General features: G+C 35.9%; 1 long non-coding RNA gene across 1 annotated transcript; it reads left to right on the forward strand.

Annotated features, from left to right (window-relative positions):
* Positions 1-17,967: 17,967 nt before the first annotated feature.
* LOC125924763 (uncharacterized) lies at positions 17,968-42,811 on the forward strand. Its single transcript, XR_007458548.1, has 3 exons — positions 17,968-18,134; positions 22,339-22,471; positions 42,706-42,811. It is a non-coding gene; the product is annotated as an uncharacterized LOC125924763 (long non-coding RNA).
* The last annotated feature ends 29,278 nt before the right edge of the window (positions 42,812-72,089 follow it).

The raw sequence follows: 72,089 nt of genomic DNA on the forward strand, positions 1-72,089 counted from the left end.
AGTGTTTTGATAGGGGGTTATTTGTAATTTTCCTTTGTGAAGCTCTAATCTTTAAATTTGGAGATTTAGGAATATCTATCATGCAAGAATATGTGTATTATTTCTATCCCCTGAGGACCAAATAAGAAAAATATAAATATTACTGTGATACATCATTTTGTACCAAATTAAAGTATAGGATTTAGAAGCTAAATTCTAATCTTTACAATTATTTACAATCTATATTACATGCTATATAGCAGAGAGAAAGCCTGATCATTTTGACTTGAAATGCAGTTTTTTCCCTTCAATTTCTTGCATAATGATTGAGATGATAGAGTTTTATCTCTATCTTTTCCTGATATCTTATTTTTTTCCTGAATCTTACCCAATAAAGAGACATGATTTTCATGTTTATGATAACCACCACTAGGGATCAAAATAGTGCTACCTTTTTCCCAAAACACATGTCACCCTTTATCCTGCTTGGTTCTCCCCCCCTTCCTCCCCCCCCCCCGCTTTCTCTTCCTCTCTCTCTTTCTCTCCCTCTCCCTCTCTCATACACACACACACACACACACACACACACACACACACACAAGTACAAAAATATATAGGTAAGTTATTGCTGTGAGTATAAAATGGCTATTATTTTATTTATATCCAGTAGTTTTCCCCATTTTATTTCTGTGGCAAATAGTCTCAATCTTGGCATATGACTTTCATACACAGAAGCTCTGCATTATGTCTCCTAATGTCACATGCTTTTGCTAAGGAAGAAAAATCACAACTTGATGTATGGTGCTAGTTCACTCATCAATTAAATAACCTTCATCTAAAATGCTTCAGTAAGTTCTAATTGCTCATTTATAAACAATCTTTGGCAAAAGCAACATTTCAGATGACAGGCATTAATGACTTACTACGAGTAGAAAAAAGTATTCTGATCTTTTTCATGATTCAAAAGCAAATAAATCTCTGGTTTTCCCCAGAAAGAGAAATATGATCTGTTTTAATGTTTTCCTCTACTCACTAATTGTTTTAACTACAGGAAAACATTGATTTGGAGAATTCAGAGTCACTTATGTCATGGGTACTTCTCCAGGCCAATTAAGCCTAGAAACTTAGGATACAAAATAATCATAAGTCTATTATATGGAGCAGTACAGAAAAAACTCTTTCAGCCTCCTGCCAAATCTCAGGAGAAATGGGTGCCCTTATGTAGGGTCTTATTTGCTTCTAGCTATTAGATGATCCTAATTAATCTTGGTTTCCAGCTTATGCCCAGAGAGACCACATGCCACAATCCAACATCCTCTTAAATTCTGAGGCTGTTACAGAGATCCCCTCGCACAGCTGGAAGGCTTCTTCATTTCTACCACTGGCATTCTTGTTCTTGCCTGACTTTTCCCCTCCCTCATGGAAAGGTATATAATATACCTCTGAGTAAGGACGTAGTAGAACTCTTAAGAGTTTTATTTGGAGTTTGATATTGATTTTAAGATCTGACAACTATATTAAATGAAGAGAGATGAGTCACTTTTTAATAGGCACATCCCAGCCCCATGTAAAGGCATCATAATTGGTTTCTATGTGCTGTCCCAATAGAGACAGAGACTGGTTGGGAACAAGACATTTTTGTGAGGCTTTAAAATTGCTAGATCTCTGATAAACTGGAGACATTTTACTTGGTCATTAATCCTACGTCCAGACCACTATTTAGCTAAAATAGTTATATGGGCAAACAGGAAACAACTTTCTACTTTTAAGCTGGCACAACTAGTGCCTAAAGAAACTAACCTGAAAAATGGTAAATCTGGGTTTATATCGTGAGAGAAGCAGCTTTTATTGATGTTATGTGGTAAGTCAACTGTGAATGCCCTTCATGAGGGCATATGACAAAGGGTTGATCCTTATTTTCCATTAATGTAAACTTCTGTGATTAGCTCATCTGTCTCTCAACTATGAACCCTTTATAACATTGTTTCCACTATCTAAACCTTAGACTCAGTGAATGAGAGCTCCTTGTCATACCAAATTATTTTCCGTGGTGAACAATACTCTGTTACAGTTCACAAGTATTGGTTTCCTGGACTGTACTTCAGATAAAGCTTTGAAAAAAACTTTTTTTTTTTTTTTGCTGTTTCAGAGCTCATTTTTTGAGACTTAATTGACATATAACATTACATTAGTTTCACATATACAACATAATGGTTTGATATGTGTATGTACTGCAAAATGATTACCACTATAAAGAGGAGGACTCTTTACCACAGTACTGCTGCTGCCTCTGGGGCAAGCCCAAGGATGAAGCCAAGATACCCTCCTCATCTTTCGTTTCATCTGGGCAAGTGCAGATTCCTTCTCTTCCTATAGCATATAGAGGAAGTCTCTGGAGAAGTTAACTTGCTGTGCTCAGATAAAACTGTGCAGCACCCTCAAGCAGACAGTCTATATTCCTTCCCACCGGTGGTAGGATCCAGGAGCCCCCTGAAAACTGCCAATTTTCCTCCTCCCCACCCCCTCTATCTGAATACATTCCTGGGGTTAAGGCTGTTGTTTTGATACTAGCCTGCTATTTCTCTTTGAAGCAAGAAAAGTATTTACTCCAGCTAAGAGAAAATTTCTCTAGTAGAGATGTCACTGATTGTCTAAAGAGCCCTGTTTTCCTAATGTTCTTAAGTAACAGGAAACACTATATTTCCAATACTACGCTAGCAGTGGGGTTGTTTGTAGACTGGAAATGCTGCCCCATGCTTATAGCAGAAACTCCAGTAGCAGCTCACATATCACTACACTATTCACAGCTCACAGAACTCAGAACGAGAAACAAAGACATGGTCGGCAACTGTGCTTATATGTTAGCTATTCCTAGGCACATTCACTGAATTGCAGAGAAATATTCTTTGGATATGGATAATTCAAACCCCTGGAATTGAATATGCTCTGGGTTCAGTGTTAAAAACATTCAAATATCATCATATATTTGAGTTACAACATGAAATATACACATGGTTTCATTACTCATCGTTATTACAATTTCTAGTCTTATTAAAATTATGTTAACATCATTAGCTTTCCCCAGTTGTTCTCAATTTTCTTTCTCTTTGTAGTTTATTAACAGCATTTTTCATTAACCTTGTTAGTATTACTACAGACATTCACTGCATGCTCACTATGCGTTCAGCTAAACAGTTTATGTGCATCCTCACTTCATTCTCTCAATCACTTTCTCAGGTAGTTACTATTATAACACTTATTTTATAGACGTGGACTCTGCCATGCAGAGACGTTAAGCAGTTATGACCACACAGCTATGAAGAGGTAGAACAAAAATTCAGACCCAAGTATGTCTGACCATCTCCATGTTTTTGAGCTCTTACCCATATATATTATGTACATAGTATGTATGTAAAAATTAACAGATTCAATTAATCTAGACACATCTATTAGTATGTATATATATGAATAATATTTCTTATCACTCTGGTACTATGATCTGCTTAATTGGTTTATGAACATTTGCCATTAAGAAAAAATTAAAAAAAAATTTTTTTGAATGTTTATTTTTGAGACAGAGAGACAGTGTGTAAGCGGAGGAGGAACAGAGAGAGAGAGAGAGGGAGACAGAGTCTGAAGCAGACTCCAGGCTGTGAGCTGTCAGCACAGAGCCCGATGCAGGCTCGAACTCACAAACTGAGAGATCATGACCTGAGCCGAAGTCGGACACCCAACCAACTGAACTACCCAGGTGCCCCCCACTAAGAATATTTAAACAGTGATCATTCTATTTTTTTTACAGGTAAATTTAAATATTAACTTGTATGCAAAAATCAAGATTTTGTAGAATTAAAAAACACTAATTTTCACTCAAGTTTTAGTCATCGTTTTATGCTACTGATAGAAACACATTAAGCACACTGTTGAAGATCACTCTTAAACTGTTCTATGACAATTTGCGTTGTATTTTTTCTCCTCTTTCTTCAGATTTCTTCAGTGGCCTTATCTAAATATTCTTTATTTTATTATATTTTATTTTACTTTTTTACTGTTTATTTATTTTTGAGAGGAAACAGAGCACAAGTGGGGGAGGGGCAGAGAGAGAGGGAGACAGAATCCAAAGCAGGCTCCAGGCTCTGAGCTGTCAGCACAGAGCTCGATGTAGGGCTCAAACTCACGAATTGTGAGATCACGACCTGAGCCAAAGTCAGATGTTAACCAACTGAGCCACCCAGGTGCCCCAGTATTCGTAACTGCACATATTTAAAAACAACTAGCATATGTCAATGTGCCCTTAAGTAGGTCCCCAGCTATTAGCACTCTGCCTGGCACATAGTTAGTGACTCAAATATTTGCTGCATTTTACTGAAGCATAATTTAAAATATGGAATTAAACCCTTCTACGAATTTGTAAATAGACAAAAGTCAATCTCTTATAGAGAAACACCCAAATATTTACTTAAATATGCTTACCTATTTATAGCACATTTTTGGAAGTAGTTTAAGTAAGTATCCCTAAACAAAAATTCAGAGACATTAACCAATTTTAGTTATTCTGCCACTTTGCCTTCAATCAATGTATATGGAATACAATTTCAGGATAGTCAATGTTTAATAAATCTGGCTTACTTGTAGGCATATATCCGCCTATATGAAATTTATGAGAACGTGCCCAAAGTTATTTTATTTGAATTTATTTGAAACTCACGGTGAATTCTATTTAGTTTAAAGATCAAACATTTGGATGCTCTTATTTTTCTATCATGTACACATGCCATTTTTTTTTCTTAGCTAAAACTAGAAATGGAAAAGGCAAAAATACCGTGAGAACAGCAGTTTTCTTGTGGCATTTCCAGCTCGTTGGAAGTGGAGTATACTGGAAATCACGGGAGACAGGCCTTTCCCAGGGGGCTCTAAGTCCAGTGACACTAATCCAAGACGTTTGGTTTATTTAAAGCAGGCCTTTTAGGCTCATCTATCACCAGTCTCAAGACCCTGCACAAAACCCCTAGCAGTCCAGGCAATTATACAAGCATTCTGGCAGTCTTCTCCCTCTACGTGGAGTTAGCGTCCAAATGCACAAACGTTTTCCTTTCAACAAATATCTAATGGGTTTTCATAACTCTGAAAGATGGGTCTCCAAGTATAGGTTTGCTTTTCATGTCCTGTGTGGAGGTTTGGACCACTTTCTGATAGCAGAAGGGAAAATGAACTCCCTCTCAAACCATCAGTGTTTTTATTTCTTTCCTTTCTCAATTTAGCTGTTGTGACATGTTACCACCACGGCCAATTCTAGGGCAGGGTACACAAAATAATTTGAGACACCAGGGATGTGAGCAGCACATTTGGGGTTTCTCAGTCACCAAGATTTCTTTCAGTTTTTTAAAAAAGAATGCTTTTCTTTTGGCCAAAGAGAAGCAACTGAAGGCCAAAAGCATGTATTTAGTAAGAAGGAAATTTAATTTGCTCCAATAAACATTTTCCAAGCCCCTACTCTGTGGCAGGTCGTGAGGATGCTAAAATGATTAAGACAAAAGTAGGTGACATTTTGTGAATGCTGATTGTTTTCCAGGAGGTCTTCTAAGTCCTGTACATATATTATTCTATAAATGCCTAACAACAACCCCATAAGGTAAGCACTAGTATTGGCCCTATTTTACAGAGAACATCTGGGTGCAGCAAAGTCAGTTAACTTGCTTAAAGTCGCACAGGTAGAAAATGGTACTGGGATTCAAATCCATGTAGACTATCTTTAGAAACTATGCCTTTAATCATAGGGCCTCTCAAAATATTGACATATTAAGGTGAGAGACAGATTAGGTAACACTGTGAAGGAGCAGAGGGTAGAGGAGATTGTTGGGGAGGCTTCAAAGAAGTATTTGGGTAGATATACAAAGGTGGAAATGGAGTTCACCACATAGAACAGCTTGGATAGGGGGATGGGATGGGGAAACTTCTAGGAGAGAAGAATAGCATATGAAATGGTAGAGTGATGTTCTGAAAACCACAAATGATATGGCATTTCTGAAACATAAGGCATCAATATGGAGGAAGTTCGTGAAAGAAGTGAGTCTAGAGATATAGGCAAGTGACAATTCACAGGGAACATCAGATGACATGCTAAGGAGATTATATTTTATCCTGTGAATCAGTATTTCTCAAGGTTCCCCTTCAGTGTACCCTTATAGACAGAGAGAGAAATAAACTCTGATGTTGTGGCACTGTCGTTCACATAGTCCAAAGTCCTAATGTGGGAAAAACTTTTGAAGCCTATGGTTTTGCTTAAAATTTAGGAAAATTACATAATACAGTTGTGCTTATTGTAATATGTAAATTATTATTTAAGTTCTTTCTCATTTAAGAAAATCAACATTTTAGAATGATTTTTATGCTTCATACAAATGTGACAAAGTACCCTATGTTTGAGAAGTTTAGCTGAAGATATTGGTGGCGCAAGAGGCAAAGCAATGGTATAATTATATTTGCCTCTTTGAATAATAATATTGGAGGGACAGAGAGAGAAGAAGAAAATGCTCTAAATCAGACTAGAATTGATGAAGGCCATACCAAGGCAATGACAGTGGTGATGAAGAAGAGAAAAATGACTTTGGAAATATATGTAAGGATACTTAGTTATCAAATAGATATAAGGGATAATGGAAAGGATCAAGGTGAGGCTGTATATCAATTAATAGTGGGGCAATCTCCTCAAGTGAGATGCAGAATATAGGAAGAAGAAAGGCTTTCTGACAATTTTCATTATAAGGAAGTCTCAAGATAAAGACACTAATTCAGTAATTAGGGACATGAAATTCCACCTTTTCATATTCAACAAGATCTCACTGTGTCATTCTTGATTTTCTTTTATAGTGTTTGAAGGTATTTACTCCTGGAAGTTGAAAAAAATACATGTGTATTATAAAACAACCTATAAAATTCAAGGATGTTATTATAAAAATACAAAAATTAGTAATTATTGGTGAGGATGTGGAGAAATCAGAACTCTTGTGCATTGTTGGTTGGGAATGTAAAATGGTACAGCCTTTATGAAAAACAGTAGGGAGGTTCCTCAGAAAATTAAAAATAGAATTACCATATTATTCAGAAGTTCCAGTTCCGGGTATATACCTCAAAAGAATTTAAAGCAGGAACTCACAAAGATATTTGTACACCAGTGTTCATGCAGCATTTTTGACAATAGCCAAAAAGTGGAAACAATTCAACTATCCATTAACAGATGAATGGATATACAAAATGTGATATGTACATATGATGGAATATTATTCACCCTTAAAAAGGCTTAAGACTTAAAGACTTAAAACAAAAGCTTTAAAAGGCTTATTTAAAAGGCTTTAAAAAGTGATTGGCTTATTTCAGCTTTTAAATATTCTGGTGTTATGAGGCTATGATAAAACCAAAAGAAGTTGATTTTCCTGAAATTCTTTATTAAATGATCAACTACTTTCCCCATGAGTTGATGATGCTTCTTTATCATGAATCAATTACATTATTTTTACTAGGGAGTATACCAGGACCATGTCTTCCATCACATAGACCTATATGGATAGAGAAGTTATGTAGAGCTAAGAATATTGACTTTGAATAAATTGGCCTATGTTGAGTCAAAGGACCACAGTTTCTAGTTGTGTGGAGTTACGGAAGTTATTTAATCTTTTTTTGGCCTTGGTTTTTCTATAAGATAGAAATAACAATATTAGCCAACTCATGGGATTGTAGCCAGATTTGGAAGGAGAAGCCTTGCAAAGTACCTTGCATATAAATAGTGCTTAATCAATGTTAGCTATCACTGCACTGCAATTTAGCAGTTATACATATGTATATATACATATCACAAATCTGTCTTGACTCCACTGTAATATATTCAGTTCCTACGATTTTCAAGTACTTCCTCATAGGGAAGTATTGAGGCTGAGATTGTATGATTGTGTAGTTTGTAGACCTCTTTTGCATATGTTATTGGTTTCCTTTTGAGTCACATAATAACTGTCAGATACAAGATACTTTTTCTCCCCAGTGGAGATGAGGAAACTCTTAAAGGTCACAAAAACTTTAAGGCAAAGATTGCGAACTTCTGCTAAAAGCATGTGACTTCCAAATTCAGTGCTTTTTCTGATTTATCATGCTGCCTCTGGGAACAGAATCTCTTTTATCATACGGCTGTATAAACTGTGAACAGAGTCTTTCTATTTAGGAAAGCATTTATTCTAAGCATGAAACAAATCTTCTGATACTTCTAGGGCAGTCCACATGTCCCTAACTCAAATATCTCCTGAAGTATGAACAGGAGAGATTAAAGACACCACTGGAATACTGTAAATAATATAGGAGGTGCTTGATTTATCCCTCTATAAAATTTCAGGAGGATTAAGGAGTCTTACTGTGAAAGTGGTGTCAAAACTAATTATAACACCTGATTCAAGATAGACATTCCTCAGACTTGTTTCTATCAGGTGGGAGCTTTCTTGGCAGCTTGCTCTCATCACAAAAAGGTGTTGTGAGAAGCTGATTTTTCTCTGAGCAGCCAAGTTGTACTAAAATTTTCAGAGGGGGGAAAAGTGTGTTTAAAGCTTTTCTTAGTTGTTAAATAACTGGAAACCTTTTGCTGAATATAAATTAGCTCTTTCTACCCTTCTTGCCCTGGTCTGTCATGTTACCTAACTTTTTAGTACAATTGAATCTCCCAGTTGAATCACACATAATAAACTATGTATGTATGTTTAAATTATTACTAATCATTAAGAATTGCAATTACAGGGGCACCTGGGTGGCTAAGTTGGTTAAACATCTGGCTCTTGACTTCAGCCCAGGTTACCATCTCACAGTTTGTGAGTTCAAGCCCCACATCAGGCTCTGTGCTGGCCATTTAGAGCCTGCTTGGGATCTCTCTCTCTCTCTCTCTCTCTCTCTCTCTCTCTCTCTCTCTGCCCCTCCCCTGCTTGTGTGCTCTGTTTCTCTCAAAATAAGTAAACTTAAAAAAATTAAAAAAAAGAATTAGAATTACAGTAAAAGTGCTATTTCTTGCCTTTATTACCCAGAATTAGTCATTCCTCCACAAACTTTTTCCATGTTTCCAACTTATTGAGGAAATCCAATCATCAAATTTAAAATGTCATATTCAAACTAAAGGTTAAGTGAAAATCTACATAATCATAAATCTTTTTGGAATGTGTAGCATGCAACTCAGAAATAAGTTTCCATTATTATGCAGAAAACTAAAAACTTAAATGGATTTAATTTAGCTCCCAAAGAAATCTACCTTATAGGGAAAGGTTAGCTAAATCATCATATAAATGAGATTTCAAGCGTCTGTAGCTGGATTTTCCTCTTAAGCTATAATTTCTTAACCTGCCACTGAATATATTGATTTACACAGCCATGTAATTTATTTACTGTAGTGGAAAGTTTTGTTTTGTTTTTGTTTCCCAGTTTGCATTAATTTTTTCTTTTGTTACGAGTATCTCTATTATTTTCTCAAGAACCACCCTTATACTCCATGTGGTTCTCTTAGTGTGAATTCCATCTCTGGCTCCAAGTATGAGCATGTTATTCAAGCCCAGTTAGAGCACCTTAGCTTCCTTGGCCAGAGTGATTGCTTCAGCAGTGGGCATGTGTCCCAGTCAAAACTAATGGCATTCATTAAGAATTTTGCTGTGACTTCAGGGAGAGAAAGGTACTCTTTCCCACTGGGCTGGAGAGAACATAGACCTTCAGCTGTTGTCAGTCATGTGTGACACCAGAAGCAGTTGACAGTGAAGTCAAGATGCAAGGAAACAGAGTCAAGACTGAAATGTAGTTGGGTTCTCGTAACTCATTTAAAGCACTGGTTCAAGCTGGTATGCAAACCAACCCTACTCCTGAACAATAACCTGTTGATTTGATTACTAAATACTTATTAAGAATTCTTTCAAAGACTTTATAATATAAAAGACAGTACGAATTGCCAAATACAGTATACTATGACAAATGGTAGATTAGGTCAAAGCAGAGTGCTATAGGGGAAATTAGGGATACCTTGAAAGGGTCAGACAAGAAATTCAGAGGGAGGTGATCTATTCTAGTTGACTCCTAAATGAAGAGCAGAGAGTAGTGTTTGGAGGATGGTGACTAAAGGAAGGGATGGCTGTGAATGGTCTTAAGAAATTAGCCTATGCAAAACCCTAGAGACCAGAGTAAGGGTGTCAAGTAACATTGAGGAATTTACTATGGTGGGACCACACATTGAAGAAATGGGCAAAGAGTTTTGGAGTCATGAGAAATCAAGCTGGTGGAGTAAGCAGAAGCAAGAAGAAAGAGATCTTTATATACCACGGTTTTAAGCAGAGATACTGTGTTTTAGAAATATGACTCATAGCTGTGTGGAGAAGTGGTTTGAGAGGCAGCAAAATTGAAGGTGATTAAATTTGCTAGGGGAGAGGTAATGGCCACATGGTCTGATGTAATGGCTCTGTGAATGGAGAGAATCAGGTGGATTTCAAAGAGATTTTGAAAGGATGAAAAATCGGGTCTTCTGATTGATTGGATGTGGAGAAATTCAAGATGTGTTAGAAGAGACTGAAATAAGAGATAAAAGTTTGGTAGTTAAGTACTCCTCCAATACTGAAGTTCTGCTCTCTGTGAAAGAACTGCCCCTTCTTTTGTGGCTGTTCACATTAAATGATACCACCAGCTACCCAACTGTTCAGCCTCATCCCAGTAAGTTATTTGTCTTTTTTTGCCTTCTGCGTGCATTTATTACTGTTTCCTGGCAGCCACCAACAACAGAAGTCTCCTTTGCATCAATATAGAACACAGAGAAGGCACAACTTATTAATGGAAAACTACTAACAGATTTGCATTTAAGGTAGTATGAAAGTGACTACAAAGTCCAGACAGAATTTCACATCAATTAACACAGAAAAGTAGAAAAAAGAACAGTTAACTTCTCTTATCTCCTCAAGAGATGAATGATGTATATGTGATTGCTACCTCCTTAAAGACTCCTGTGTTCATTTTGGAGCTAGGTGTTTACAATTCCAAAGGTCAGAAGGCCTGTGACCTTACATTTTAAAATCGAAAGGTTAGGCCTCTTCCTGGGCCTATTATGTTTTAAGGAGATATCCTAAGAATGGGAGAGTAGGGAGGCAGCCACTTCCCTTTCCTTCATTAAACAAAAAAATTTCATAACTTTAGTTTCACCAGTCTTTCCCTGATTATTTCATCCCAGCTAGTTCAGCCTACCTCTGTTTATTCCCTGAATTCAACATCTGAGATTAATGTTGATATTACTTAACCCAAATTTCAGGGTAAAGGACATGAGACCCTAAGTTCCTGACAAGTTAAGAGAATTCCAAGGTCCCACTCAAGTTGTTGGTTGACTTAGTAAATGCCAGAAGTCCTATCATACTTATTAATTGGGTACCTCTATGTGTTTGACCCAATGTGTAACCAACCAAAGGACAACATTCAGTCATGTTGGAGGGGATAGGGCCAGGTTCCATGAACAAGAATGATACCAGGCAATGCATGCTTGTTTCTCCCCCTCTTCTCTTCTCCTGTCTCTCCTAGCATCTAAGTTTCTTAATAAACTGCTGTAATGGGCATGTCTCAGGGACAAGAAAGTAGGTGAGACTGAGGAAAGTTTATTTTGTTATCCTCTGGTTCATTTTACATATACCTTTCAAGGATGTGTATCAGAAAGGTGGAGAGGGGTGCATCCTATTCAGGTACGTAGAAATTCTTCCTCAAGTCAACAAACCTTCTCACATTACAGGTAAATAAGATAGTGTTAGTGATCTGCCACCTCTAGTGGATCCATCTCTGGGTTCCAACTGATGCCTCCCCTACTGAGAATCCTAAGGGGATTTTGGCTGTCTTACAGAAGCTTCTCTGCATGGTGGCTGTGGTGAGAGGCTAAGCAGCAACTACTGCTGTCACTTTGGGATGTTATGCTTGGCCAAATAACCAACCCCTGGTTGGCTCTTGAGAGGGAAAAAATCTTGGCATTTGGGTATTGGCGGAGGTGGTCTGCAGTACTGCTTTTACAAGTAAGGGCTTTTACTGATGATGTCATAGGGAGACCAAGGAAAGGATTTTATTTGACATCACAACAAAGTCTTCCTAAAATATCTCTGTAAGCATTCTTTCTCTTTCTCGAAAGTCTTTTGCCATATGGCATGTCACATCTCTCATTTCTCTCTGTGCCTTTCCTTTGATTACTTTCATCTTCTTTTCCATACCTCCCTTTTGACAACCCACTTCAGCCTTCTCTCATTTCCATTTCATCTGGGTCCATCTATTCTTTTCCTTTTCAATTCTTTTGTCTTCTCCAAAATGTATCCTTAAGAGTTATATAGCTCATTGCTAAGCTTGAAAAACACCAGAATGTTAAATAAATTATTGTCATGTTTTGTAATATACATATAAAAGTATATATTATAATCAAAATAATAGTATATACCTTATATGTAAGTATAAATGAATAAATACATAAATAAATTTATATATGTAATTGTTTGGACTCGAGCCTTGATGAGATGTAGTACTGGAAAATGAACTGTTTATTTTTTTTGAACACTAACACTTGTCAATCCAGTGGGGTCCTTCAAAAAATACAGCAAAACTTTATTTTATCAAGTTTTTTGCTGTTCATCATGTGTTAATCAGGCAGTGGAAGGTACCCATCAATTACAGAGTGCCCTAAGTTTGACTTTCAACTTAAATTTATCTCTGAGGCTCAGTTTTCTTATCATTAAAGTGGGAGAAATAATCTCCATAGGATTGTTTGCAAGACTGAATTTGTGACATATGAATACACGGTAGACACTCAGCAACCTTAATTTCATTTCTCTTTCTTACTTTGATTTTCTGTTGTTTGAAAAGGAAAACTAGGCATTTGGTTTTCTTTTCCAAAAAAAATTTAAAAAAACTTATGTAAATATGACATAAAGGTAAACTTACCAGGTGTCGAAACATTTATGCTATTTAACTTCAGATGTTCAGTTTTAATTGTTGCTGTTGGAGAGAGTGCTATTTTTCTTCATAGTCATACTTTTCTCCATGAAATCTGTTTGGGTCTTTTTAACTTTATTTCAACCATCCTTCCCAAAATAACACTATTTGTTAGTATTGTTAATCCAAATTTACTTTATAGCCTTTTATAGTACAAAAGTTAGAGAATCAAAAATCCACAGGGTGGATTTCGTTTATGAACTCTCAAAATGTCCAAGAAATAAGGTAATTTTGGCAATGTTCTGGATTCATGTTTCTCTTTGAAACTGAATAAATCTGCTTATTTCTTTTCTTATTGATTACACCTGTATGCTGAAAGCCTGTGATAATTAACTTTTTATCATTTAAATTTGGATTGCAAACTGTTTTGGTAATTAAAAGCAGATGGCAGAAGCTGGAGAAAAATGTGTAGCAGCTGATTAGTGGAAATAAATGAATTTGGAGTTATTTCACTTCCAGATAATAGATGGGTCAAACACAGTTTATACTTCACAGTGTGTACTTTTAGAGTAATTCCAAACATGATGTTTGATAATATATCGAGAAGTAGGTGTTTGTTCTTCATCATCTTTTGCTCTCTGTCCTGTGAGAGAATGCTCACTTATTTTCCTTGTACAGCATGTGTGCCAACACATTAATTTCAGCTCAACCTGGTTACTTGTGTCACCAGCAGCTTTTTGATAAGGATTTGCTTTGCCTCCGGGTATCTTGAAGCTAAGCATTATGTGTTGCTTGAATTTTTCTTCATGAAGCTTGTTGTTGGCTCTCAAAGCCAGCATTCAACAAAGTTCAGCCACCCTATAAAGTTCATCTGTCAGCCTAACAATTTTCATTCTAATGCTGAAAACAAAAGACTTCAGTGGGTAAAATGAAGTTGTTCAGCAGGTTAGACTGGTTTTAAGCACCCTCTCAGATTAATGTTAATTAAGATTCTAATTCCCACTACTCTGGAACTGTGAAAACAATTTGAAAGGTGTGGGTGATTCTCTAATTTCCATAAATTGGAGCAGCTATATGGCCATAAAGGCTAAAGGATCCAGCCCTAACTATCAACCCACCAAAGCACTGAAAATTTATGTTCCATGATTGAAAGCCACCAGAAACAACCAAATCTTTTCATAGGTTTTCAGTCATTTCTCTGAGAAACGACTGCTGGAGTACAAAAGTTAGAGAATCAAAAAACATATCATACACTTTCCTTTTCAGGGCAGTCATCCTTTATTCAAGAATTTTATCAACTTTTGGAAATAGCTCTATTTTTTTTTCCTTTGTAGAATTTTGTCTTGATAGAGAAACTGGTACACGATTCCAATTCTACTATTTATTATTAAAGATTTAATGAGAATCCATCTGCATGTGTTGAATTGTGTCCTCCCAAAAAATATGTTGAAGTCCTAAACTCCAATACCTAGGAATGTGATGTTATTTGGAAATAGGGTGTTTGTAGATTTAACCAAATTAAGATGAAGTGATTAGGATGGGCTCTAATTCAATACAACTTGTATCCTTATAAAAGCAAAATTTGGACAAAGGCACAGGGAAGATGATGTGATGATGGCCTTTTGATGGCAGAGGCAGAGATTGGACTGATGCAGCTGGAAGCCAAGGGATGCCAAGGATTGCTGCCCACCACCAGAAGCTAGGAAGAGGCAAGGAAGGAATCTACCCAGTGTCCCAGAGAAGCATAGTCCTGCTGACACCTGGATTTGGGAATTTTAAGCCACCCAATTTGTGGTGCTTTATTATGGTAGCTATGGCAAAATAATACACAATCTGTTGTCATGATGAAAATCTTTCTTTGAGAAACACATCTGGAAGAATAGATGAATAATAGAGAATATAATGCTCTGTTTCTCATTAAAAGATATGCTTTTTTTGAGTATTGATTTAAATTCTAGTTCATTAATATACAGTGTAATATTGGTCTCAGGAGTAGAATTTAGTGATTCATCACTTACATACAATGCCCAGTGCTCATCATAACAAGTGCCCTCCTTAATACCAATCACCCAGTTAGCTCTCAATCTGTTTAAAAAAAATTTTTTTTTAATGAGAGATTTCTATTATTAATACAAAAGCTACACATGTTCATTATGGACAATGTTAAAAACAGATAGGTGGTCTAAACTGGTCCTTGCCCTGTAAAGTCTATTCTCCACAGAGCAACTGGAATGAACTAGTTAAAATACTGATTTTGCCTCTTCTCTCATTAGAATCCTTCAGAATTTCTATCTCTCTCAGAGCAAATCCATAGAATACAGTGGCCTATAATCCATTTAAATCATTACAGCAATGGTTCTGAATAAACTGGGGGCATTTAAAAACTGCTGCTGTCTGGTTCATCCTAGATAAATTCCAGCAGAATTTCCAAGGGTGCAGACTGGGCAAGGGTAGGGTGATTCTAAGGTACTACTCTAAGATGAAGAACTGCTGCCAGTCACAATTTTTCCTCCTCACTCCTGAAAGCCCTTCTCTTTGCCCCTCTTATCTCTTAGACTTCATCTTCTACTGGCCACACGAACTTCCTTGCTGTGCCCTACAAACCTCAACGATGTTCTCACTCGCTCTTTGTTCTTGTACCACTTCCACAGGCACCCATTCACATGACTGGTTCCTTCATTTCTTTCAGGTCTCCACTCAAGGAAACTTTACTGGTGAAGCTTTTTCTGACCTCTTAAAAAAATACTCCCCCATTCCATCTGCCCTAGTGTTCCTTTTCCCCTTTCCCTTATTTTTCTTTATATCATTTACCAATTTTTGACATATTATACTCTTGTTTATTTTTTAACTGCCTGCTACACCCAACTTGAATGTAAGCTCCTTAAGGGCAAAGACGCTTGTGTTGTTCACTGTTATATCCCTAGAAAAATGTGTAGCAAATAGTAGGCATTCAATACATGTTTCCTGAACAAATCCATGAATTATGATAGGATTGGGGAATATGCTAAAATGTGAAATGAAATCATGTCCTATTGAATATCGGTAAGTTTTGTTTCAACTCTGGAGTTACCTTTGCCTATCACAACTGTATTAATCGTCCTATTATAATAAAACAACATAAGGAATTCATGAACATTCTGAACTATCTTCAATGTCCTCCTAACATTTCTATTTCTACTCCCAATCATTTACTTTTCTTCATATTTTAATCCCCTGCTTTTCCTCTTACTCTGAACCTCTGGATCAGTCTTCATCTCCATCCTTTACCGATACCTTGAATATTGGTGTTGGCCATGTTCTCGTCCTACCTATCCCTGCATCTTCTTTTCTGCCCAGGATGGCTTCAGTGGTTCTCATTTTGACTGCCATTTAGAATATGTGGAGACCTTTAAGAAAATACCAACGGTGGGCTAGTTTCCAGTTTATACCAGTTAAATAGGACTCTCTGAGTTGAGGCTCAAGCATTGGTTTAAAAAATTCCGTGGGTAATTCTGATGGATAGCCAGAATTGAGAACCGCAGAAAGATACTGAGAACTTCTCAGATCACGGTTCAAATTCTTTTCTGTGTTTTGGGGAAGTAATATAAACAAGATGTAAGTTAGCAAGATAGAGAATTGTGGAAATGAAAGTCAACCAGGGAGAGACTGGAGGGAAGGAAAGGAGTCAGCTATTGCAATACTCTAGGCAAGTGATGAGAATCTGAATTTAGGACCCAGGTGATAAGGAGTAGAAGGATAACAGATTATACAGACAGGAGGCAGGATGTATCAAGTTATCTATTGTTGGGCAACACCCTCCCCCCCCAAATTTAGTGGCCTCAAAAAAGCAACAGTGATTTGCTTATAACAGTGGCTTATAAATCTGCCATTTAGGCTCCGCGGGAATGGCCTATCTGCACCATGTGGTATCAGTGAGATGGCTCTAGTCTGAAAGATGTACTTTTAAGATGGGTTACTCACGTCTGTCAGATTGGGGTTGGCTGTCAACTTTGAGGCTTAGCAAGGGCTGAAGCTTAGAGTTTTTTTGTTTTGTTTCTGTTTTTTTGTTTTTGTTTTTTTTTTTTAGTTTCATAAATCTGACGAGGGCCGAGTGGGGTATACATTTGGGAAGACGTGCCAGTCTTGGCTCAGAAGGCTCCTCCGCAGGAAGGCCAGCTCTCAGTGCCTGCTCCTTCAGGGGTTCAAGTCCCAGGCCAGAGAGTTCCTGGTATCCCAGCCTTGGGCGGTGGGGTCATCCTCTCGATGGAGGCCGGGTGACGGGGTCAGCGCGCTGAGTCCTGCCGGCGTTGGCCCCTCTCGGTCGGTCCTGTGCCCGGCCTGTCATTGGCGGCCGGCGACGTGGCCGGGTCTGGCGTTTGGGACACGCATGCCGGGGGCTTCAGGAGGGCTCCGCGGGGCTGGCAGGTTTGCCCTGGACTTGGGGGCGGCTGTGTTCGTGCAGGGAGGCGCGAGAGGACATGGGCTCGGAGAGCAGGGGGTGGTGGACTGCCCCCTCAGGCTCTGGTCGGCTTCTCCCCTTTGGTGGACGCCCGGGGCCCTAGGTCGGGCGGGGGGAGTCCGAGTAGCCGGTGACTGTGTGGTTGGGGGGAGGGGCACATGGCGCCCGCTGTCTCCACCATCTCCACAGCGCAGTTCGTCGGCCTCCTGCGACTCTCTCTGTCAGCGTCTTCAGTGTTCCTGGTGGCGCTCCTCCCTGAGTTGTCCCTGCTACTCCCTGAGGTGCGGCTCCATCTCCTCAGGGGCCGCCTTCTGCCGCTTGGCCTTCCGCCTGCGCAGGCCTCTCAGGCGCGCCTTGTGGAGCGCGAGCCGCGGCTCCGGTCGGTGGTCGCCATCTTGCTACTTGTTGCGTTTCCCGGAGGAGAGGCTTCCGCCGGCGGCTGGGGCTCAGTGCGCACGCTGCCTTGGTCGTCGCTGAGGGCTTTGCTGCCTTACCACACGGTGGCTGCATTCCGAGAGCGAGCGTTCCTAGGATTGCGTTTTCAGTTCCATCGTAAGTCGCACAGCGTCACTTGCGTTATTGGCTGAGGCGGTCACAAAGGCTAACCTGGAAGAGGACGCGGACGCCATTATCTTGATGGGATTGGCAAGGTTTTAGAAGAGGTCTGGGCTGGGAGATATGGTGGTGGCCAGTTTAGGCCACGGTCGGCTTCCGTCTTGGGGTCTAATTGGAAGGGGACGATGAAAACAACGAAGAAGGAAGGGCAAAGGTGATTTAAGTAAAAGCAGCTTTAAAGATAATGCTTATTTGGATTATTACCAAAAGTTAAGTACGTAATGTTATCACTAGCTAGGGCTGCAGGAAATACTGTTTCTAATACATGCTCTTAAAGCCTACAGTAGTGTGTTTCATTTGCTTTGTTCAGAACATACATTGGATCTGGACACTGGATAATCCTTCTGGAAGGGTGATAATTTTCTAAAAGCTTTTGGAAACCTTTGATAGCTAGGCTGTTTTCACACGTGTGTCCTGTTACTTGACTGAATGTACACAACTCAAACGACTGGTAAGGTTAGGAGAAATATGAAAACAAAAGAAAACAGGAAGCCACTTCTTCCAGCCCACTGTTACTATTTTAAGGGATTGATACAGGGAATTTCCTGACTTAACTTTAATCTTAAATTATATGCTTCCATGGTTGGTAATACAAAAATAGGCCCAGTGGAACCACCTCCTTGTCTTAGGTGAACTTATCAGTTGTTGGGGGCAGGGGAGGGGGGGGCGGATAAAAAGGGCAGCTGGAATCATTGTGAAAAATGACCTCTCTGGTAGTCATGGGCTCAGTTGCAATAAATATTATGTTATGATGATGCCTGTAATAAGTAGTAGCTAAGAGAACAATGTTCTGGTTCCTTTGGACTCTTATCCCATTGGCAAACACTCCAGAAGAGGGGTTCACATCCAGCTCTGCCTTGTCCATGTGAGTTCTTGGTTCACACAGTATCTTAAAGCAGAAGAATGAAGGAGAGGGGGATTGAGAAATGTCTTTACTGGTTTCATTGCAAGGCTAAGCTCACCACACACTTGGGCTGCATTTTTTCCCCCTAGAATTAATTCAGACTGCTGTTTATAGATTTGTTGTCTTTGACAAAGTTCAATCATGTGAAAAGGCTATAACTAAATGTATCAGATGTTTAATATTAAGAAAACAGGTGAGTGGCAAAACATACTCATGCACTTAGTAAATATTTATTAAATGCCTACTGTGTGCAAAACACAGTGCCAGCTGAGCTTAGAATCTTGTTCTGATTTGGATCAAATCTAAATGCAGGAGTTGATCTTATTATAATCATCGTTTTTGTTAGTCCAACATTTTGCTTTCACTCAGCCAAGTTTACAAAGCAGCACATTGCTTACAATTTGACTCATCAACTGGCAGGTTTTACTGCTGCTTTCTCTTTGACCGTATGAGTACACATCATAAAATCAGCACCATTGACTTTGAAGACATTTATTAAAATAATGCATTTGTGAGAGGAAATTTTATAAGACCTGTGGGTTATAAACTCCTTGATCTATTTACTCCAAATCATTGGATCCTAATCCTTGCAGGGTGGGACAGGTCCTGGTGCTTGTAGTGTGATGTGAGAAGTTTTAAGTGTATTAGTCACAACCGGAGTATACTGAGCTCCCTTAACAATTGGGTCCTCACATTTGTTACTTTTGAAACCTTGATTTAGATCCAACCGATATAACTCTTTCAGAAGAATGGCCTATAACAACTATAATTTTAAAGATATATTTTCTAAGTAGCTAACTTTGAGTGAATACATGTATGTGTATGTGTGTGTGTGTGTACTGCCAAGATTTTGTACATTTTATTTATGTAAAATGTGCCAGTCAATATTTACTAAAGAAAAAATTGAAGAATGCATCTCTCAATGATGATGGAAAGACAGAAAGAATTTTTCTTAGGTAGTATTCTTATATTTGGAAGAAGGTTCAAAACAGTAACATAGATTTTGGTGGAGAAACAAACCTATATACATGTCAGGCACTGGTAGTTAATGGAGAATAAAAGATGACTGAGATTTGGCTCATACCCTTTGGGAAGCTGCAGTGAGTGAGAAGAACTTGATTCAGATGTGAAGAACAAAAAGCACTACCATATATGCTACGGTATTGTCTGCAGAAAGGAGTTGAGGAAGACAACTTGGAGAGGCAGATATTTGAACTGGCTCGTAAAGCCTGAATAACATTTCTTCCAGGAATGGCAAGACAACTGTGTTTCAGGGAAAAGACACCAAGAAAGAGAAAGGTCCGTGCAACCAAAGTGCCAAACCCCAGGAACCTATAAGAGAAAGCAGGATAGGACAGATGAGGGAGGCCTAGAGAACTTGGATAATGTGAGACTTGAGGAGAGGCTGGAAAAGCTTGAGGGTGAAGAGGTCTTGAAAAATCAAGAGGGAGAAAATCTCAGTGACTATTGAACAACAACAACAGCCTAGTAAGAGGCAGCCTAAAGTAAAGTCAGAATTCTTTCCCCTAGCTGAAAAGTCCTTGCCTGGTGGGAACTTCACCTACCTTTATAACCACATCTCCTGCCCCTCTCCTCCTTACTCAATATGAACTTCTTTTGAACACATACCAAACCTGATCCTACCTGAAAAACTGTGCCCTAGGTCAGTGGTTCTCAATTAGGTGTGATTTTTGTCACCCTGAAGACATTTAGCAATTTTGGCTGTCAAGACCTACTAACAGAAGATCTACTGGTATCTAGTGGGTAGAGGCTCCAATACTGTTAAACATCCTATAGCAAGCAGGATGTTCCCCTACAACAAAAAATTATCAGTCCCAGAGTGGCAGTCGTGTCAAAATTGAGAAACTTTTAGGTGTTCCCTTAGCATGAGTACCCTTCTCACAGATGTAGTCACTCTGTCACCTCCTTGTTTTATGTTTAAATGAATTATCACTATGGAGTGATTCTTGTTTGTTTCAATTATTGTGCTGACCCTCTATCAAAATATAAGCTCCATGAGGGCAGAGGACTGGACTATATCAACAGCTCCCAGACAGTGCCTGGAACACCACAATGCTCAATAAATATTTGTTAAATAAATAAATGGGTGGGTTGCAATCCTGGTTCTAGCCTCTACTACCTCTGTGATTTTGGCAAGTTTCTAAATTGCTAATGTCCCTTTTTCTCATATGCAAACTGTGGGGCAAGAACTGTGTGTATTGGGTACAGAGCTGTCAAGAACAGTTCTTGACACATCAGTAGAGCGTCATTGGCACTAGTTGAATGAATGTTGAAAGGCAATAAATTCCTTATTAGAACGTACTAACCCCTTGCTTTGATTCCCGGGTAAACTTTAGCATTTAGGAAAATGGAAAAGTGGGTAGGTGTTTTAGCAAAAGTAGCTTGGGCCCTTCAAAATTAGATGATACAGTCCATTTTTTCCCTTGTTTAGAAACTGATTTTTTAAAAAAATATTTATTTTTGAGACAGAGAGAGAGACAGAGCATGAGCTGGGGAGGGGCAGAGAGAGAGGGAGACACAGAATCCGAAGCAGGCTCCAGGCTCTGAGCTGTCAGCACAGAGCCCGATGTGGGGCTCAAACTCACAGACCGCGAGATCACGACCTGAGCCGAAGTGAGACGCCCAACCGACTGAGCCACCCAGGCGCCCCTAGAAACTGATTTAAGATGCAAGTTTCTTTACTTGTGATTGGAAAGCTCCAGCCTGTTTTTGTTTGTTTGTTTGTTTGTTTGTTTGTTTAAGAAAACAAGACTCTGGTTAGACATTTTAGAGTAGCTAAACCATGTGTTCAGACCAATTCTGACCAAACTTGAATGCTTAATGAGGATAGGATTAGTATTAAGCTCAGTGCAATGCACAGGGCTAGACATCTGGGTGACAAAGTAAGGACATGGCTGATTTTTAAAATAATTAGTTTCACAGCTTCCATTTTTGGAAAAAGCCTTAGGGATACCACTGGTTCAGAAACAATATGATGAGACAGCATTAGAGGAAAAAGAAAATGTCACATTTAACTTGTGAAAAATGTTCAGCGATAAACCAGATATTTTCTCCATTGGTAAAACAAACAAGCAAGAGCTAGTGAACTGGACCCAAGGAGCCCTGCCAAAGTCAAATCGCCCACGGACACTGTGCAGACTCTTTATTTCTATTTCATTTGGTTTTTTCTATCTTTCCAATACCTCCAGCATAAAATTAAAGTGGGAAGCAATATGTTCTGGTTTATTATGTATTTTTTCATCCTCAGTAGAATCTAAAATTATACCTAAGCAGATATTCATGTTTGGAGGATAATGTTCTGAAGCCTAACCATGAGAAGGATTGTATGTTCTTAGGAAAAATGTTTTAAACAAATCAATATTATTGTTGATCTTTTAAATAAATTCTTAAACTTATTTAATGATCTCTACTCTCCTTTTTCCTTCTTTTGAAGGCTGAATTGGAATGTCCTAGATATTCAGAGCCACAGGACAGAAAGACCCTGAGTGCAAAGAGACACCCCCTGAGCACAAATGCCCTGAACTGTTACCTTGGTATTTATTTGACACCAACTAGCATTAACTTAGGTAAGATACCATGTCTTTTACCAACATTGGGAAAACATAAGAGCATTCAAGAGGGTAATATGTTTCAAGTAGAAGGTAGAATTACTTGCCCACAGCAATAATTTGTAGTACCTACCTGATGCCTGAAGGCCTTTGAGTTTGAGACTCCTTGCTTATTGAAACCCTTCAGATCATTAATTGCCCTGTAATTTCACCTTTGGTCATCTTCTCTGTAACAGGAATAAAGAAATTTAGCCGTAAAATTCAGAAAGGTGAATTTATCTAAAATTCTTAAAATTTTAGACCAAAGGAAATGGCTTGAGAAACATTTTCAAACATCTCATGTTCATTATTTTATCTGTGGAAAGCTATAAAATAAATACAATCAAGGACTTGTAAAATTAAAAGAGGTCTAGGGCCATCTAACCTTACCCTCTATATCTGTGTGTGAATTTTCTCAGTTGTTGCATTTGAGTACCACCTCTTTTGTAAGTACTTGGAGTAATGGGGAGCTCCTTACCATACAACACAGCTTTATTGAGCAGTTTTATTGTTAGGACTTTATTATTTGATAAATAATATACCCACAATATAATATGTCCTCTATACCTACCACTGACTATAATAAATTCTGTTGTCAAATGCATATGAAGTCATGTAGGATAAACCTGATTTCTCTTCCATATGCTCATGAAACAGCCTGTTAGTTATTGGAAGACATGTCAGATGTCCTGTCTATACAACATCTTAGTTTTTCCAGACCAAAGACTCTCAGTTCTTTCAACTGTTAAACATGTTTATTGTGGTATCATAATCCTGATTGTCTCTTCTAGAAGCAATCCATAAACTTCTAGATATATTCTTAGTTATAGCCTATTTTTATTATCATTTTGGATTTGTTTTGGGCTGTCCTCATCTGACAGCTGAAACATTTGAACTATTGTCAACCATATAGCCTATATATTTTATGGTAAATACAGCTCAACGTTTGTTGTTTAATGTTTGTTTAAGTTATTAATCCTTTGTTGGTTTAAAATATTTATGAAGATTTCATACATTTCAGTACTTACAGTACCTGCAGGTTTGGTATGAGGGGAAAATTGATATGGTCTCAGAAACCTAGATATTAATTTTTTAAGAATAAACTAGAATTTATTCTGTGAGAGATTCAGAGGCAATCTTAGATTGAGGTTTTTTTTTTTTCACTGCCATTTTTTTTAAAGTTTATTTATTTTGAGAGAGAGAGAGAGAGTGTGTGTGTGTGTGTGTGTGTGTGTGTGTGTATGTGTATGTGTGTATGTATGTGCATGAGCTGGGAAGGGGCAGAGATAGAGGGAGACAGAATCTCAAGCAGGCTTCTGACCTGTTGACCTAGGGCTTGAACTCATGAATTGTGAGATCATGACCTGAACTGAAATCAAGAGTTGGCTGCTTAACTACTGAGCTACCTAAGCCCCCCTTCACTGCCATTTTTAAATAATCATTTTCCCATTTTCTCTTCATGTCTCTTAATTACCTTTAGGTTTCTGCATTTCTAAATGTCTATATTTTCTTATGGAATTTTGAAGCTTCTGTATTCTAACTTTATTCAATTTGAGGAAAAGATCATTTTATTTTTCAGTATATCTGATACGATGCTTTATGGTTGTGATAATTCACAATAGTTAGCAAAACAAAAATGAAACTTCCATTTTATACCTATACAAACTTTGCTGATAAAGAAACCTGCTGCCTTACCTAGCTAGACCAGTAGACTGACACTGAAGTTTCTTCAAACACATTTAGGTGTTATAGCTCACTTGAAAACTTTACACATCACGTTTCCCTTCAAGGGTTTTCCCGTTCCTTCTTCCTGGTTCTAATTTCTTATGATAACAGAGAACAATAGGGTGTTAATGGAAGGGGGATAGGGATGTCTGTGTGTATGATTGCCCACTCGTCAGTACTAAGTAACCCAAGTAGTCCAGGAGAGTTTTTATACTGGCTCCAGCTGTTAGTGATCCCAGTGGGTTTGGTGACCAGTTGTTATTGCCCTCACAGCACATGCTGGCACTATAGTGTGTTACACTGCATAGCTGCAGGGCCCAGCTGGGTCTCTTAATAATAATTTTATGGCATGGTGGTCCTTTGACCTTTAATCCAGAGACTCTTCCACATAATTAACACCAAGGTCCCTGTTGGGGGCTGATGGATTGTCATTTGTCTGCTTAATATTTATAACCTCTTATAAGCCCACATAAATTTTAGGATTTTCTTCTATACCAAATTTAACTTCAAAGAAAACTGTGGCTGGTCCTTGCCTTTTCCAGTCTAGGCATGCCTTTGCACCTATCACTTGTGATCTGCCCCAGAAAAATCTGCACATTCCTCTGTTAAGAAACTCTAGTCAAGCAGTGGTTGCTCGTCTTTTAGATTCTGAGCCCTCTTCCCAATTTCCTGGCAGGGCAATTTTTGTGGTACATCTCTTTCCCCCAGTAAGCACCCAGGTAATAGGTAAGGCAATACAAATTGCACTGTCAGTTCCCTTCCACTTTCTATTCATCTCTTTTTATAGCTGGAGAAAGATGCTCGATTTTCAGGTTTGCATATTTTTCCCAATCTTCTGCCTGGTGAGTTGCTTTCTAGCCAGGTAGTTTAAGCTATCCCCCTTATTGGTGGTCCATGGAGAGGATGGAGGAAAGAATGAGAGTGTGGTCAATATATGGCTCAAGTTGAAGCCGTATCTATCACTCAGTTCATGTAATTCTCAGAGACAGCCTTACCTTGGAGTTTTATTAGCTCCCTTTTCAAAGTACATTGGCACTCTGGACAATAATAATTATTCACAATAATAACGTGAAGATTTGTGTTTGATGACATACTGGTCTAACAAAAACGTGGAATTGAAAAATCAATTCTTGCAATCATGCATATTTGAAAGACAATTCTGGGAACTGTTCCTCTTTTTCATCTTTTGCAAAGCTACTCTTGTATTTGACAGTTTCGTAATTCAGATAAGTGGATAATTAAGCCCATCTTTCAGTTCATCTGTCTATATTTAGCAAGCCACCATGTGAGGATATGAAAATAAGACCTGGCCCTTGCCTTGGGCCAAGAATGGTTTTCACATTTTTAAAGAGTTGAAAAAAACAAAACAAAACAAAGAATTCGTGTCACCCTTCATGGCCTACAAAATCTAAAACATTTAATATCAAGTCCTTTCCAGAGTTCACTAAACCACTCACCAGTGACATTTTCACCTGAGTATGGTATTTTCATATTTTTTATTATTTTATACTTTTACTCACTACTTTATATTTATTATTTTTTATATTGATATGATTAATATTTAACATTTTGAGATATTTCACTTAATTATCAATAATTTTTCCGTGATTCTTATAATCTGTTCATTAGCTTTTCCTTTCTTTCTTGCTTTATAAATCTAGTCTGCTCTTCTACTCAATAGATACAGTCATTTTGGCAGGGTAAAAATTGAGTACAGACTACATTAAAATCATCAAATTGATTTCTTACATTTGATTCAGGCATTTTTGAGGCTTTGTGCTGAGAGCTGCATTCAATAAACAATTTTACATTTAAGAAAACTTTATTTGACTGGAATATCATGCCATTTGACTTAAATTGATTTATCAATTCAGTCAAAATTATCAATGTTTATATACATATACAAAGTATACATGTATATAGATAAATCGATATCTTCATCTAGGAATAATGTAGCATGTCAAAACATTGTACTTTCTTCAAGTTGACTTACTGCTATATTTCAACACTGTCACCTTATATTCAGTATATTTGTGCATTTCACCATACATTTTTGGAAAGAGTTGAGTCACAGACATCCATCCAATCTAAATGTTTTTTTCAGGATATGAAAGAAAAATATTGTTTTAAAAATCAAGTGAATTTTAAATACTTTTTAAAACTGCACTTCTATCTGAATTTCCTGAATTTGAAGGGTCATGATAGCTTATCCCTTTTTAGAATAAAAGGAGTTAGGATATAAAGTGTTTTGGTGTGTCAATTTTGTATACATAATAATTCAAACATTCTTAAAACGGGTCTAACATGACCCATATGCTTTTATTCACTACTTGTTACTACTTGAGTTATTTTAATCCTTATCATTTATCTATTGATTATATTATTCTTTCATGGTATTTATTATGCCAAATAGAACCAGGAATAGCATAGTAATTGAAGCAAGCTAAAACCTTTCAAATGATGTCCATGAAGAAAGAATATTCCTGCAAAACCCAAAGAGGACTTAATACCATATTCGAATTCTTTCCATTCTACAAACATGTAAAACTCTTCTTTCTGCAGAGACCTTGTTGCCTTTCTTTCAGGATGGTCTTTTACCAACTCTTTGCTCTAATGATTTTCTCATTTTGGACCTGAAGTATAGGATCAATCCAAGGCATTAATCCAGTAACCCATGATTATTAAGATTATATTCACCCCTATCTGTATCTAGAGGTTTTGGAGTGTTGGAGTAGGAACCTTGTGTATTCTTCCTTACTTTGTGGCACAAACATCCAGATTGTATGTGGAGATTTGTTTCAGATCATTTGCTGTTTGCTTCTCAATCTTGTTTTCTAAAATATGAAATATTCTTCCAGAAGATAAGGCAAATATATACAGTGGGAAAAGACAGAAAAAAAAAGAGAGTTGCTATTTCACATGGTCACTGCCAAGAAAAGCTCCTCAGACACCAGTTATAAACTTGTAATTGTAGTCCTTGGAGTAAGCATCCTTTTGTCATCCTAGTAAGATTATGGAAACAATACAGCCACAATTCCTTTATAAATAATTCTGACATAAGAATTTTGTATGGCATATTTAAATTAAGTATATTATAAGATACTTGGTATATATGCCTGGAGTCTAAATGTGAATTGTACATATAATTATAATAGTATTTACAAATTTTACTCCATAATTTTATAGCTGATAAATAAATTATGGATTTAGGTTTGAAATTAGTTCTTTGGGGCAGGCTGTAGCTCATTAATAACAATTAAAGACAAAGTTTTGATTTTGAATATATGTTAATATATGGTGAGTACATGTTAATCTTTTTTCTTTGTGTTTATAAATGCATATTTAATACCCTTTAATAATTTTTGAATGAATCTTTTGCATGTGTTTTTATGTTAGCCTCTCACCATTTAAAATGCCAGTGCACTTACCTAGAGTTACATATGATAAGGGTAGTTGTAGCATAAACAAAGTTATTGCAAATTCCTAATGGTCTGCACATTACTTTTTTATGTTGAATTTTGCATAACTTACTATCTCTTCAGCTATTATAAAAAATCTTAGTAATTAGAGATAAACAGGCCAATAATCATTTGGCTAGTTTCCCTCTCATATAGAGTGATTCCCTCTACTATATTTTCTACTGATTTATCTTATTATAGTTACATGGTTTAAAGGAGAGAGTTGCTACCATTCCGAAAAGGAATGTTTCCTGATGCGAGGGGTCAGAGAGAAAGAGCATAATTAGAGCTGGAACTTCTGGGTCCCAGTTTTAGCTCAACTGCTTATTATCAGAGTAGTCATTTAATTGTCTGTGAAAATTAGGATAATAGTACTTTACAGGTTTACAGAAGGAGCCAAATGAAATCCTGTGTAGGAAGGTATTTGGTAAAGTGCTAGTTGTAAGTTAACATCATCAATTATTTAACCTGTTTCTTTTCTGTGTCCCATTAAATGGAATTTTATAGCATGCTTTCTTAACAACAGCTGTATTGCTACCAAGGGGGCAAAAATAGATTCTTGGAGGAAGCAAAAAGAAATCTTACTCTTTTTATATGTACAGCACATACACAAATGCAGCATATATGTAATATGTGTTATATTTGTAGTGTTAAAATTTTATGAGGAAGAGGGGCACCTGGGTGACTCAGTCGGTTAAGCATCTGACTTCAGCTCAGGTCATGATCTCCTGGCTCCTGAGTTAAAGCCCCATGTCAGGCTCTGTGCTGGCAGCTCAGAGCCTGGAGCCTGCTTTGGGTTCTGTGTCTCCCTTTTTCTCTGCCCCTCCCCTGCTCACGTTTTGTGTCTCTGTCTCTCTCTCTAAAATAAATAAACATTTAAAAAAATTATGAAGAGGATAATAAAGAAAAAAATTTCTATGGAGGCTTGTTAGGGGGTGATAATATAAAAAAGGTTGAGAAACACTACATTATAGTTGATAACAGACACAGATTTTGTGTGGAATAAATATAATTTCATGTTACTTTTTTTCTGTAAGCAAACTTGTTTGTTTCATGCTCCCATTGTGCCTTAAGGAATACATGTAATCTGAGATATTCAGAGTTTCAGTGCCCTTACCCCCCTCATTCCCAGAATTATCTATGTGCTAGGGAACTTATGTTATAATAAAGTTTTGAGGCATTGACTCTTTGAATTCCAAGATCCCTTGGAGTTGGTCTCTCCCAGCTGCTTCTGTACCTCCCTGTAGTGCACAGGTCAAGATTGGCTGCTTTCCTGCTACTCTAGAGCTATAGGAAACTTGACAGAAATCTCAGAGACCTTCTGCCCAGATTCTCCCTCCAGATAGTTTTGCCCTGTTCACTTTTTGTCTATGAGGAATCCAGAGATTTTGTCTACATTTTGGGCTTTATCCAAATATAGGAGCCAAAGATTCCTATGCATTTAGATTCCTCAAAATTTTACTGGTTACTTTATCTTACCACTACCCCCACCCCATGGTTCAGCCCCAAGGGTAGAGGGTGAGGTTGAGTGTGCAGAGTATAATTCCCTTTTGGGAGAACATTCTGAAAGCTATTATCCCTTCCAGGTATTTTAGAAATGAATTGTTAAGGGTAAACTTACTCTTTATATTAACTCTTTTGTTGTAATAACCTTATCCTGACAAAGTGGTTGCTTCATGATATAATTTAATGGGGAAGGGCCACTATATTAAATGAAAGTATATGTGGGTGATGGACACATGCAGGGGGCATGTTAGATTTTATTAAACAATTATTTCAGGATATTTTTCTCACTTTGTTAATATATTGCATAGCAGATTATTTTTTTCAACAACTTAATTGAGATGTAATCTATGTATAAAATTTACCCATTCTAAAGGTACAATTGAATATTTTTTTGTAAATTTATGTAGCTGTGCAACCATAGCCACCATCCAGTTTTAGAACTTTTCTATCACTGTCCCTAAATTCTCAAAAGACCATTTCAACTCAATCCTAGTGGGATCATTCCATTTTACTGCTGAATTAGTATCCCAGTGAAATAGTATTTTGTGGATATACCACATTTTGTTTATCCATTGATCAATTGATAGGCATTTTAGCTGTTTCCAGCTTTTGGCTGTGATCAATAAGACTACTATGAACATTCTCATAGAAGTCTTTATGGGTGTAAATTTTAATTTCTTTTAGGTAGATTTCTAGGAGTGGATTTGCTTGTTCATGTAATAAGTTTATGGTTAACATTTTCAGAAAGTGCCAGAATGTTTTCCAAAGAGACAGTACTTTTTTTCCATTCTCACCAGCATATATAGAGGGTTCCAATTTCTTTACATCTTTGACAACACTTGGTATTATATGTCTTTTAATTATAGTTATTTGGTATGCGTGTTGTTTTTTGTCATTGTGGTTTTAATTTGTATTGCTTTAACAACTAATGATATTGAACATCTTTCATGTGCTTATTACTGGGTAATGTATTATCCTGGTGAGCTGTCTACTCAAGTCTTTTGCTTATTTTTTAATTGGATGTTTTTAAAAAATGTTGAATTGTATGTTTTCTTTATATTTTCTTGGTACAAATTTTCTATCAGATATATAGTTTTCAAATAGTTTATTTCAATCTGTGGCTTGTCTTTTCAGTCACTTAATAGTATCTTTAGAAAAACAAAAGTTTTTAATGAAGTCCAGTTGTCAGAGATTTTATTTTTTATTTTTTTTTAATTAAAAAAATTTTTTTTTTTTTTTTTTTTTGAGAGAGTGTGTAGGGGTAGAGAGAGAGGGAGAGAGAATCCCAAGCAGGCTGGGTGCTGTCAGCGAGCTGCAGGGCTTGATCTCAAAAATCGTGAGATCATGACCAGGACAGAAATCAGGAGTTGGACACTTAACCAGTTAAGCCACCCAGGAACCCCCAAGTTTGTCAGAGATTTTTAAAATGGATTGTGTATCTGCTGTCATGTCTAAAAACACTGTCTAATTCAAGATTATGAAGATTTTCTTTCATATTTTCTTTTAGAAGGTTTTTAGCTTTAGTTCTTACATTTCAGTCTCTGAACTATTTTGATTTACTTTTTTATATGGTTATGATATAGGGTCTAAATTTAGTTTTGTTTTTTATCTTATTTTATTATTTGCAAATGCATTTCCAATTGTCCCAAATGTTCTAGCACAATTTTTTTTTTTTTTTTTTTTTTAAAGACTATGCTTTCTCCATTGAACTGACTTTGTGGCACTGTTGTAGAAAACCAGTTGGGCATAAATGTAAGGGTTTATTTCTGAACTATCAATTTGGTTTTGTTGATCTTTCTGCCTATCATTATACCATTATTACGTTATTTTAATCATTATAACTGAATGTCCAAATTTATTCTTTTTCAAAATTGTTTTAACTATTCTAAGTCCTTTGCATTTCCATATAAATTTAAAAATCAGCATGTAAGCTTCTACATAAAAGACTGCGGGATTTTAATGAGAATTATGATGAATCTATAGATCAGTTTGGGGAGATTTGAAATCTTTACAATATTCTGTCTTCTAATCCACAAACAATGTAATTTTTTTCTAATTATTTGGACTTCCTTAATTTCTTTCAACAATGTGTTACAGTTCTCAATTTACAAATCTGTATTTTTTTTGTTAAATATATTCCTAAATATTTTATTCTTTTTTGCTGCTATTGTATGTGTAATAGTTTTCTTGCTTTCATTTTCATATTGTTCAGTGGTGATAATTTCGATTATTCAAGCCCCTATCTGTCTCCCATCCTAATACTCTCCCCTGAGTCTCTGGCTGGTTTACCAGTACATCACTTGCCTCAAACAAGACCATAACCTCAGACTAGCAGAGCTGCTGTCTGTCACTCTTTGCTTGCCACCAGGGTCACCACTTTAACTGTCAACACTTCATTTCAAAGGAGCCCATTCTGGCAGAATCAGCAAGACTAAATAATTGTTTTTGGCAATTTTGCCCAAGTATATATAGTTGGTTTTCTGTCAGATTGAAAGTTGGAAATAACTTATTTTTATATAATTTTTTTCCCTAAATTAGTTTCAGTATTTAAAAGGTTGGCTATTTTATGCTTAGAAAGTTTTTCTTACACTTTTGTTTAGAACTTTAAAATCAGAATTAGGGGGCTATACATTGTATATTTTTTGCTAAATAAAACAACTCTGAAAATGTATTTCATTTTTTGTACCTATTCATGAATATTTTGTGATATTTGAAGGACAGAAGTAACTGATGAATAACCAAAAATATTCACATACTTAAGTCACTTTCTGTTAATTAGGTGAGGTCATTAATATAGGTTGAGTAGTGTGGTATTTTTCAGTGGTATATTTCTCTTTTGAAAGTTTCAAATTTACTATTCCACTTCAGTGTTTAAAGGGCTGTCATAATTTCAATATTTATTCTGAAAATGAGAATTTTTCAGCTTCTTAGCTATATAATTGATTCATTACATGACAGTGCTCCAAAATCCACATACATGGATACAGATACTAAGCCAGAAGTGTTTATACAAGTTTTATTTTACTTCAGTGTTTTCATTTATTGAGATTAGTAAATATTGTGTAATCTTTGGGCCAAAGTTTTGAATTCTAGAGATAAAATAATTTGCTTTATTCTTGACTAAATTTTAAGTCCTTTGAATATAGATATCACATTCTTTTTAATGTTTATTTATTTTTGACAGAGAGAGAAAGAAAGAGAGAAAGAGAGAGAGCAAGTTGGGGAGGGTCAGAGAGAGGGGGAGACACAGAATCTGAAGCAGGCTCCAGGCTCTGAGCTGTCAGCACAGAGCCTGATGCAGGGTTCAAACTCACGGAATTCGAGATCATGACCCGAGCCGAAGTCAGACACTCACCCAACTGAGCCACCCAGGCACCCCTAGATATCACATTCTTTTAATAATAATTCTCTAATAATACTCTTCACAGATTCTTATATAAGTAAATTTAATAGATGCATTCACTACTCCACTCAGTCTCCCATTGTGGAGGTATCACGTGTCTCATTATGAAAAGTTAGAAACAAAAGATAAAGTACCTAGATATTAAGATAAATATATAAAAACCAATAGTTTTCCCCCCATCTAATGAAAGGATATTTATTTGGTACCTACATTATGCTACCCACTAAGGGAGGTGCTGGGGATGGTGGTAAACAATAATAAACATTATCCCTGTGCCCAAGGATTGTTTCCTAGGGAGAGAATCAGCAAATAATGAACAAATAAATAATTCAAACTACAAAATTACTACAAAAAGGAATTAGCTAGGTGAAGCAACAGAAAATAATGGGAAAATCTACCTTGATAAGATGGTTCAGAGGAAAGTTTTTTTGACATTTTCCCCTATTGTTTCACTATTTTACATTTATTATTTTATTATTTAAAATTTTTATTTGGAATAATTTAAAACTTATGAAAAATTTCAAAAATAAGTACAAGGAATGTCTGTATATACTTGTTCCAATTTATGAAATGCTAATCTTTTACAGCATTCTCTTTATCATTTATTCTTTAAATCTCTCTTTCCATCCGTGTACCTGTGTCCTACATAATTTGTTTTTCTGAGTCATTTAAGTGTGCTTCCATCATGGGCCTCTAACCATATTAGTTTAGTGGATATTTCGCAGGAGGAAGAATATTCTCTTACATAACCACAACAGACTTTTCAACTTGAGTAAAATTAATGTTGAGGAAATAGGTTAATTGAAACTAGTATTTCTATTCCTATTTTGTCAGTTGACCTAGTACTGTCCTGTATGTGGCATTGTGTCTGTATTTTCTAGTATGGGATCCCACCTGGGATCAGATAGTGCATTTAGTTGCCATGGCTCTTTAGCCTCTTTTAACCTGTAACATTTCCACAGCTTTTCCTTGTCTTTTATGACATTGACATTTTTGAGGAATGCAGTTCTATCTTAAACCCCCTTTTAACAAAAGAACGTTCCTTACTTTGAGTTTGTATGATTTTCCCTCATGATTAAATTCTAATAAATACAAAGCAGGCTATGGGAAGACATTTTAAGACCAGGCACATATCCTTCTCAGCAAAACATTCCTCTGGATTTAGCTTCCATTGACATTTCTTTCCTGTTCAATCTTTATTGTAATGGTTGCAAAATAATGATTTTTATACCCCCACTGGTCCCCTCATATCCTTCAGAGAACATTTGTCATTCTCCTGTAAGGAAAGCCTTGCCTTTTCCTCCATTTATTTATTTATCTGGTTATTATTGGTAGGAATTCATAATTCCTATTTTTCAATGGTTTATAATTACTGAGCTTAATTAATTTGATGTTCAAATTGTCTCAGATTTGGCCAGTGGGAACATCTTCATTCTGTCTCCTGTGTCCTTTTGATATACCCATCTTTTTAAAATTTACTTTTATTTATTTATTTTTTTTACCACTTCCTCCTACTTTCTGGCACTATAAGGTGTTTCAGGCTCATCTTGTTAATACCTTGTATTGGCCTTGATGTCAGTCATTTCCCCACAAATCCTGCTCAGTAGGTCCTATATAAGCGAAAAACAATCGGTTATAAGAAACATCACCCATTTGATTCTAAGATCTGCATTCACGTAATCAAAATTGAAAATCTCTTAGGGAATCCAACACGTCTTCTAAAAGCTAATAAAATATAGGAAAATCGAGCAAAAAGGCAGATTTCATCTCAACAAGTGAAAATTTGTTAAAATATTGATATATTTGGAATAATTTGGGATGGTACTTGACTCAATGGGTATAATACAGTAATAAGAAAAGCTAAAACAGAGCCGACAGTGATTTTTAAAAAAGGACTAGAATCACTAATTAATTTATAGATTATTGATTAGTGCAGTCTTGGGCTTTTTCCCTCGTTGAACAGAATTCATTTAAATGGAATGGATTAAAGAGTTAATGCCAAAAATTAAATGTTATAAAAAAAAGTTACATGTGAATATGTAATTGAACACAATCACTGGGATTTTTTTTTTTGCATAAAAGCAAAAGAGAAACAATATTTATTGAATTGTTACTCATTTCTACAAATGTTTTACCTTTCTCTTAAAATAATTTTCCAAAAGCTAATTATTTCATAACCTTAGAATAAAATGCCCTATTAAAAAAAGAGAACAGTCTTCATATATGTCACAAATGTCTCCATGCAACTGTGCTTTATGTACACATACCTTCTTAGCTTCATGTCCACTGTCTCCTTTGTTCATTTTATTCCTGGTGCTAGGAAAGTGCCCAGCGCATGGTATGGCCTGGATAAATGTTATCTGAGTGAATAAATCAACAACTTGAGGCAATTGGAGTAAATGTATTTGTACATGCCCTTCTAGCTGTAGGATTAAAATGAAGTCTTTCAGACTTCAGGCCAAAATTGTTTTCTGTACAATGTCTGTCATCTGAAGGGTATTTAGTTTATATCTGTGCCCTGATGGTGGCTGAGATGAGCATCCACAAACACATAACATTAATTGGAGCCTTCCTTTTCTTGTCCTAGCATATTTATAGATATATAAATATCTATCTCTCTGTATATATATCTTCTAATGGACTGAATATTGAAGAGGCTTGAGGACCATTTCAGTATTTCAAAGAAAATGTGATTTTAACCTTTTTTAGATTTCTCAATATTTTGAGCACTCACATCCTCAAGGTGACTATAATTTAGAGGGGGAAAAAAAAAGATTGGAAATTACTTTGAAACCCTAGGAGCACAAATCTAACTGGCTTCTGTTCTTCAGTAGTTGTGAGTAATGATAACAAATAAAAAGGTTAAGGCTGCCAGCTTGCGCCCATGGAAATGCAATGGAGAGTTCCAGGCCTGCTGTGGTTCCTACAAAGAGAGATGTTGATTTGGAGATGTCTTTATAAAGTATGCAATGAAAATATATCACAATTTTTGTGTGTGTCTGAATAGATAAATAATTATAAGAACAGTTATATTGACCTTTTTTTAAATACTGTTTTGTCAGGTTAGACTAAATATGAGAGATTCTATCTAGTATTTTTTTATACCTTGCAATATTTAGCTTATATGAGTGATGCTTAATTTCTGTGTTTGAGAAGTAAAGTGCTGTAGAACATTTGTGTAGGTGTATGGTACCCTGTCCATTATAAATGCCTAATGCCATAAATATCAAAATGTTACTGCCAGTATTATATTATTTAGCTCTTATAATAAAGCTACTGGGAAGGCATTTTTGTGCCCCTTTAGTAGATGAGGAATATAGGTCACATAAAACTCAGGCAGTTGGTCCAAGGAACACAGACCTGCGAAGTGGCAAAGCCAGGGCTTATCTCCAGATCAGCCTGTCTTTGCTGCATGGGCTGCCCTTGACTTCTCATGGCCCCAAAATGTTGATTGCCATGTGGTTTTGATTTCTGGCTACAAACCCAAACGTATTTATTAAACATATGCAATTCTTTTAGATGTAGAGGCCCTCATATTCATATATTCCCTGTTGCCTTGCTAAATGGTGTTATAAATTACATTTATACACACACACACACACACACACACACACACACACACAATTTTTTCCCTGAGTATGGAAGAGAGAAGAAAGGAGAAATACTGGGTATAAGACAGTAAAGTAAGATACCTAAGAAAAAAATATTAGCACGATTACCTGATGTTGCTTAAATCCAGAAACTCATGAAATATCCTTGATTCTTAGTTAACTTTGTGTTAGATCTTTTGCTTAAAACCTGAAACAGCTTCTGTGTAGGCAGAATAATGGCCTTCCAAAGATGTGCACATACTTATCTCAGGATCTTATGAATATATTGCCTCACATGACAAAAGAGACTTTACAGGTGTGATTAAATTGAAGACCTTGAGATGCTGAGATTATCCTTGTGGGCCCAATGTCATCACTTTATAAAAGTGAAAGAGGGAGGTAGAAGAGTGAAAGGGAGAGGAGATGTGACATTGAAGTGGTAAGAGGGCCATGTGCTAGCAAATATGAATATGGGTAACCTCTAGAAGCTGGAGAAGAAAAGGAGATGGGTTCTCTCCTACAGCCTCCAGATGGGACACAACACTAGTAACCCATTTTGGACCTCTGACTTGAGAACTATAAGATAATAAATTTATGTTACCTTATTTAAGCCACTAAATTCTTGATAATTTGTTACAGCAGCAGTAGGAGACTAATACAGCATCCCACTATGATTGTAATAAAACCCAAAGTCCTCAGCCTTGACTCTTAAGACCCTTCAAGATTGCATCTCACTCAACTGCCTGCCTCACATCTGAACTCCATGCTTTATAATTTGCTCTCCACCAAGATGATATTGCTCAGAGTTGGTTTGCATAAATTCTTGCCTTCTCTGTTTCCTGGTCTTGCTTTTCTCTGCCTCAGGCTGTGCCTTCTTTCCTATTCTTTCTCATATCATCTCTAATATCAACCACGGTTCTACTTATACTATAGCCAGGATAATCATTACTTCAGATTTCATTCCTATAGGAAGTCTTCCCAGTACTTTTTCTATCCCTCAGTAAGCAGTTCTATGCTCCCTGTGATATTGTGATTTGTAGGAAATATATATTTGGTTTTTGTTCATGGTTCCTGGCTCATGGCTTATAAAACCCCTTGAATTTCCTGTAATATGAGCAATGAAGGTGTTTTTTGTTAGGCTTATGAAATTATTTTTGTAAAGCCCTTGGGTGACTTAAGGGTAGGGATATGGTTGTCAGGAGAATTAACCATGTGATTAGAGGGTTCAAAGTTTCAGCCTCCTTTTCCCCCACATCCCAACCTCTGGGGAGGGGAAAGGTGCTGGAGATTGTGTTCAGTTGCCAGTGGTCAATGACTTAGTGAGTCATACTGATATAATGGAGCCTCCATAAAACCCCAAAAGGACAGGGTTCCAAGAGCTTCCAGGGTGTGCTTGGGAGAGTGACACACCTGAAGAGGGCATGGAAGCTCCGCACCCTTTCCGTGTATCGTGACCTTTGCATCTCTTCCATCTGGCTGTTCCTGTCATTATATCCATTTATAATAAACTGGTAATCTAGTGAGTAAATGCATTTCCTGAGATCTATGAGCTACTCTAACAACTTAGTGGAACCTAAAGGGGATGTCTTTTGTAAATGCATCTTATTGGAACTTCTGATTTATAGACAGACTTGTAACTGGCGTCCAGAGTTGGGGTGGGAAGCAGACTTGTAGAACTGAGCCCTTAACCTGTGGATTCTGATGCTACCTCTGGGTGTTAGTGTTAGAATTGACTTGAATTGTACAATACCCAGTTGGCATCCAGAGAACTTTTGGTGGTGGTAGAGGGAAGTGCTCCCTCCCCTCCAGGAATTGGAATTGGGTTCCTGTTACTCCCTTAATTCAACCTCTACTCTAATTAATCTTTATGATAGCATCTATTATACAGCATGAAACAGTCTATTCATAGTTTCATAATTTTGTCTCGAGGCCCAGCATAGTGTTGCCAGTATACAGTCAATGCTCATGAAAATTTTTCTATATTAATTTGCTCAAGAAGTTTGTGAAACTAAAGGTAACTGAATTATTTATAAAAAGAGGAAAGACCTTCTTGGAGGGAGTTCTGTAAAAAACAGCTGTAGGTAATGAATAGTTTGACTGATAGCGTGTGCAGCTATCTCTGTTCTGGCACAACATTTATACTTTTGGTACACGTAACATTAAGCTCTTATAAAGGGGAAGGTGCAGCATACCAATTCATGAAATGATCCACATTCTGTAGCTCTTTATATCAAAACTATGTATCACAACTGATGTATCCAACATTTGCATTATGTACAAACAACTATAGGGCATTTCTTATATCTAGATTTCTTTTAAAGTTTGTTTCCCTTTTAGTAGTGTAGACAGAAGATGGACAGTTTCACGGAGAAATGACAGCCCTTGTCTCATCACAGTATTACAGATGGAAACTTCTTAAACAGGCTGGGGAGTTAAGGGAACCTAAAGCAATGTAGAATCTGTGAAAGAGGGGGTTTCACATGAGGGAAGGGTTAGGATATGCAGGGGAAGACTTGCCACCCTCATGCTTGCTACTTCAAAAAAGTCAGGAGTAAAAGAAACCACATAGAATTTAAAAAATAGTTTTCTGCTGGGAAAATTTAGGTTAAGTTATACTAAGCCTATAGTTTCAGTTGGTAAGAACAATTATATTAAACAGATAGATATACCCTGGAATCAGAGACAATTTGTTTATCAGCTTTGCTTATCTGAGTCTGAGTTAGGTCCTCCAGTGTTTGAAAAGCTTTGATGCCTCAACATGATGTTTGCCAAAGTGGTGTCTATAATGAGCAGCCAAATTCTCTGTATTTCAGGCACTTTCTTTTAAACTGCTTTTGAATGAGACTGTCAAGTGTTGCATGCTGTATGTCAGTTAACACTTGGGGAGTGAAATTCACAAAGGGCACTTATTGTACCTTCACAACAAGGATATCTTTGCCAACACTTCAGAGCTATTTTAAGTTTTGGAGTTGTAAGTATCTCACTCTTCTTAGAAGTGATAGTAGTGACCCAGGATGCCTGGGTTTTAAAGTGAGTTTACACTTTCAAGACATTCTTGCACACGTTGGGATTTTAACTGCACTGTATGTCCGAGGAATTGGGCCCTTTATTTATGTGGCTTCCTTCATCTAAGAGGTTTAATAATAATGACAGTGACAAAATAAGCAATGACAACATTTACTGATTGCTTGTTAATTACTTGACACTGTAAGCATTTACCTGTATGATCTCACTGAATACACACTAGAGCCTAGAGATAGATACGACTCTTAGTCCTGTTTACAGATGCAAAAATTGAGGCTTAGAAAGTTTAAGTAAAATACTTAGCGAAATAGAACATAAATGGTGAAATTGAATTTGCTCCAATGAACCCATGACTTGAGATCTTGTACTTTATATTTCTTTATTCTGATAAAACAAGGCTGTCAAAGGAGGGGGAAAAAAAGGTGGATGTGTGGTTGGCAGGGTAGGCAAGGTTCATATTAAAAAATACCTGGGCACCAATTAAATCCTTTATTTCTCAGTATTCCTCAGTGGAGTATTTTGTGTGTGTGTGGGGGGGGCGATGTGTGTGTGTACTTTTTGTATGTATGTATTTTCTCCTTTTCAGTTTTCTCGTGTCCTCAAAAACCTTCTCTGTAATCTTCTGTGTTTTATTCTGGCAACTTGAGATACTTGTATTTCTCTCTCTTGTAATGCATTCTAATGGTAATATTTTAAAAAGTATTAGTTCCTGTAGATTGGAGCTGGGAATTTAATATGTAGACATGTCTTTATTTCTCTCCTTGCAAGCCGACCACGAACTCACTTTGTACATGCTGTTGAGAATAATGGAAAAATAAAGAAAAACAAAGAATAAAGGCAGGAATCTAAAGATTGGGAAAATAAGCATCAAACTCATTTTGGAGACAATTGTGGATTGGCTTCAGTTTACAATGCCTACACATTTCCCTCAGCTTTTCATTCATCACTGTCATTAATTTCTCTCCTCATTTGCTCAACAGATGAATAGCAAGGAAGACAATAGAATTAAACTGGAACAAAAAGGCCCCTTTATCCCAGTTCCTCAGTGTTCCTTCCAGAATAGGGACATTTAATGATGGGAGGTCCATCTGATTATCTGAAGCCAATGCATTTCTACCTCAGTAGTCAACTGTTTTCAGCAAAAGGAAAGGCTTGTAAATTGTAAAGATCAAGTTAATTGAGTGCTTTGAAGAGAATTAATCTATCAGAGGAAAAGGTGGATACCACAAATTTATTCTCTCCTATACAGAACTACATTATGAAGCACAGGCCAGGCACTGCCTTCACTTAATTTTTTGTGTCCTTATAGCTTAATTTCACTTCTAAAAACTTGTATGTCCTCTTCTAGAACCTGACCTATCTTTCCCTTGACCTGCTTATCTATGTTATTTCTTTGTAGAACTGCTGCAGAGTCTATCCACTTCTCTCTTCTTGGCTTTATCTTACTAATTAGCTACCTAATTAATCTTCCTAAAGTACAGATCTGATTAGGATATATTGCTGCTTAGTAAACTTTAATAATTTACCTTCATCTAAACAACAAAAGTCTGACTTTCTGGCTTAAGCTTCAGAACTTTCTATGTCCTGGCCCTGTTTTCTTTCTCCACCCCCCCCCCCAGCTTTTTAAAAGTTTTTATTTATTTGAGAGAGAGAGAAAAAATGAGAGAGAGAATGAACAGGGGAGGGGCAGAGAAGGAGGGAGACAGAATCCCAAGCAGGCTCCACACCAGAAGCGCAGAGCCCAATGTGGGGCTCTAACTCACAAACCACAAGAACATGACCTGAGCTGACACCAAGAGTCGGTCACTCAACTGACTAAGGCACTCAGGGGTCCCTGTCCTGGCCCTGTTTTATCTTCTCAAACATTATCTGCCTCCTTCCCTAGTGTTTTTTGATTGACTGATCAATTTTCTGTTTGCTCTGCTTCTGCCAAACTGAAACTTTGCTTTCCTACAATAAAGAGTAAGTTCCTCAAGGATAGGATTTTTGTCTGTTTGCTTACTGCTGGCTGGCTCCTGGTAGGCACTGAATAAATGTATGCTGAATGAATAAACGGCCCTTTCCCATGTTCCCTGACTTTGTAACTCTGCCTATATCTTGTCTTGCCTGAATAAAGGTTCAGCCTTTGTTTAAAACCTGTTAATAAACCAACTACCTCATTAAACAATATCAGATTAGCTGGAATAAAAATCTCTCCTCTCTGTGAGTTTCAACAACTCTTTATATTCTAACAATTCTCAATCACATCATTTTATCACTTTTATCTTTTAATTGTAATTATTTAGATGTATTATTTATTTTATAACTTAAAGCTTAGAAGAATAAAAAGCTTACAGAACAAAATACACAACTAAATCATTTTTATCTCCCTGTCTCTTCCCCTATAACAGTGGTCCTAAGATACTGCCTTATAGGTAGACACTCAAAAAAGCACTTGGGTAAGAATTTTATGTTATGGTGTCACTTTTTACTCCATTAAAATAGTAAAATCCTTGCAGACAAAGATTTACCTTTTAGTGCTTTTTTTGTTACATCCCAGTTAACTATAGTTTTGATGAAATAAGATTTGTTTTATTAATAATCACTGAATTATTAAATATAGTCAGAATGGACTATTTGGCATTTTTGGAAATAATTTATATCTAAATCCATAAAATGTGCAACACCAAAAGTGAACCCTAACATAAACTATGTACTTTGGTGATAATGATATGACAGTGTAGAGTCATCAGTTGTAACAACTGTACCTCTTTGGTGGGAATGTTGATAACAGCAGAGGATGTGCATGTGTAGGGACAGTGAGTATATGACAACTCTGTACCTTGCCCTTGGTTTTGCTGTGAACCTAAAACAGCTATAAAATTTAAAGTGTATTAAAACAAAACAAAATAAAATAATCATTTATATACATACTTCTTCCTTTACATGTTGCTGCCAAATTTTAAAACACACGCACACTCATTCATAGGAAATCTGTAACATTCATCATAATACTGGCTAATTTTTTTGATGCTTAGTCACATACTAATCATCTTCAACACTTATGTGACAAATAGGTCCTCATTTTGAGGTAAATCTTAGAAAAGTTAAATAACTGGCTTACTTTAGCAGCTGCCAGTTGGTGAGTCTGGAACCCAATTCTGTAGTCTGACTTAGGATCTGAGCCTCCTGCAGAGCAGTCTGCTTTCAACAAGTCTCAGGAGAAGTTCTCTGGAACTCTGTGCCTCTGCTTTGGCCTCTAACAACAAAACCTTTCTTCCAACACAAAGCTGAGTGGAGTACAAGAAGGTAGTAAAATGTATCTTAGCCTTTGGTTTAAACTTCCTATGTATTCTAGGCAATAGAACAAAACAATACTAACACTTACTTGCCTGAGGTTAATCTCATATTTATGTATTTCTAGAGCATTTATAAGTAGATTTGGCAGCAGTACACCGATCTACACCATTTTTTTTCTATGTTGTCGTTTCTTCAGTCTATATATTTTTATCTTTTTGTTGTTTATAGGTATAACCTATCAGGAAAAAAAATGAGTAAAAGCAAGAATAAATGAAGTGGAGATCAGTTTCCAGCAGGCACTTTCATCTAATAAAAGATACCTTCTAAATTTGAAGCTTTGATTTGTTATTGTCCCCAAGGGCATGCTTCCTTAGGAAAGAACATGTTTTCTTGTAGGCTCCTCTCCATTTGTTCCTACCACACAGATAAGTAATAATCTATGCAGAGGAATCTTGACTTTGGTAAGACTCTTTTAAAGATGTATTGATTGTTGGGGCACCTGCCTGGGTGGCTCAGTTGGTTGAGCATCTGACTTCAGCTCAGCTCATGATCTCAGGGTTCATGAGTTAGAGCCCTGCATCAGGCTCTGTGCTGATAGCTCATAGCCTGGAGCCTGCTTTGGATTCTGTGTCTCCCTCTCTCTTTCTGTCCCTCCCCTGCTTGCGCTATGTCTATCTCTCTCAAAAATAAATCAAACATTAAAAAAATTTAAAAAATTCAGACAATAGTTATAAAAAATAAATAAGGATGTATGGATTGTAATCAATTGTAGATTTCTGAAAATAAGTTCCTCATGCAGCCTTTAATGAGTTGAAGTCTAGTTTCATGGTTTTGAAAGTAAACTATAATGAGAGCTTCAGTTTAGGATTGCCAAAAAAAACTATAGAGTTGCCAGTGCCTATATGGCTACTCTTTTTCTCTAATTTCAGTAACTGTTCCATATGGGGGTATAATTATATTTATTCATGCCATTGATTACTCCTGGGTTTGAAGATAGATGTTCATCCACAAAATCCACCTCTTGCAACAGGGACTATATGGATTGTCAATGAAAAGAAAAGGATTCAGCAGGACCCTATGAGCTCAGAGACCTTTATGCCCAGGCACATGTTTTTCCTGATATGTTACTGGTATCATTGGTGAACAAGAACGTGCTGCCTCCTAAAACACCACAAAACAGGTTATGTTTAGATTCTCTTCCAGAAAAACAAATTAGACATTAGGCATACTGAGGTTGTTTGAGCTCTGGAGAATATATATATCACTGTCTCCTTAAAATATGGCAGTGTCTAAATTGAGTCATTGGATTACCAGTGCTATCTGAATGTAAACAGATAGGGTGACAAATAGGTTCAAACATCCTCTTACATGAATACAGAGATTGACAACGAATTGGAGGGAAGACTGAACCTATTGTTAAATCCTAAAACGAATTTAAATTTTCCATCTTTTAAATGTGTATTTAAAGTATATATGTATATACATTTAAACTATACATTTAAACTATATAGTATTTTTAGTGGTTTCCGTACAAAAAAACAAGAACCCAAAGCCAAAACAGTATTCTAGTTGTATTTATGGTTGTTTTCATTCCTCTAGAGCTAAAACAGATTGAAAGTATTGCTAAGTCCTAGTTTTCAAATATAATGCCTAGAAAATAATAAATATTTAGTTAAACACAGAAATGCTTATTTAGATATTTCAAATATACTGATGATTTGTTGACATAGAAACCAGATCTAGTTTTGGGTGGTCATAGTTTTACAAATCAGCTATACACCAGTAAGTATCCATGTAAATTGAGTTTTGTTATTCATATATTAATTAATTTATTTGGTAAATATCTAGGCAATGCCATCTGTGTGATGAGCCTTGGACTTGCTGCTGCATAGTGAATACTGAAAAAATAGATGTAATTTCAGCCCCTTTGGAGCTTATAGCCTATTGAAGAAAACAATCATTAAACAAAAAGAGATGAAATGTAATTACAGAAAGCTAGAAAATAAATGAGCAAGATGCATATAAGCTCCTGTCATTGTAATGCGGGTAAATTTAAAGCATTTTACCCCTATTCTATTAAAAAAACAACCCAGATATTCATTACCCAGAGTTAACATTCTGTTATGTGGCCATGCAGTATTTAAATTTCCCATTTTTCTGTCACTCTTATTCTTTCTCCAAGTCTCTATGAGTGTTTTGGGTATTGACCTTCCCTACTTTCCCACATGGTCAAGGAATTCTTGCTCAACAACAAAATGTGAAGTCAAATCAAAATGTGCTTTTGACCAGTCAAGGCTGATGTTTCCTTGACTGGCTGCCCAGTTTTCATGTTGAGTGCTGCATGCATTTCTGCATATTGTCTTCCTCTATTCACCTCTTTGTGGTCCACTTTGTCACCTGCCATCATCTGCTTACTTCCCAGAGACTTTGTTCCCACCAGCTTTTCCTACTAGTCAGTTTTTTTTTCCTGTTTCTAAACATATATCCCAATGTCTGGCATGATCTTTAAACTTTTCCCAGTCACCTTCCTCAGTTAAACCTGTCTACTTGGCAGACAAGCACTTTGGAACTTCATATCTATTCTTTCTCATGCCACTGACGTATTCTTTTTTTGGCATACAAATGTCAACAGGTAGGATCAAATGGAAAGAGGCATGAAAGGTTAATTCCCCAATATCACCACCAACTATAGGAAATATATTTGCAGAGTTACAGCTAAGTGGAGCTCATTGAATGAGCTGTGGTCTGTGACAGCTGTTAAATGAGAACATTTCTATCATAATGAGGACAAAGTTAGGTTGTTTCAATGTCATGAGTCACTGGGTAAAGAGCAGAGAAAACCAGCTCTTCATCCTTACACAAGAGCCCTTCAAACATGGGAGGCCAGTGTTACAAAGGTTTAATCAAAGAGTGAGCAGCTCTTGTCAAAGTCAAAGAACAATTTTTTTTTTAAACACAGTTACCAGTCTTAATCAAATTCCTATTTGGACTTGGCCAATATTAGCTTGTCATTATCACATATGAAGACACATGAAAATGATAAATGTATAATATATAGAAAAGGAATACAGTTATTCTAAAATGGATGCTGTGTAATGGTTTTTATAAATGAATTTTTAAAAGTTAGAAATTAAAGATGTTATTTGCTAGTCTGAGTTGAAAATGAGAAAGCTTAAGCTCTTCCTCCCTGCCCCCAAAATGGCTTCTTTCCAGATTTCCTCTTTACAAGCAAAATTTTTAATGAGATTAATATACAATGGGGAGAACTTCAATTAAGCATGAAGATCTTCCTTAATGAAAGATTTATAAGCACGTATTTGTTTAATTTTTTACTTATACTCATTAAAAATGATTTGAAATGGCTTATATATAATCAAGGAGATATAACAGATAAGAAAAAGAGTAAAGAAAACAAAAACAGGAAAGTAAAGCTGAGCCAGGGATAAAATTAGTGTTCATAATAATAGATTGGATTGGAGTTTCTTAGTAGTGAAAACCTCATGAGAAGGAATAATCAGGGACATAATCCATAGATTTTAGTAGCTCAAGAGAAGACAAGTTATTTGTGTACTGACTACCTGAAAAATTTTTTTCTCCAGTAACTCTAAAAAGTTAAAAAGTGGTGGAGTTAATTACATAGTCAACAATATTAATACAATGAAAACCATATGAGATTTTACATACTATTTTCTTGTAGCTTGCTATATTTCTTATTGGTGCTGTAACAAATTACACTTAGTGACTTAAAACAATACAAGTTTATTATGGAATAATTCTGGAGGTCAGAGCTCCGAAATGGGTCTAACAATACCAAGATCAAAGTGTTAGCAGAGCTGGGATTCTGGAAGCTGTTGGGGAAAGTGTTTTTGTTTTTTGTTGTTGTTTTTTTTTTTTACATTTTCAGCTTCTAGAGTTTACCCACCACATTCTTTGGTTCCTGGCCATGTCACTTCAGCATCTACTTCTGTAATTAAATCTCCTTTGCTTCTGACCCTTCTGCCTCTGTTTTATAAGGACTATCATGGTTACCTTGGACTCAGAACAATTTCCCCATCACAAGATTTATTTTTTAAAACTTAAAAAAATTTTTTTAGTGTTTTTATTTTTGAGAGAGAGAGAAACAGAGTACAAGTGGGGGGGGGGGCAGAGAGAGAGAGGGAGACACAGAATCCAAAGCAGGCTTCAGGTTCTGAGATGGCAGCACAGAGTCCAACGTAGTCCTCAAACCCATGAACCATGAGATCAGGACCTTAGCCGAAGTCAGACGCTTAACCGACTGAGCTACCCAGGCACCCCTCCCCATCACAAGATTTGTAAATCCCTTTTGCCATGTAAAGTAACATTCAGTAATTAGGATGTGGTGATCTTTGGGGGATGATTATTCATCTTAGCATATATGCCTTAATCTAAGAGGATGATTGTATGATAAAATGTGTATGAAGCTCTCTGATATTTAAAAAAAAAAAAATTTTTTTTTTCAACTTTTTTTTTAATTTATTTTTGGGACAGAGAGAGACAGAGCATGAACGGGGGAGGGTCAGAGAGAGAGGGAGACACAGAACCGGAAACAGGCTCCAGGCTCCGAGCCATCAGCCCAGAGCCCGACGCGGGGCTCGAACTCACGGACCGCGAGATCGTGACCTGGCTGAAGTCGGACGCTTAACCGACTGCGCCACCCAGGTGCCCCATCTGATATTTTTATCTAATCTGAAAAAATATGCCAAGAGAAAAAGATGAATTATAAGGCCCCAGGCAACTCACAACCAATAAAATTTATTTCAGTGAATATTTTTATTAGCATTGGGGGCCAAAAAAGATTTAGGTTTGCTCTCTGGTAATATCTGGAGTACAGATATTCTGTGCTGCTAATGAAAGGGCAGATCCAAAATTTTGCCTTGCACAAGAGACAGATGATACCTTCTAATGAAAACTGAGAATTTTAACCAGGTTTTCAATAGAAAAAGCACCCTCCTCAGAATAGAGCTCCCTAGTTGGGTGTTTTAATTATTCACCATACAGCTCTGTACCCGCTAACCACTGGCAAAAATGGGCACTGGAGACCTCAAAGTTCTACATCCTAGCACTAGCAGAAATCATTGTAGCTTGTTTTTTTTCTTTTTTTTTTTTTTAGTTTGTATTTTTTAGGTGGATGTTTCCAAACACATACTACAGCCATTAAAATTCTAGAAAGCCAAATTCATTGATGCAACAATTTGAGAACCCTCTATGGTAAACTTTTCGCAAAATATGCCTCCTTGGTAAGGAAATGAACTCATTTAAGGGTTTCTCTTTTTTTAAATCAGTATTTGGGAACGTTCTCCAAAATGATGGCTTGGATTATTTTGCCTAGATATGAGGCATTCATTTGGACAGTATGCAGATTAACTGTATTGAGAGAGTACCAATCTACTAAATCAACTCTGATTATAAAGCAATAAAGAATCTTGTCAACAGCATATAGAAAAATATTAACTTTTCTCTCCTTTATAGTAGAGTAGAAAGTAGGCCAACTAAAATGATCTTAAGTCTTCACTATACAAAGAAAACAGATTTCAGAGCATGCATATTTTACCACCATGAAAGGAAAATCTGTTCTGACAGCTCTGGTTTTCATTTTGATGTTAAGCTGTAGGTACTACTCTGAGCTTGCATAGCTTATCTTAAGACCTATCTCTGTTTTCAGAGTTAAAGGGCAAGAAAACATTAATAAAGGCTGCAAATAAATTTCTGTATATTAATTGACATGGCGATAAAGAGTGTAGCAACGGTCAAGAGCAATAGCTGTACCTAACTATCTATATGGAGAAAATTGGCCTAAGAAGCTCACACATGAAATTTATCAAAACAGAAACTGGTTTTACATTTTATAAGGAATTAGCTAGGCTGTTTTAGAGAAAATGTCTTATCTAAAATATTTACTGTTTTTTGGTGTGCTGGCTTTTCTTTTTGCTGGCTAAGCAGATGTCCAGAGATCTAAACTCTAGTGTCTCCTCATTTTAGGCACCCTCTGTCATTAGAAGGAATTCTTTTGGGAATCTTACATCCTAGAAGTCCAGGAAGGGTAGCATCCACATAGGGTGTGCAGTGGATATAGCCCTCTTGCTGAACACTGCATGCCCCTGAAAAGTGATACTTTCTATCCACTGTTTAGTTGATACTTTCTAGTCTTACCTAGTCTCACCCTGAAGTTAACTTGGAGATGAAACTGGAAGAAGGGTAGGCTTTGGCCAAGATTTCTGAATTGGCACCTCTCAGGAGGCCCTGAAGGGAACTGGCTGGTTCTAATCATTGGAAGATGTATAGAAACAAAATGTGGAGTATTTGCACATTTAGTCTTATTTGGGTCTTAACCAAATTTTGGGACAATAGGAAAAGTTCCATCAGATGTTTATTACCATCACAAACATATTAATTTTTATATCTAGCAAATTACTAAGTAAGTTGGCCATAGGTAATGGCAGGAAAGGAAATATTTCATAGCCAAAGTAGCTCCTGATTTTTGTGTGTGTGTATTTAGTGCTTCTGTCACTCTCCTCATAAAATAATACATCACATCTACTTCCCACCACTGACCACAACCTATCAGAGGTATTTGTCTTGACCAAAGAATAGATTAAGATCTCAGGATTTTTCAAGCTGTAACTAAGTAGAGGAGAGCACAGTTTTACTCCATAATCCACATCTACATTCTCCCTTTCAGAGAAAGTGCTTTATGAAATTAGGCAAAAATGAGAAACCAGTGAAGAGAAAGAGGGATCAATCATCTTACAGGTTTTAGTACATGAATCTATCATCTCTGATAATGTGTTCCTACCTTGTTTGCAAAATTTTGTTACATTTGCCAATAAACTCACCTTTTTGGCACACCCTAGCTCCACTTGCACATCTGGCACTTTCAGCCAGCATCCTGATCACTTCCATCTCTGACACATGATTGAATGCCTCTCTCCATCTTACTTGAACATGTGCATAATAGTCATATCCAAAAGTCCCAAGGAAAGTAATGACTATTTTCGATATTCCCAAACATACTGTTTCAACTTCCCATTTTTCCTTATCTAGGCGATTTTGGTACACCTGATGTTTCTCAAAGGCTGATTGCTAGGCTTCATTTTCTATCACGATAGATTTAATGGCAGTAGGCATTCCATGGAAGTCAACTACTAGCTTTATCTTGTACATAGCCATCCAGCATATAAAACTTAGACAAGAAGATAACTTCATGGATTTCTTGTGCTTCCAAAGACCTTGCTTACCTATACTCTGAAGTAGATGAAAATTATGAACATGATTGTAATTAGGGGAACTTCAGATCTAATTTGTTACTTTTATTTTTGCAACTATCAATTTTTTAAATAGAGAAAAATATAATTTGCTTTTCCTTAAGGAGCATAACAATGATAATACCCTATGACTTTTAGATTTCCACATCTTTGGTAAAAGATTATCAGTGTTTTAGTTTTCTTCCTTTCTCTCTCTCCTACTGTTCATTAGATAGTTGCAAATACTTACAACATTTGCATAAATAAGTTATAGATGTGTGTGTGTATACACACATGTAAAACACACATGTACACATATGTGTAAATCTTGGTACATTAACCCCTATATATATATATATACACACACACACACACACACATATACATATATATATGTACATGTATATATACATATATATACATACATGTATGTATGTATATATATACATATATATGTATATGTATATGTATACGTATATATATATGTATATATATGTATATGTACGTATATATATACATACATGTATGTATATATATTTATATGTATATGTACGTATATATATACATACATGTATGTATATATATTTATATGTATATGTACGTATATATATACGTATATATGTATATGTATACGTATATACGTATACATATACATATACATATATATGTGTATATATATATAAATGTGACTTATTTATTTATACCCAAGATTAAAACCATCTTTCTTAAAGTTAGTCCATTATTATAGATTGGAAATAAGAAGGTTTTGGTTAAGGGCCAGATAGTAAACACTTTGGGTTTGCAGAATTAGGAAAACAATTCCATTTACAAACACTGATGAAAGAAATTGAAGATGACAAACAAATGGAAAGATATTTCACGCTCATGGATTGGAAAAAATAGTATTGTTAAAATATTCACACTACCCAAAGCAGTCTACAGATTCAATGAAATCCTTATCAAAATACCAACAGCCTTTTCCACAGAACTAGAACAAATAATATTAAAATTTTTATGGAGCCACAAAAGACCCCAAGTAGCCAAAACAATCTTAAGAAAGAAGGACAAAGCTGGAGGTATCACATTTTCAGATTTCAAGATATACTATAAAGCTGTAGTAATCAAAACAGTATGGTACTGGTACAGAAATAGACCCATAGATCAATGGAATAGAATAGAAAGCCCAGAAATAAACCCATTGCTTATATGGTCAATTAGTTTATGATAAAGTAGGCAGAAATATACTATGGGAAAAATACAGTCTCTTTAATAAATGGTGCTGGGAAAACTGGATAGCTACATGCAAAAGAATGAAACTGGGCCACTTTCTGACACCATTCACAAAAGTAAACTGAAAATGAATTAAAGACCTAAATATGAGACCTGAAACCAATAAAAATCCTAGCGAGAGCACAGCAGTAATTTCTTTGACATCAACCATAGCAACATTTTTCTAGATATGTCTCCTCAGGCAAGGGAAACACAAGCAAAAATGAACTATTGGGACTACATCAACATAAAAAGCTTTTACAGTAAAGGAAAACATCACAACAACAAAAAAGGCAACCTACTGAATGGGAGAAGATATTTGCAACTAATAAGCCAGATCACCTGATCTTTACAGTAACTGTTCATTTCTGCTGTTGTAGTAGGAAAGCAGCTGTAGACAGTGTGCAAATACATGGGTGTGGTTTGGTTCCAATAAAGTTTCATTTATGAAAACAATTTTGGCCTTAATTTGCTGACCCTGGCTGTGTAGATTGTCACTTTATGATGATATTTTAAATCTATGCCTTTGATTCTGTATCCCTTTTGACCATAGGACATATTCACCAGGATACTCCATCATTAACTCAGTTTTAAATGGAAGAATGAACACTTAGGAAACTAGTTCACTGATTTAGACAAAAGAAGATGGTGACATGGATTAGCAGATGACCAAAGGTGTGGAGACAAGTGGGGGTGGGTATGTTCATAGTATAAACTCAACAGGGTTTTTGACTGACTGAATAGGGGGTGTAAAGAAGAAAGGAGACATGGAACATTCCTGCTCAGTAAATAAACAGTATTTTTTTTTTTTCCTTTTGGAGGTCTTCCTGTATAAAGTTTGACCACAAAATCAAACACGTTTACCTAATTACCTAACTGCTCAAGTTCACAGTGATGGTCTTTCTTTGGACTCCTACAGTATCTATTGTCTGTTTTTCTCCTCTTTACATTTACATTAATAATATCTTACATTATTATTTCATGCATATGCCAAGATTGTAGGATGTTGTAGGATATGTGGACTATGTTTTATATTTCTTTTTCTTCTCACCAAGTTTCTTGCATGGTTCTGTGTAACTAACAGATACACATTAAATGCTTATGCACAAATGGATCAGTGAGCCATGAATGAATCACATTCAAATTTAATGAAGAACACAGTAGGAAACTTCAGGAGCAGATTTTGTCTTTCCACAATCTCATGTTATCTTTCTTCTTAACTCTATCAATTAATAACGATGGCTAGTTTTACTGGCATTCAGGTCTTTCATTCCTTCATTAGAACTTAATTCTTATTACGTTGTCTACATTTTGCTTTTTCTAATGATCGCATTATCATTCTGTGACTGTATCTCGGATGCTCCATTGTAATATTTAATTTCATGTTTGTTTTCAAGACCTGTTACTTTAAATGTACTCTTTGATCTTCTCATCCAGACTTTTGTTTAAATTCTGCCAAAGATCTACTCTGAATTTATGTGTTTTCCCAGTGAGATTTGTGCTCTGAAATATATGTCTGCAGACAAGATTCAATTTTAAAATAGTTTCACAGGATCTGGAAAGTCCAGGCCTGTTCCCATTGCCTCACTGAACAATGTCAGAGGTAGGAATTGAAACTTGTGAGTAGATGGTAATGAGGTAATGCTTTGGGGTGAAAGAATCATTATAAACTAGAGAATATATCAGGAGGACAAATGATTTCTTCTTCTAGTGGTTGTTTATCATCTTTATGTCACAGATTCTCAATGTTTTTACCCTTATCTCTCAACATAGTTGAGATTATAATCACACTTATTATACATGCATATATATATATATATATATATATGTTTTCCAGATTAAGTCATAAATACTCTAAAAAGGCCATTTGAGAAAGTCACAGATGAACTTTTTAGCTGGAGTTTAGTTATCAAATTATAATCAATGTGATTACTGGACTAGTGGATCAAGCATAGGATTAGAAACAAAGTCTGAGGGGCACATGGGTGGCTCAGTCGGTTGGGTGTCCAACTTCGGCTCAGGTCATGATCTCGCAGTTTGTGAGTTCAAGCCCTGCGTTGGGCTGTGTGCTGACAGCTTAGAGCCTGGAGCCTGCTTCGGATTCTGTGTTTCCCTCTCTGCGCTTCCCCCACTCCTGCTCTGTCTCTGTCTCTCTAAAAAATAAATAAACATTAAAAAATAAAAAAAAATTAAGTCTGAAATGTAACTGCAAATATATGTGTGTAAATAGTATATATATATATTCACATATGTAGTATATATTATATACAGTGTATTAAAAACCATATGCAACCAATATAGATGAAGAGAAAATGTATTTGGCTGTTTACCACCTCCCATGAATTTCTGAAAATATATGTGGAAACTAAATTATAAAAATTATTTCTTAAGTTACAGTGTATAAGAGTTAAAAAACACATGTATGGAAAGAATCCTGTTATATTAATGTCTGTTTCTATTACTACAACGTATGTTGATGTGCCCTTAGATCTGTATTCAGTCCATCAAGCATGTTTCCTCTTCTTCCCAGATTCTTGTTAAATTTAATAAGTACATATCTTTGGCCTCATTCAAATGATTGATAAATATGTTGTATAAGATGGATCTATCAACAGAGACTAAGAGCATAACTTTGTCAAAGTGACATTAATTCACTAGCTATTACCCTTTTTAAAATATTTGCATTATCATGAATAATTGTCCCATTCTGTATAAGGCATTTTTAATAATAATTCCTATATGTGAGGGGAAGTAGATTAAACTTATACATTATGATTAACCAACCCAGTGTCATGGATATCTGTAGTTTTATTTTTGAATTCTGTACCTTTTCCCTTCTTCTTCTGATAGCCATACCTTGAGGAAATACATCCCTTTCCTGAATCCTGTAATTCTACTGGAATCTGCCAAGTAGTAGTTTCTCTCCTCTTCCTGCTTGAGTATTAATCATAGGAGCTGATTGGAGGCCTCCACCAAGATTTTTTTATTTTTATTTTTATTTTTTAGTATATGAAATTTATTGTCAAATTGGTTTCCATACAACACCCAGTGCTCATCCCAAAAGATGCCCTCTTCAATGCCCATCACCTACCCTTCCCTCCCTCGCACTCCCCATCAACCCTCAGTTTGTTCTCAGTTTTTAAGAGTCTCTTATGCTTTGGCTCTCTCCCTCTCTAACCTCTTTTTTTTTCCCTTCCCCTTCTCCATGGGTTTCTGTTAAGTTTCTCAGGATCCACATAAGAGTGAAAACATATGGTATCTGTCTTTCTCTGTATGGCTTATTTCACTTAGCATCACACTCTCCAGTTCCATCCACGTTGCTACAAAGGGCCATATTTCATTCTTTCTCATTGCCATGTAGTACTCCATTGTGCATATAAACCACAATTTCTTTATCCATTCATCAGCTGGTGGACATTTAGGCTTTTTCCACAATTTGGCTATTGTTGAGAGTGCTGCTATAAACATTTGGGTACAAGTGCCCCTATGCATCAGTACTCCTGTATCCCTTGGATAAATTCCTAAGAGTGCTATTGCTGGGTCATAGGGTAGGTCTATTTTAATTTTTTGAGGAACCTCCACACTGTTTTCCAGAGTGGCTGCACCAGTTTGCATTCTCACCAACAGTGCAAGAAGGTTCCCGTTTCTCCACATCCTCACCAGCATCTATAGTCTCCTGATTTGTTCATTTTAGCCACTCTGACTGGCATGAGGTGGTATCTGAGTGTGGTTTTGATTTGTATTTCCCTGATGAGGAGCGACGTTGAGCATCTTTTCATGTGCCTGTTGGCCATCTGGATGTCTTCTTTAGAGAAGTGTCTATTCATGTTTTCTGCCCATCTCTTCACTGGATTATTTGTTTTTCGGGTGTGGAGTTTGGTGAGCTCTTTATAGATTTTGTATACTAGCCCTTTGACCGATATGTCATTTGCAAATATTTTTTCCCATTCCGTTGGGTGCCTTTTAGTTTTGTTGATTGTTTCTTTTGCTGTGCAGAACGTTTTATCTTCATGAGGTCCCAATAGTTGATTTTTGCTTTTAATTCCCTTGCCTTTGGGGATGTGTCAAGTAAGAAATTGCTGCGGCTGAGGTCAGAGAGGTCTTTTCCTGCTTTCTCCTCTAGGGTTTTGATGGTTTCCTGTCTCACATTCAGGTCCTTTATCCATTTTGAGTTTATTTTTGTGAATGGTGTAGGAAAGTGGTCTAGTTTCACGCTTCTACATGTTGCTGTCCAGTTCTCCCAGCACCATTTGTTAAAGAGACTGTCTTTTTTCCATTGGATATTCTTTACTGCTTTGTCAAAGATGAGTTGGCCATACTTTTGTGGGTCTAGTTCTGGGGTTTGTATTCTATTCTATTGGTCTCTGTGTCTTTTTGTGCCAATACCATGCTGTCTTGATGATGACAGCTTTGTAGTAGAGGCTAAAGTCTGGGATTGTGCTGCCTCCTGCTTGGTCTTCTTCTTCAAAATTACTTTGGCTATTTGGGGCCTTTTGTGGTTCCATATGAATTTTAGGATTGCTTGTTCTAGTTTCGAGAAGAATGCTGGTGCAATTTTGATTGGGATTGCATTGAATGTGTAGATAGCTTTGGGTAGTATTGACATTTTAACAATATTTATTCTTCCAACCCTTGAGCATGGAATGTTTTTCCATTTCTTTATATTTTCTTCAATATCCTTCATAAGCTTTCTATAGTTTTCAGCATACAGATCTTGTACATCTTTGGTTAGATTTATTCCTAGGTATTTTATGCTTCTTGGTGCAATTGTGAATGGGATCAGTTTCTTCATTTGTCTTTCTGTTGCTTCATTGTTAGTGTATAAGAATGCAACTGATTTCTGTACATTGATTTTGTATCCTGCAACTTTGCTGAATTCATGTATCAGTTCTAGCAGACTTTTGGTGGAGTCTGTCGGGTTCTTCATGTATATTATCATGTCATCTGCAAAAAGTGAAAGCTTGACTTCATCTTTGCCAATTTTGATGCCTTTGATTTCCTTTTGTTGTCTGCTGATGCTAGCACTTCCAACACTATGTTAAACAACAGCGGTGAGAGTGGACATCCCTGTCACGTTCCTGATCTCAGGGGGAAAGCTCTCAGTTTTTCCCCATTGAGGATGATGTTAGCTGTGGGCTTTTCATAAATGGCTTTTATGATGTTTAAGTATGTTCCTTCTATCCCGACTTTCTCGAGGGTTTTTATTAATAAAGGATGCTGAATTTTGTCATATGCTTTTTCTGCATCGATTGACAGGATCATATGGTTCTTATCTCTTCTTTTATTAATGTGATTGATGTATCACGTTGATTGATTTGCGAATGTTGAACCAGCCCTGCATCCCAGGAGTGAATCCCACTTGATCATGGTGAATAATTCTTTTTATATGCTGTTGAATTCGATTTGCTAGTATCTTATTGAGAATTTTTACATCCATATTCATCAGGGATATTGACCTGTAGTTCTCTTTTTTTACTGGGTCTCTGTCTGGTTTAGGAATCAAAGTATTACTGGCTTCATAGAATGAGTCTGGAAATATTCCTTTCCTTTCTATTTTCTTGGAATAGCTTGAGAAGGATAGGTATTATCTCTGCTTTAAATGTTTGGTAGAATTCCCCAGGGAAGCCATCTGGTCCTGGACTCTTATTTGTTGGGAGATTTTTGATAACTGATTCAATTTCTTCGCTGGTTATGGGTCTGTTCAAGCTTTCTATTTCCTCCTGTTTGAGTTTTGGAAGCGTGTGGGTATTTGGGAATTTTTCCATTTCTTCCAGGTTGTCCAGCTTGTTGGCATATAATTTTTCATAGTATTCCCTGATAATTGCTTGTATTTCTGAGGGATTGGTTATAATCATTCCTTTTTCATTCATGATTTTATCTATTTGGGTCTTCTCCCTTTTCTTTTTGAGAAGCCTGGCTAGAGGTTTATCAATTTTGTTTATTTTTTCAAAAAACCAACTCTTGGTTTCGTTGATCTGCTCTACAGTTTTTTTTAGATTCTATATTGTTTATTTCTGCTCTGATCTTTATTATTTCTCTTCTTCTGCTGGGTTTAAGGTGTCTTTGCTGCTCTGCTTCTGTTTCCTTTAGGTGTGCTGTTAGATTTTGTATTTGGGATTTTTCTTGTTTCTCAAGATAGGCCTGGATTGCAATGTATTTTCCTCTCAGGACTGCCTTTGCTGCATCCCAAAGTGTTTGGATTGTTGTATTTTCATTTTCATTTGTTTCCATATATTTTTAATTTCTTCTCTAATTGCCTGGTTGGCCCATTCATTCTTTAGTAGGGTGTTCTTTAACCTCCATGCTTTTGGAGGTTTTCCAGACTTTTTCCTGTGGTTGGTATCAAGCTTCATCGCGTTGTGGCCCGAAAGTATGCATGGTATGATCTCAATTCTTGTATACTTATGAAGGGCTGTTTTGTGACCCAGTATGTGATCTATCTTGGAGAATGCTCCATGTGCACTTGAGAAGAAAGTATATTCTGTTGCTTTGGGATGCAGAGTTCTAAGTATATCTGTCAAGTCCATCTGATCCAATGTATCATTCAGGGCCCTTGTTCCTTTATTGATCATGTGTCTAGATGATCTATCCATTGTTGTAAGTGGGGTATTAAAGTCCCCTGCAATTACCACATTCTTGTCAATAAGGTTGCTTATGTTTGTGAGTAATTGTTTTATATATTTGGGGGCTCCTGTATTCGGCGCATAGACATTTATAATTGTTAGTTCTTCTTGATGGATAGACCCTGTAATTATTGTATAATGCCCTTCTTTATCTCTTGTTACAGCCTTTAATTTAAAGTCTGGTTTGTCTGATATCAGTATGGCTACTCCAGCTCTCTTTTGACTTCCAGTAGCATGATAAATAGTTCTCCGTCCCCTCAATTTCAATCTGAAAGTGTCCTCAGGTCTAAAATGAGTCTCATGTAGACAGCAAATAGATGGGTCTTGTTTTTTTATCCATTCTGATACCCTATGTCTTTTGGTTGGCGCATTTAGTCTATTTACATTCAGTGTTATTATAGAAAGATATGGGTTTAGAGTCATTGTGATGTCTGCAGATTTCATGCTTGTAGCAATGTCTCTGGTACTTTGTCTCATAGGATCCCCCTTAGGATCTCTTGTAGGGCTGGGTTAGTGGTAACGAATTCCTTCAAATTTTGTTTCTTTGGGAAGACCTTTATCTCTCCTTCTATTCTAAATGACAAATTCGCTGGATAGCGGATTCTCGGCTGCATATTTTTTTCTGTTCATCACATTGAAGATTTCCTGCCATTCCTTTCTGGCCTGCCAAGTTTCAGTAGAGAGATCCGTCACGAGTCTTATTGGTCTCCCTTTATATGTTAGAGCACGTTTATCCCTAGCTGCTTTCAGAATTTTCTCTTTATCCTTGTATTTTGCCAGTTTCACTATGATAGGTCGTGCAGAAGATTGATTCAAGTTACGTTTGAAGGGAGTTCTCTGTGCCTCTTGGATTTCAATGCCTTTTTCCTTCCCCAGATCAGGGAAGTTCCAGCTATTATTTCTTCAAGTATACCTTCAGCACCTTTCCTTCTCTCTTCCTCCTTTGGAATACCAATTATGCGTAGATTTCTCTTTAGTGCATCACTTAGTTCTCTAATTTTCCCTTCATACTCCTGGATTTTATCTCTCTTTTTCTCAGCTTCTTCTTTTTCCATAATTTTATCTTCTAGTTCACCTATTCTTTCCTCTGCCTCTTCAATCCGAGCTGTGGTCATCTCCATTTTATTTTGCAGCTCATTAATAGCATTTTTTTAGCTCCTCCTGACTGTTCCTTAGTCCCTTGAGCTCTGTAGCAATAGATTCTCTGCTGTCCTTTATACTGTTTTCAAGCCCAGTGATTAATTTTATGACTATTATTCTAAATTCACTTTCTGTTATATTGTTTAAATCGTTTTTGATCAGTTTGTTTGTTGTCGTTATTTCCTGGAGGTTTTTTTTAGGGGTATTCTTCCGTTTGGTCATTTTGGATAGTCCCTGGAGTGGTGCGGGACTGCGGGGCACTTCCCCTGTGCTGTCTTGAATAACTTGTGTTGGTGGGTGGGGCCGCAGTCAGACCTGATGTCTGCCCCCAGCCCACCGCTTCCACCAAGATTTTTAAAGAGAATCTGAAAGAGCCCTTCTCTTCTCTGGGGTTACATGTATGCGTATAAAGCCTGAAAATCTTCTAAAATTTTTCAAAAGGTTAGTTTGAGAGACATAAGCTACAACAGAGAGAGGGTCAATTTAGAGATCAGTGAAAGTTCAGATAGTATCTCAAGTCCTGTTTCCAGTTTTCCTAGCTTTCCTATTATTTGCCTACACAACTCAGTAGATTCCCTCTTGACCTAACCTAGCTTAAGGTAGGTGTCTGTCACTTTAACTAAAAGAATACTGACTAGAATTTTCAAGAACTTCTTTTTTGTAAATTTTTAAAAATGCTTTATTTTTGAGACGAGAGAGACAGAACATGAGCGGGGAGGACCAGAGAGAAAGGGAGACACAGAATCCCTAACAGGCTGCAGGCCCTGAGCTGTCAGCACAGAGCCTGACGCAAGGCCTGAACCCACAAACGGTGAGATCATGACCTGAGCCAAAGTTGGATGCCCAACCAACTGAGCCACCCAAGCGCCCCATTAAGAACTTCTAATAGACATCTGCATCTGAAGAAATACTTGTTGCTTACACATTTTCAGAGCTAAACTTGATAATCAGTGTATATAGCTGTGTAAATGGTAGCACACTTTGCAGGTCTTTCTGGTTCCCAAATAACTGCCTGTCTGCCTTTAGTGAAACTTAAGTTCTCAGTGTCTGTACCAGTCAAGATGTATCAGAGAAGTAGAAGAACCTAGAGGGGGTATATGCGCATGTGGTGTGTGTGTGTGTGTGTGTGTGTGTGTGTGTATGTTAACCATTTTGCTTTGGGGATTTGGCCTAACACAATTGTGGCCGCTAGTTAAACAGCTTCTGTACAGCTTTTATTTTCACATATGATGATGGATCTTGGAGTCCTAAGGAAGGAAAGGTGGGTATAAAGTATAGGAGGGCAAGAACAAGATGGAAACACAAACACACAGTGGGGGAGAACAAGAAAAAGCCCATGAGTTTGTACTGAAACCCAGTTTTTATTGCCTCTGACTTGGATGGTGTGGGTCTCCTACAAAAACCAGGGCTCTTTATCATAGAGCTGAACACAGAGTCCTGTCCCAGGAGTTGGAAATGCTGAAGGACAATACAGAGAACGATGGGAGAGTTGCAGACCTGATCCCTCACTCATGTCCATGAGATAGATGAGCCAGAAGATAACAAAATGAATTCTGCTTTACTTCCAACCTTCTTCTGACCCTCCCACAAGAACCTCTTTTGTGAACCCTCTAAAGAAACATATAGATATAGGAAGTCTGAGGTATATAGATAAGCTCAGCTAGTTAACCCATTACAAAATCACCACAGCATCTAAATCATTGAAATACTTGAACATATCCTGAAGAAGCAAAATGTATGTGTGTGTGTGTGTATGTGTGTGTGTGTGTGTGTGTGTGTGTGTGTAAGTGGTGGTGTAAGTATAGGATAGGGAGAAAAAGGAATAACTGTTAAAAAAAAAGGCATCTTAATGAAGCAGAGGGCCAAATTATCACTATATTTCATATTGGAATATCATGTTGCAGAGTGATTCCTTTTAGTGTGCCTAAATTCTGTGAGATGATGAAATTTTTTCTTCAGTTTTTGGAAGAGAGAGTAGGTAACATTAAAATTTCATGAAGAAGTGTGTTTTGCCTTCTAGTAATTGTTGGATTTTCTCATGCTATTTTCTTCTGAATAAAATAAATAGAATTTTATGGTTATGGTGTTTTGTTTAATTCAGGGATGGGTAGTCTTGGCTACAGTCTGAGTATTTTTTTACATCTTAAAACTATTTTAGTTTGTTCTAGGTTTGATAAAACATGTGGCCTGAAGGACTTTTCCTTTAACTTATAAGCCATATGGTTTGGGAAGGAAACTCAATCCATATATTATGGATTCGTTTATACTGAAGTCATTAACATGTAGTGTAAGAGTACTCTCTCCCTGTCTTTAAAATAAGCTTTCTTCTCTTAAAACAGAAAGCTTTGCTTTTCCAAGAGTAAATGATCTTAGAGACCAATGGTCTAAATCCTGTTTGAAAGTTAAACTGCATGAAATTAGGGTAGGTTCTTTGCCTATTTGTATTTTTATATCAGTGCTGTCAGTCTATTTGCTTATATTTTCATCTCAATTTTATTAATATCTCATTTTGTGGTGGAGTGTCTCCATCTAAAAAGGATTATCATTACATTATTGTCCCATCAGAATCCTTTTGTTAGTTGTGCTAGTTACATAAATCATCATCAAAATTCTTTAATTGTTATTTGCTTCAGAATTCCAAAATACCTCATCATTGCAATAATTGTATCTTAAATCTACTTAAAATTTTTAATTATGTTTTAAACCTATTAAATCTATTGATTAAATTAATTATAGTGTCTAAATACTACTATCTGTATTTCTAAAGTTTATATAGAGTTTTCTCATTGATAATTTTTTGATAAACTTTTCTCACACCATTTTTGCTGTAATTTCAGTGAAATGAAAAAGGATAAAATACTGTTCCTCCTGGATGTTTTTCCTATTCAAATCCTGAATTTAAGATTATATTATTATTATTATTATTATTATTATGTGCAATTTTTTGAGGCAAAACCAAAACCAAGGACAAAAATCCCAAACAAAGTAGAAATATTACCACAAAATAACATATTTAATATATGTTAATGCATTTTTATTTATTCTTCTTAGACACACACGTGTAGTTGTATGTATGTGCATATATGCATATGTGCACATACATATGGGTACACACATATATATGCATATTTATATGTATATACCATATTAGTATGGAGGCAGACATACATATTCTTAGTTTTTATACATTTATTAGAAAATGTGTTTATACATATAACATATAGATACATATATACATATGATATATGAATATATAAGTGTATAAAATTACACACATACACTATTTTTAAAATTGTGCACACTCAGTTAAACAATTCAGAAAACAAAGAAAGGATATTAAATTCATCTTTCAACTGTCACATGTTTGAAGCAGCACCTTTAGCTTATAGTATTTTCAACCATACAAATGGGTGTATTAATGGATCTGTTCTAATTAAACTATGTCCGGTACCAAGGCATGAAAAATACTATAGCTTTATAATGAATGTTATTATTGAGCAGAGTGGGTTCCCCATCCTATGTTATTTTTTCAGCATTCCCCACCTGTTTTTAGAAATAATTACAATTATTTTTAATACACATTTTAACATAAGCTTGTCAGATTTAGAAAAAATACAATTTGAGATTTTATTAATATTAAATTTATAGATTAATTCAGAAAAAATATTCTGATTATAATATTGAATATTTTCTCAATATTTAAGAAATATTTTTAAGGGCACCTGGATGGCTCAGTTGGTTAAGCATCCAACTTCGACTCAGGTCATAATCTCATGGTTCGTGAGTTCGAGTCCCGCATTGAACTCTGTGCTGTCAGCACAGAGCCTGGAGCCTGCTTCAGATTCTGTGTGTCACTCTCTCTCTGCCCCTCCCCTGTTTGTGCTTTGTTTCTCTCCCTCCCCCCAAATAAATAAACATTGAGATTTTTAAAAAATATTTTTATATATCCTCTGTGTAGTTCCTGTTTATTCCTAGTTATATTCTTGTTTCTATCTTTATATATATTTTTCTTCTTCCATTTGTTTTCTAACTTTTTGGAAAAATATATAGTAGTTTTCATTTATCTGCTTATAATGAATATCTTGTGTGTACAGTTATGATAGAAAAGATTAAATGAAACAAAATTTTGACTTTGGTTATTTTCATATATATATCTTCATTACCCCAGGTTTTAAAATATATACACATTGCAAACATTCTGATGTTAAATATTATGTAGACATTTACCAATTGAATAAATGGCATCTTTTTTGGTTGCTGTTTAGAGAATGTAGACTTACAAGGTTCCCTCAAGCAGGTAGAGTGGATTACAATACTAGATTCTTATTCTAACTTAAGGAGATGTTTCATTTATTATAAATGCCATAAGGACAAGGCAGTTGGAAAACCATACTTTAAATCACCGTAAAATGGATTTCTCCCAAGAAATACAGAACCCCCTTCCCCCACTCAACATCTTTACTGTTTGGTCTAGCTTAGAAGATTCACATCATCAAGAATTATAACATGTCAATATATCTAAAATTAATGAGTTCAAATGTATGAACAAGAAAGTACAATTAACATGTAGAATTCTATTTACATTGTTACTGTGAACCCTATTCTTTAAAAACTATGATTTATTTATTTGAACTTCACTAATTGGCTTTTTCACTGAGTAGAAATTTTTCTTCCTTTTCAACTCATGACATATTTTTATTTCAAAAATGATATTTAAGATTTTCATATACTTCATAGTGAAACCAAAATTTAATTATATTTTTTGTATACTAACATTTGTATTACAGAAAAATAATTTTGTATAAATTTCTTCAAAGTGGGTATCATTAATTTGTTAGTTATCCTTTCGTATCATTATAATTATTACTGTTTGTAAATATGTATGAGAATGAAAAAGTAGGAAAGTATATAAATATATCAGAACCACAAAAATGGCTAGCTAAAAATAAATGGTAAAAGTAGGTCAAGGCTTAAGAGGGAAAAGAAGTAATAAAATATTATGAAATAGACATAGAGCTTTTACTTTCTTATAATTAAGGGTATAAGAGTAATATTATGACTGTGTTGATTTTACATTTATATTTGTCTCTTTAGAAATGTTTTAGGGCAAAGTGGAAAGAAAAATCTCTGGTGCTATTTTGATACATTAAAGAAGGTACATACAAATTTAACACAGTAGATAGAGAAATCAGATAATTTTTAGTTCTTTGTCATTCCTTTATATTTAATTTTCTTTCATTAACAATTGCTTTTTATTTTTATTTTTTTAAAGAGTCAATAAGTTGAAAACATTTTATAGAGCGTATTAGATCAGCTCAATTTTTCTGTAGCAACATTATTCATTTGCAATAATTTGGCTACTCTAATGAAAGTTTGATAAGTGAAATAGCTTTAGAAAATTGGGAATCAAGTATTTTTTAATGCTTTTCTAAATTCTTAATAGTATCACCATCCTATTATATATTAGAATTAATACATATAATAAATTACTAAAATCCAAACTTTTATGAAGCAAAAGTTAATTTTTATACAGCCCTTTCTGAGCCCTACTCTTATCCCCCACACCATGCATATACAGAATAAACAATTTAGTAAGCCTGGTGAGCATAAATTCATATCTTTCTCCAGGCTTACAAATGTACTTATATATACCCACACACGTGTGTGTTCACGATTATGCATGTGTACATGCATATGCATATAAACTTATACATGCATATATATATATATATCCATATTATATAGTAGATACCACTATAGCTAAATATTTTTTTAATTTAATTTTTTATTTTTTTAAATATACATCCAAGTTAGTTAGCATATAGCACAACAATGATTTCAGGAGTAGATTCCTTAGTGCCCCTTACCCATTTAGCCCATCCCCCCTCCCACAACCCCTCCAGTAACCCTCAGTTTGTTCTCCATATTTATGAGTCTCTTCTGTTTTTCCCCTCCCTTTTTTTATATTATTTTTGTTTCCCTTCCCTTATGTTCATCTCTTTTGTTTCTTAAAGTCCTCATATGAGTGAAGTCATATGATTTTTGTCTTTCTCTAATTTCACTTAGCATAATACCCTCCAGTTCCATCCATGTCGTTGCAAATGGCAAGATTTCATTCTTTTTGATTGCTGACTAATAGTCCATTGCATGTATGTACCACATCTTCTTTATCCATTCATCCATTGATGGACATTTAGGCTCTTTCCATACTTTGGCTATTGTTGATAGTGCTGCTATAAACATGGGGGTGCATGTGTCCCTTTGAAACAGCACACCTGTATCCCGTGGATAAATGCCTAGTAGTGCAATTTCTGGGTCGTAGGGTAGTTCTATTTTTAGTTTTTTGAGGAACCTCCATACTGTTTTCCAGAGTGGCTGCACCAGCTTGCATTCCCAATCAGAATTGCTTTTTCAAAAGCTTAATCATTCAGCTTTAAATTTCTCCTTTCCTCCAGAAAAGAGTATGTATTAGGAATAAGAAGAGAGAAAAAATACCATGTTTTATGCAGCCCTAGAAAAGTAGAAAACTTACCAATAGATAAATCACTGAGATTATATTTGAGAACTTTATGGGAAGACTGAAGCAGCCATTATTTTTAAAAGAAGAGTATAAAACACAGTTTGTCTAATTGAAAGCACATGACACATAGGAAAATTACTACAAAATTCCTGAGTATAGGTTATTTTAAGCCTTGAGAGCTACATGCAAATAAATTTGCATAGAACTACCAGGGAAACCTAAGATAATAGTAAGTAGCAATTAAAGATGAGATGCCTTTTAAAAATTTTATTGTCATAACAAAAATTACAGATTTAATAGCTAATGAAAGCACAATTTAAATGTCAGTTCATGTTGATTTTACTTATTTCTCTGAATGTTTATTGTAAATTTAGCATTTGTTTATCTGATTATTAGTAATAATATATTAATTTATTGTACTGGTATGGAGGATTTAAAGAGGTTACATGTTTTATCTCCTGTTTTGATCCAGAATTTTCTTTCAAAGTACAGTGGTGATCTGAGTTCTCCTTTTAATAGCTTTAAATTTTAAGCAAAAATGCATACATACCTGGGAACTGGTATTATAACTGCAAGAAAGGCTCTGATTGTTTCTGTCTTAAAAAAAAACTAGTTATGCATAATATATTGTCAAAATCTATTCCAAAATTTAAATACCTAAAAGTTTAAAAAATAAAACTGAAGAAAAGTTGTGTCCATAGTTCAACTAGTGACTGTCTTCAGAGACTATGTGTTTAAATGGGAAGCTGCTTTAAACAGCTTTAAGAACCAGAAAGAACAGAAAGATGTGATAACAATTTGAATAAAGGAAGTCTGAGTGGTAGACTATTAAGAGAATGGAAGAAATAATGGAGAATGGAAGTCTTTCTTATATACCTGAATTAAATGTTTAAAAGCTATATTGAAGCTGCTACATTATGTAATACATTTCAAGTACATTTACAGATTAATGCTGTGCTAAAATACTTTGCCAATCACTAAATAGTGTGTGCATCTTGATATTCTGGTCCTGTAACAAAGATACTGCAAAACGCTTTTGAAATTTATTTGGATGGAGACAAAATATGAAGACAAGAAGAGTTAGCAGATATAAATTTAGAGTCACAAAATTATTTTTATAATTTTTATGATTAAATATAAAGCTAAAAACCATGCTACAAAGATCAAGTATAAATCTGAGTATCATGATTTTCATGTGCTGTCCAAATGCAGTTATATGGAATTATAGAAGCTTGAAATAACATAATAAAACTCTTTCATTTTACAGATTAGATTCAGGAACTATCCGCAGGATTGTATTTCTGTCTGTGAGATAAAGTGAAATTTGGGAAGTGAAAAGATAAGGAAAGAACTAGGCAGACATTTTGTGATAGGGAGTTTTGTTTGCTTAATAAAGGATCTTTCTCTTTGCCGTATGGCAGGCACTTCAGATGGCACACAGAAAACTCAGGCTACAAGAGTAAGACACTGTGCTGTGCTTTCAGAATCTCAGGAGAAAATCATGTTCAGAGAAGATTTTACTTATTTCTCTGAATGTTTATTATAAATTTAGTATTCGTTTATCTGATTCATAGGTGGAATCAAGGATCTTATCCAGTTGGATCCACTTAGTTTATATTATCTATCTTTAAAAATATCTGAGAATATTTACAAATTTTATACTTTATTAAAGAAGAAAAGGCTTGAGAGTGACAAACCACATTACAGAATGAAAGCTATATAGATACATGAATGGATTAATATTTATAACAGTTTTGTAACAGGGAGGATCAGAGAGACAGCTAAGCATAGACTGTCTGTTGCCTCTTCTACACCTAATCCTGGGAATGTAAAAAGAGAATTTAGGTAGATGGTTGAATTTTGAGTAGTGTAGTAATAGAAATAAAACCTAGGTCCGGGGGTGGGGGCACATGGGTGGCTCTTGTGATTTTGGCACAGGTCATGTTCCCAGGGGATCAAGCCTCACGTCAGGCTCTGTGCTGAGTGTGGAGCCTGCTTAGGATTCTCTTTCTTCCTCTGCCCCTCTCCCTCACTTGTGCTTTCTCTCTCTAAAATAAAATAAAATAAATAAATAAGATAAATAAGTAAAAGGTCCAAAAGTGTAAACTAGCACCATAATAGATGGAACTAATGGAAATGATAGAGCAGTGTAAGGTCTTACTCTTTCATAAATTGTCCTAGATATTACTATACATTTATTCTTTCATAAAGTTTTAGAATCAGTCACTAAGTCTCCTCAAAAATTCTTCTTGGATTTCAGTTGAAATTGCATTTATAAATAATATAAATTTATTTGGAGAGAACTGACAACTCTGTAATAATAGGGTGAACTTTGCATGAACATGGTATATCCTTCCACTTAAAAAGGCATCCTTTTTGTCCGTTAATAGAATTGGCTATTTGTGAGAGTCTATTTTTTTGCTGTTATAAACTTCATCTGTATTTTCTATTAACATTTTCAACTTATTGTGAAGTAGATAAATATTAGTGATATATATATCATATATATATGGCTGTTAATATATATGTTATATATATCTTATATTTCCAATATTGGTGATATATATAGCATATTGATGTACAAATATATATATGTATGGCTGGTAATATATATGTTATATATATATATATGTTATATGTATCTTATAATTCCAATATATTTCCAATAGTTTGTTTATTGATTCTTTAGGATCTTCTATGTAAATTATAGCATATGCAAATATCAATATTATCCTTTCCTGATGTTTTTTTCTTATTTGATTACTTTGCCATGACTCCTAGGGTTATGTTGCTCAGTCATGGGTATAATAATCATCCTTGACTTACTTCCAGAGTTAAAAAGAATGCTTCTGAAATTTCCCTATTAAATACAATGTTTGCTATAAAATTGGCAACTTTATTTTATTATTTTAAGGAAATTGCCTTTTAGATATTTTTCTAGAGTATTAACATAATTGAATATTCAATTTTCCTTTTTTTCCCCTTGAATCTGTTACTTTTTTCTTATAGTTCATGAATAAAGTGAATGACCTCATTGCAAATATGCTGCTATTGAAGAACTCTGGCATTTCTGGTTTAAATTCTACCTGAGCACATTATAGAAGGATTCAATTACCTGATATAGTATTTATTTAGAAAATTTGCATTTATGTGAATGTTATTGGATTATGATTTCCTTTTCTATTGCCTTCAACTGATTTCATTATGAGATTAAAATATTCTAATAACATAAGCCTGGAAACCTTCCCTCTTTATTGTTATTTTTTTGAAATATCTTGTATGATATAAAAATTATTCCTTAAGAATTTGGAGGAATTCACCTATAAAACCATCTCAAGTTGAAGGTGCTTGAAGTGGGGAAAAAGGACAGATTTTTGTTTTCTGTTTTGAATTCTTTATTATTGGTCTACTCAGGTTTTCTATTTTTTATTGTGCTAGTATTTCCCAAAAATGTATTTATTTAACCTATATTTTAAAATTGTCATAAAGATCATATATTTTGTGATGTTTAATTACATCATAAAATTGCATTACATTGCTTCCAAGGCTTTCTTTTGGTTTATATTGATCTGGTATATATTTTTCATTATTGCATTCAACAAATACTGTATTTCTGCTGTCAGGCACTGTTTAGGCCCTAGATTTAGTGACAGATTTAGGCCCTAGATTAAGTGATAATCTTGCTTGTCAGAAGCTTCTACATTAGTAGGAAAGACATATAAGAGATTAAGAAAAACCACAAGTAAAAGTCTATTGTATGTCCAATGATAAGGATGCTGAAAAATAAAGCAATTGGAGGAGAAACAGGATTGTGTGGAGTAAGTTGAAATTTTAGATAGTGTCGGGAAGGCCTCTGTTTGACTTGAGTACCCAGAATCCCCTGCTGGATGCTGCACAGCTGCTATCCACTCCCTCCACTCAGACCTTTATGCATAATGGGAGGAATGACATAATAGGTACCGAAAAGATAGAAAGCAAAGGTTATTACTCATGTAGTAAGCAGCAAAAGAATTCCCAAAAGAGAATTCCAATTCAGCTGGGAGTGAAACAAAGAGGGGTACTAGTAGCTTTGGGTTTTTATTATGGTTAGTGAATGGAGCTGGGATGGGAGTTTGGGGTTTTGTTGCACAAATGTGTGGCAAAGGAGTACAGGAAAAGCTGGACCCTTGAAAGCTGTCTGTGGTGATCAAACACCAAAAATATGGGGTCTTTGATTTTATTACAGTCTCATCGTGGGGGGGGGGGTGGAGTTTGAGGACAGACACATCTTTCCAAAATTTTTTATCCTTTTGTAACATTACTGGATTGTTTTTAATTTAGTCAGCATATCTATGTATTGATAATGAACTTTTCCCATTTCTTATTACTACTTGAGTTACATAGGACTTATTTTTGTATAATACTTTCTGTTTTCTATTTCTATACTTAATTTTATTTCTTTTTCTCCCTTAATACTTTATGCTGGATGTATTTTTTTATTTTATATCTTCTGAGGGTTATCTCAGTCAAAATCACTTATTTGGTTGTCTTTTCTGTTTGTGTGAAATGTTTCAAATTCTATGTATTTGCCCAAACAAAACTTACAACAGGGCACTTTTAACTTCTAATATCTCCTGCCCTGCATATATCGTAAGCCCAGAACTACCTCCCATGTTGGTATCTATAGTATCTTGTATAGCTCAATGCAGTGTATTAAGGATATAAATTTTTAAGAATCATCATTTAATTAGAAAAAGGCCGTATTCAATTGTGTATTCACTTTATTTCCTAAATATCGTCTTCCTGGGTTAATCTTTCTTATACAGGCAGTAAATCCTCCAAGACTTATTTCAAACCATGTCCTTGTATGTTAAACTGGCCAAAGAGTATCTTTATTTTACTTTGTATATAAAACTATAGATTCCATCATGTTTTTTCCTGGCACACGATAGGTGATAAGTAAATATTTGTTGACAGTTGAGTAAATGAGTATGAAAGTACATAAGGAGAATGTTTTCTTACAAAGCCAGAGAAACCAATGTTTAAACAAACCAGAATCACACACACACACAAATCAGCATAGCCCAGTGCTCTTTTAATTAGGATCTTTAAACAGGAAAACAGATTTATTGTTCTTTATCCACTACAAGTTTCACACACACACAAAAATGTGGTATATTTGTTTTTAGGTAAGTGTGGTGTAAATAATCTTCATTAATCCTAAATTTTGACTTGTAAACCCGTGACATATTTATTTTTTTTTAAATTTTTTTTTTCAACGTTTTTTATTTATTTTTGGGACAGAGAGAGACAGAGCATGAACGGGGGAGGGGCAGAGAGAGAGGGAGACACAGAATCGGAAACAGGCTCCAGGCTCCGAGCCATCAGCCCAGAGCCTGACGCGGGGCTCGAACTCACGGACCGCGAGATCGTGACCTGGCTGAAGTCGGACGCTCAACCGACTGCGCCACCCAGGCGCCCCAACCCGTGACATATTTAAATCTTATTTTCTCTTTAAATAGTAGGGAAGGAGTGAGTAGAAAGAGAAAGAACACTTAACAGGCATTTCCATAAGTGCCTAGTAGGATCCAATTAGAATATTTTAGAGTTATAAACTCCATTTACAGACAACCAACTTTATCCTACATTTTACTGAAGTTAGGGGACGTCTCAGATTTAGCAGCTCCCTCTCATGTCCCCCATAGGTCTTTGCGTATTGCCTCTTAATCATGTGTTTGTATGTGTTAGACCACAGACTCTGAGAAGTGTGTTTCTCTTATTTACGCATTCAACAAACAGATAGTGAGTTTGTGTCTGTGCCGGTCACAGTCTCACCTACCGTCAAAGATGACATAAGTACTCAATAAGAGTCTCAAATGAACTGATGAATCTTCTCTGCCCCTAGTTGAGAACATTTCATAGCACTTGTCTTTATGTCATATGTCTTTATTGTATTCATATACCTGTTGCTTAGGAAAAGTTCTGCAAATTTATGCTAAAAATCCAAATGCCATTTTATTCCTTTATTTCTTGAACTAACACCAACAGAAATATCTTTTATCAATATTTTCTTAATTCTTTTCAAAAAATATTCATACTCAGATTAGTGTGTAAAGATTAGATTGGGCCACATTAGTACCATGCTTTGTGTATGGAGATGCAGCGCTGACACCCAAGGGAGTACTCATGCTGGCTGAATTCTTCGTTACTGTAGAATGGTAAGGGAATTAGTCTCCCTCAGAACACATCAGGATAACCTTGAGCAAGTTAGTTAAACTCTCTGAGTCTTAGTTTTCTTGTTTGATGTGAGGATTAAATAGTATACATAAAGCACTTAGCACACAAAGTCCATGGAACCTAGTAAATGTTCAAGAGTGATGGGTATTGTTATTTTGTATGTTTATTTCGATGCTACTGAAAGTTGGATAATAAGGATTGGATAAGTTTTTAAGAAAAAAAGCTTAAAATAGCCTGTATATCCTCCCTACCCCATCCCGAATCAGTTTCTAGCATCATCTTAATGGGATTTAGAAAAAGATAAGACTGGGGCACCTGGGTGGGTCAGTTGGTTAAGCGTCCGCTTCAGCTAAGGTCATGATCTCACGGTTCAATCCCCATGTTGGGCTCTGTGCTCAGAGCCTGGAGTCTGCTTCAGATTCTGCGTCTCCCTCTCTCTCTGCTCCTCCCCCACTCATGCTCTACCTCTGTCTCTGTCTCTCAAAAATAGATAAACATTAAAAAGAAGAAAAAGATAAGATAGTGATTTCAGAAGTGAATAATAGTTTTTGCTTATACTCTAAAATGTGAAAATACTATTTT

Source organism: Panthera uncia, chromosome F2, assembly GCF_023721935.1.
Source record: "Panthera uncia isolate 11264 chromosome F2, Puncia_PCG_1.0, whole genome shotgun sequence".
NCBI lineage: Eukaryota > Metazoa > Chordata > Mammalia > Carnivora > Felidae > Panthera > Panthera uncia.